Genomic DNA, 72,089 nt, shown 5'->3' with positions numbered 1-72,089 from the left:
CTGAACTAGCGACTGATTTTGAACATTACAATTAAACCAATTGTTACGTTCTAAGTCTAGGCGTGTCTTGAACGCAACAAAACATTGGCCCACCACACTCCACCCAAAACAAGAACCCAAACAATAGTATCTTTTAAAATGCTAAGCAGCCATTTATTTGCTTCAGCAGTGAGCAGTGCCAAAAATAACAAACAAAACTCCCTAATGGTCCCTATGCTTTCCTACCTAAACTGAAAACCAAACAAAAGACAATTCCCTTACCTAACTCGCTACATGAAAAACAGGAGAAAACTTAATCAACAAAAATGACTTCTCACGCCTACTAGGCTGCTGCAGTGAACAATATATACAAGGTGAACAGAACGCGCAATATACTTTACAAATCTATTTACAGCTATTTACAAACTGCGATACCAACACCACAATGATCACAACCCCTGACAAACTGAAACACAGGGCTTAAATACATAGAGGGAGCAATCAGGGAATGGACAACAGGAGGGAAACCCAGCTGGGGCAAATCGGAACTGACGAGACAAGGAAGCGTAAACTGAACACACTGAGATAAGACAGACCTTCAAAGTAAAACAGGAAACACATAACAGTCACGCCTAACACAAAATTGGATCGTAACACAATGTAAACTGAACCAACGAACAATTGTCTGAATTGTTTCTGTTTGGCAGGATGAACGGTGCCATTGCCAAAGTTGGTTCACATTCGCTGTCAAAATAAAAAAAAGCACACAAGATAAGAAGTTGCAACACGTGTTTGCATACAAAAGATTTTCTGGAGGAGGACAGACATTTGTTTAGAACTCTTAAAGATGTCGAAGAAGCAAGCTCCTTTAAGCAATTGCTTTGGTTTTCCTCCACCTCCAAAGAAATGTCAGAAGGAGTCCGAACCACAAAAGAAGCGCGTATTCTCGGATGGTTGCAGGAGGTGAGCTGGCTTCAAACAAATGATGAACACACAGAGACTTGGTGCAGAATGTGTCGTGAAAATCCCACTCTAGCGGACAAAAACAGAGCCTTTTATATGGACGCAAACGCGCGTTGCAACTTCTTATCTGGTGCGCGTCTTTTATTTTGACAGCGAATGCGCACATGCGGACCACTTATGTGCACCCGTGTAAATAACATAATGTTCTGCCGGGTGTGTTGTTGGTTTTCCCTCGATTTCTGAGTCGACAAGCGCCTTTGTTACTGGGGCCAGTAATTTTAAGGAAGGCCCCCATTAGAACCCATGAGAAATGCAAGAAATGCATTATTACTCAGTCTGCAATATCTTTCCCGGAACAAACACCAATTGCAAATAACATACTAAAAATAAACCTGAAAAATCTGTTTAGAACAGCGTACTATGTTGCAAAGAGTGAACTACCACTGGCAAAATTTAGCAGTCTTTGCAAACTTCAAAAAGCAAATGGCCTAGATCTTGGTTCCACTTGCCTCTTACCCATGACTAGGGATGGGTATCGTTTAGATTTTATCCGATACCGGTGCCAAATCGGTACTTTTGAAACGGTGGCGGTGTTCCAGATCTACTGGCGTTTAGATCTACTGGCGTTTAGATCAACTGGCGTTAGTCGAACAGATGTGTGGCAGTCTTGCGTTTCAGGAGCTGCTACCGACAAACCAGCAAAAAAACGCCAAATGTGTCATCTGTGACACTTGTGAGGTTATGTCAAACACACTCCGTCATTCTTGATGCTGTTGAACAACAAAATGTATAAAAATGTGGCGAGTTTACCTAGCGATATCCTCATGCGCGACGCAATCGCGAAAACAGCAAACAATTAACACCACGCCGATGTTGTTCACAGGACAGCAAGAGTAAACGATCGGGAAACTGTTGTCGTCGTTATCGTTCCCCTCACACGGTTTATTTCTCCGGTTTCAGCGTTTTTGCTTCACAACTAAAGCGAGCAGTTTACTTTGTGCACTAACATGGACTTGAGTCAACCAGCGCCACCTCTGGCCAAGTGCCACAGCCTACAGCCAGATCAACCTGTGACACACATCTGCAGCACGTTTGAATTCGTGTCATGCACATTTGTACCTTTCAATTGTGTCTGTTTGTGCGTCATGCAAATAAACCTTTGAAATGAATGAAATTACACTAATATTTCACTAGTGTTGTAACATCACATGTCATTAGCGTAGTCTGTCTGTGTCTTTTCTCTGCGAACAAACATTTTAGAGTTGGTTGTTATATACAGTCTGTATAAGTGTGGTTAATCTAATAAACTGACGGAGTGTGTTTGACATAACCTCACAAGTGTCACAGATGACACATTTGGCGTTTTTTTGCTGGTTTGTCGGTAGCAGCTCCTGAAACGCAAGACTGCCACACATCTGTTCGACCAACGCCAGTAGATCTAAACGCCAGTAGATCTGGAACAGCGGTGCTCAAACGGTGCTCAAAGAATGGAGAAGACAAAATTGGTCCAAAAACCTCTCATGTTCAGCTGTTTTTTTGTAAAAAGATAACAATGTTAGCCTTTTCTGCAGCTATGGGGCATATATGGTATCACTCTTGGCTGGAAGCAGTGCTTAAACAATGGAAAAAACACAAACTTTGTCCAAAAACCTCTCATGTTCAGCTGTTTCCCTCTTTTTCTTTGGTCAGTTTAGCCTTTCTGGCCAGGGTGAAGGGAGTATCTGCCATCAAACAGACAGCCGCATGTACCTATGATGATGTTTGCTAGTTCACCTTACCTGCATTAATGTAATAATGTGGTTAGCCTACTCAACGTAAATTACACACGAACAACATTTAGCTACTCACGCAGAGAAGAACGGCTGCTGCTGCCATCATCATCCGTCATCATTTCTGCTACACTGGCAGGGCTAGGGGCCAGGACTGTATTCTTCGAGTTTCTGGGGGATGTTGCTCTGGGTCCGATAACTGGCAACCCACCCGCAGTAGATGTGCACGGTGTGAGGTCTCGCAGCAAGCTATCAAATACGGCGCATTTCTCGGCTTTTAAAAAAAAAAACGCTATGCGTCGCCAGGTGTTTCATTGGATTTGAGGTGTTACCTCCTTTGACAGTATCACAGTATCAGCTTAAAGCACTTGTTGCAGGCTGCTGAGTTTGCATACTTTGCTGTGAAGTACAGCCAGACTTTTGACCGCTTCGCATTGGGCATTTTTAATCTGTAGCTCTGCTCTAAAGGAACGTACGTGCCTGGACCCGCCTACTATCCTCGGAAACGTAAAATGATTGGCTAGAAGTGTATCACAGCTCAGAAAAAAAAAAGCACCGAAATAAAGCACCGAAATAAAACACCGAAATGTGCGCTGCTTTTCGGTCTGGTTACTACCGTTTATGTCAGAACCGGTGCCATCATGGCACCGGACACCGGTACCCATCCCTACCCGTGACTTCAGTGGAAATTTCAAATTCAGGATCTGACACAGACTGATTCATGTTCTACACAGTTCTTACAAGTTCATAGAAATTTCTGTTCAATTAGAACCAAGTATTTGAGTTGATGATTGTAATTTTTATACAATGTTGAAATTTGTGTTTCAACAATTTTTTGATTAATGTTTTGTTTCCGTTACAATATTATACTTTAATGTATAATATTGTAACGGAAACAAAACAGGAAACAAAACATCAATCAAAAAATTGCTCTCTTTTTTATTCGGGCTACTTAAATTTATTTTGGGCTACCAAAAACTGAAGAGTTCCTGCCCGAAGGGCTACCAGGGATTTTGAAATTTTGCGAGCCCTGCATGGTCATATGCTGTTGTTAAGAGATATATTCTAAAACACTTCTTCAGCTGAGAATCAGAGAGGAGAAACACACAGTTTTACTTGTTGCATAGCAAGGGCAGCTCTGAGCTCTCGCACAAGAGTGACGGCTCAGGGACTCGCAGCTCTGAGACTGCCCTGGTCTTTATTTATACATCAGTGGGTGTTTGTTCCTTACATTGGAATGTGGAGGTGTATATGTATGTGTGTGTGTGTGCATGTGTGTGTCAGAGTGTGACCCCATAAACGACTTCCCTAAACCTGCTGGTCTGGAAAATCCAACAGTTCATCTATATGTAAAAAAGGCACTTAGACTAAAACTGACATAGCTACGTTTATCCTACCATAAAGAAAATAAAAGAAGGTACAACATTTCCCATGCTCCCAGGATGTGGTTGTGAATGCTAGAGCACTCTGGAATGCACACAAAGCCTTTGCAGACTATTAAGGATCGCACATCCTATCACTACCATATGTAAACTTATATTATTAAAAGATTATACTGACTACTAAGTACAATTTTCTATTGACAACTGTGTTCCCAGATCTTTTAACAGCAGACATAGTCTTTTTTCTTTATTTATTGTAAATTGACCAGGTTTGTTACCATGTTCAAAAGTCTGTGTACTAAAAACTGTTTGGTTTTTGGTTTTTATTAATAATTAATCATTTAATTCTAATTATCTTTTACAAATTTTGTTCAGAATTTTCTGTTCCTGACAGGACACGTAGGCTGCTTCTAAGGATTTGATGGGTTTTTTTTCTAATAAATATACTGTATATGGATATTTTTGTTTTCTATTTTCTTTTTTATGTGATGAGAATTTATTTTACCTCTCATCACAGCTTTCCCTGCTTCCCAGAGAAAAGATGCTGATGTTCCAGGAGTGTCATTATAGTCTAAATACTCTTTCTTAAAATATTTCATAAATTCTTCATCTTTAAGCGATGATTTATTATTCTTATGTTTTAGTATTAAAGATACAGGAGCATGGGTGTATCTCAGTGTCTGAAATGTTAATCAGCAGTGAACTGCTGACTAGGAAATAATCCAGAGGAGAGTAGGAGTGATGGACATGTGAGAAGAAAGTATATTCATTATGGTTGGGATAAGGAAGCGTCACAAAGACCAAAGTCATTTATGAACTGTTTAATTATATTTGTGGACCGCCAACTGCGCTTAGTTCCTGCTATATTGAGCCTGTCCATTTCTTCATTTAGTCCAGACCTTCCCAATGTGTGGGGCCTAGGGCGGGCGCAGAGCCATTGCAGGGGGAGCAAGGTATGAAAAGGGGAAAAAAACAAAAACAATAAACCAATGCTTGGACACTGTTAGCACAGGGCGCCAACACAAATGCAAAGCAGGAGATGAAGCATAGCTGAATATGTTTCCAAACCAACTTCATTCTAAGACAAAGACTAGAAAACATGGTGAATGGTAAATGGCCTGTATTTGTATAGCGCTTTTACTAGTCCCCCCTAGGGACCCCAAAGCGCTTTACACACCCAGTCATCCACCCATTCACACACTGGTGGAGGCAAGCTACAGTTGTAGCCACAGCTGCCATGGGGCAGACTGACAGAAGCGAGGCTGCCATATCGCGCCATCGGCCCTTTTAGGCGGTAGGTGAAGTGTCTTGCCCAAGGACACAACGACCGAGACTGTCCGAGCTGGGGCTCGAACTGGCAACCTTCCAATTACGAACTCCCAACTCATGGCTCAAGAGTTGAGCCACGATCGCCCCACATGAAGCATGTCTTCCATTTGGCTTCACCTGCACAAGTGCCAAGGTAGGTCTCCCCTGCATAATTGGTTTTCCCTTTGTCAGGAGCACGGGCTGGGCTCTTCAAATCACGGACAAACAGTATCACACATTCTTGATTTTTAGTTCACAAACACTTGTTGTAATGACTAACTACTCCTGACATTTTGCAGATGTTAACTCTTTATGCAGTAAAGTTACAGTGGGATACAAATAATATCAGGCTGATCCTGCCACAATTTGTTCCCCCTGTTCAAATCACGGACAAACAGTATCCCACAGCTGTTTATGTTTTTAAACCCATTTTGCACAGAGAGGCATTTTTAAAAAAAATGTATTGGTAGCAATGTTGAATATTATTACACAGGAAAAAAACCACTATATGTAAAACAATGACACCGTGACACCTCTGCTTTTCTAAATAGAGGGACAGTAACTGCATGTGTATATGTAAGCATGTAAAACCTGAAGATAGAGACAAAATACTGTTTATCTGCCATTCTGCAATTCATCTCATGTAAACAATAACATGGCACACAGTGTGATGTGAAAAAAGGCATATACCTTTGACGTTGTGTGATGAACTCTGTATTCCTCGTCCACACGTAAACGCAAAAAAGGAGTTTTAAAAAAATCTCAGTTTTCGGTGATTCCAAACGCCGTTTCCGTGTGGACGAAACAGCTGTGTTTTCAAAAATACCTGTGTAGGTGTGCACGTAGCATAAAAGAGTTAGTAGTTTATTTTCTTACTACCTGTAATTTATTGCAGATTACTTGTATTTGCTTAATTGTTTACTAAATGTTTGAGGTGAAGACCTTCTATGACTCTGTTGTGGCTTCTGCTATCTTTTATGGCGTGGTCTGCTGGGGCGGCAGCATCTCTGCTGGGGACAGGAAGAGACTGAACAGGGTGATCCGAAGGGCCAGCTCTGTTCTAGGATGCCCTCTGGACCCAGTGGAGGTGGTGAGTGACAGGAGAACGGCGGCTAAGCTGTCATCCCTGATGGACAACATCTCCCACCCCATGCAGCAGACTGTGACAGCACTGAGCAGCTCCTTCAGTGGGAGACTGCGGCACCCACGGTGTGGGACGGAGAGATTTCGCAGGTCTTTCCTCCCCACTGCTGTCAGACTCCATAATAAAGACTTTAACTGATCAAGCACACACATCCATACATATGCAATAATACTAAGTGCAATAATCCTTTCTGTCATCGTTGTATTTTTACTCAGTTGTATATAGTATTTGTATTTGTATTCTATTTTTATCTTATTGTATATTTATTTTATTTTATTCTACTGTATATAGTATTTTATTTTATTCTATTCTGTACAGTTGTGTACTGTATTTATTCTTATTGTATTCTAATTTTTGCCTCATAACTTTTGCACTGTCCACTTCCTGCTGTGACAAAACAAATTTCCCACGTGTGGGACTAATAAAGGTTATCTTATCTTATCTTATCTTATCTTAAATAAACCGCAACGGAGCAAAATATGGGTGTGTGTGGTTGGAGGACGTGTGCGCATGCGCGCGGAGGGGGGGGGGGGGGGGGGGGGCGTGAACATTTTTTCTTGTAAAACAAAGGGTGGCCCAGCAGAAAAGGTTTGGGAACCATTGATTTAGTCCAAGGCTGTCGCCCCCAAGAACAAGTGCGCAATCTCGGTGTTCAGAGAGTGCACTAAAAAATGTGAAAGAACGAGGGGTCATCAACATTTGGGCTATATATACTTACAATACATAGCTTTTGTATTAAGTATAGCTAATTTAATGATTAGAAATCTACCCTCTGGATCTATAACTGTGTTGAGTACTGTGCAATTAATATTTTTATGTATTAAAATTGCTACTTCCCATTGGCAAGAGTTATAGGAGGCAGTGAACACATTAGGAAACTCAGATGTTTTAAGTTCATATGTAGCAAACAACATCTGCCTGTAGTTTCTTAAGCTGGTTAAATGTCTTTAACATCTGATCTCTGGAGCCAGCGTCATGCACATTCCATGTAACCTTAGTGTTCCCATAGTTGTGTGTGTACAGCTAATGTTGCACGCTATGGGTGACTCTTGAATGGGTGAGGAAAATGGAACTCCATCACCCGTTTGTAAATAGAAGAAAAATGTGGCTGGATTCATTAGTTTAACATTTTGTAACTAAAAACATTCTTAACCAAATGTTTTTTCATCTGTTTTCATGCAGCACTTCCTCATTTCCACTTGTATGTTTGGCCTTTTGATAAACCTCCTCCCTCTAGTGTTACCTACACTGCCTCATGTGTGGTTGTGTCTTTAGACTGACACCGACAGACATTAGCTGATGGATGAATGACATGCAACTTAAAAATACACTTTTTTGGCATTGCTGGGTCCCTTTCTGGCCATTGCATGAACACTACTTCAAAGATGTAATTGTGAAGCATTGATTACCTGATCACACTCTTCCTCCTCCTGCCACCCCTTTTTTCCACATTAGACATGTGATCCTCAGGTGTCACAGGTGTTCGTAGGCTGTATCCCAATTCAGGGTCTGCAGCCTTGGAGGACGCGGCCTTCGTGGTCTACGTGGGACTAGTCCTTGAAGACCGAGAAGTGTGAGGCTTGTATAGGCTTGTGAAATGGGACGGTCTAGCCTCCGCCCGCCCTGGTTGCCTAGTGTCACGGGGTGGAAAGGGACAAGTCATCTAAGTTTTTCTACTATGCATGTTTTGCTGCGTTTTACCTTTTTAATATTTTAATATTGTACACTGGTTTATTTTTATGAGTTTTACTGCATGTTTTAATGGTATTTATTTGGTGACTTGTCCTGGAAAGACTCCGCCCCTACCTGATAATAAACTGATCACACCTGCGAGAGATCCCAGGGAGGCCAATAAGAGGGCCTGACAGACCACAGGAAGAGTTTTTTAGTCGACCGAGAGGCTTGAGAGCCGGCCAGGAGTAAGTGGTGCCAGGCGGCGACGCCTGCGAGCCGAAGGGGCTGGTGGAGCTGGGCGTTAGAGGAGATGACCAGCGACTGGGGACGCGCCACCACCAGCGACTAGGGACGCACAGTGGGCAGTCAGACGGCAATAACGACAAGAGCCAGCTTGTGCACTGCGGGAGAGCAGAAGCAGTGAGACAGCTGGTGCCGATTGCAGTTTTAAAGAAGCGGCGGGCGGAGTTGAGAGCTCTGCCCACCCGGGGTAAGTCTTTGACTTATCCCTTTTTATAAAGTAAAACTGTCGAAAGGAATAGTGACTGCCGCTCCCTCCCTTTCTTCAGTGCACCGGGACGTGGAATGCGGGGAGGAAGGCAAGGACTCCGCTGGGTTTCCCTCTTTTACTACTACGCTGGATTTCTTAGTTTTTTGTGACTTTTATGCCGTGGTGGATCCCACTGGACTTTTAATGTTGTGTTTTATTGATTTTTATTGTGTTATTCCTTGGCCAAGGTTGTTTTAATTCATTTTACATTTTTAACTATTTAAATATAATAAATTATATTTTTAATCTTACAGTTTAAATTGTGTGCTTTCCCTTGGCGGCTCCACTGCTCTGCCCGTTTTGAGGAAGGTTTCCTTCCTTTTAAAAATACAAAACATCTTGGAAATAAAATCAGCCTTTCCGCTCCGTTACACTAGCAACCATGACATCGACTGCTGGAAACGTTTCATACAGCATTGACAGAAATAAAAGAGAAAATCTTTTGCTCATTTTTTTTTTAATTTTTACATCAGCTTTATTTGATTTGATAAGTATCTGTGGCTGAGACCACGGGACTGTAAAAACATTGTTGGGCTTCATTTCTGTGCTAAACAGTCATTTTAAGATTAGTTAGTAAATAATAATTAGCTTATGTTGTTCATGAGACTAAAGTCATCTCACTTTGGTAATGTAATATTACCAATATTAAATATTAAAGTTATTATTATATTAATCATTATTAGTTATTACAGGAGTGAACTTGAACCCTGTATCAAATACTGAGCTTCAGTAAAAATTCAAGTTCCAGTTATTTATATTATCACCTTAAATCTTCACTCAAAGACAAACATCTTTTAAAGTGTATATATAGATGTATTATATATAAGAGACAAATATTGTTTTTTTATTATGTTTGTATTACTATGTTTGGGCTGAAGAAGGAGTCCTATCGGGCTTGATTAGCCTGTGGGACTCCGGAGGCAGCCGACAGGTATCGACAGGCCAAGCGGAATGCGGCTCGGGCAGTGGCTGAAGCAAAAACTCGGGTGTGGGAGGAGTTCGGAGAGGCCATGGAAAAAGACTTTTGGAATGCCTCGAAGAGATTCTGGCAAACCGTCAGGCGTCTCAGGAGGGGAAAGCAGTGCTCTACCTGCACTGTGTATAGTGCTGGCGGAGCGCTGCTGACATCGACTGAGAAAATTGTCAGGCGGTGGAAGGAATACTTCGAGGACCTCCTTAATCCCACTGACACGTCTTCCGAGGAGGAAGCAGAGTCTGGGGATGAGGGGAATGACCCGCCAATTTCCGGGGGCGAGGTCACTGAGGCAGTTAAACAACTCCTTGGTGGCAGAGCCCCTGGTGTTGATGAGGTCCGCCCCGAGTTCCTGAAGGCTCTGGACGTTGTAGGGCTGTCCTGGTTGACACGCCTCTGCAATGTTGCGTGGAGATCAGGGGCAGTACCTGTGGACTGGCAGACCAGGGTGGTGTTCCCCAACTTTAAGAAGGGGGACCGGAGGGTGTGTTCCAACTACAGGGGGATCACACTCCTCAGCCTCCCTGGGAAAGTCTATGCCAGGGTGCTGGAAAGGAGAGTTCGTCCGCTAGTCGAACCTCGGATACAGGAGGAACAATGCGGTTTTCGTCCTGGTCACGGAACACTGGACCAGCTCTTTATCCTCTCGAGGATACTTGAGGGTGCATGGGAGTTTGCCCAACCAGTCTACATGTGTTTTGTGGACTTGGAGAAGGCATTCGACCGTGTCCCTCGGGGTGTCCTGTGGGAGGTGTTGCGGGAGTATGGGGTGTCTGGCCCATTGCTACGGGCCATTCGATCCCTATACAACCGTTGCAAGAGCTTGGTTAGCATTGCCGGCAATAAGTCGGACTCGTTCCCGGTGGGTGATGGGCTCCGCCAGGGCTGCCCTTTGTCTCCGGTTCTGTTCGTAATTTTTATGGACAGGATTTCTAGGCGCAGCCAAGTGGCGGAGGGCTTTCGCTTTGGTGGCCTCAGAATCTCATCTCTGATTTTTGCGGATGATGTGGTTCTGTTGGCTTCATCAGGTGAGGGCCTCCAGCTCGCACTGGAACGGTTCGCAGCCGAGTGTGAAGCAGCGGGAATGAGGATCAGCACCACTGAGGCCATGGTTCTCAGCCGGAAAAGGGTGGAGTGCCCACTCGGGGTTTTGTTCGCGAGTGATGGGAGAAGGGAGCCGGAGATCGACAGACGGATTGGGGCTGCAGCTGCAGTAATACGGACGCTGCACCGGTCCGTCGTGGTGAAGAGGGAGCTGAGTGTAAAAGCGAAGCGGTCGATCTACGTCCCTACCCTCACCTATGGCCACGAGCTGTGGGTAGTGACCGAAAGAACGAGATCGCGGATACAAGCGGCAGAAATGAGCTTCCTCCGAAGGGTGGCTGGCCTCTCCCTTAGAGATAGGGTGAGAAGTTCGGCCATCCGGGAGGGGCTCAGAGTAGAGCAGCTGCTGCTCCACATCGAAAGGAGCCAGCTGAGGTGGTTCGGGCATCTGACAAGGATGCCCCCTGGGCGCCTCCTGGGTGAGGTGTTCCAGGCATGTCCCATTTCCCAGGAGGCCCCGGGGCAGACCCAGGACACGCCGGAGAGATTATATCTCTCGGCTGGCCTGGGAACGCCTTTGTATTCCCCCAGATAAGCTGGAGGAGGTGGCTGGGGAGAGGGAGGTCTGGGCCTCTTTGCTTAGGCTGCTGCCCCCGCGACCCGGCCTCGGATAAAGCGGATGAGGATGGATGGAGAAAGAAAACAAAACAAAACCCTAGGAGTTGGTCACTAAACTGAAAAATAAGTCAAAAGGTAAAATCAACAAAACAAACAAAAAAGAGCAAGCAGTCATCACACACACAGCTCACTAGCTGCAAACCAGCAAGGCTCTTTGCCCTTAGGTATTCCATGTTAATTGCTGAGTAGAGTCAGGTGAACAAAAAGTGTGATAATTGAGGCAGGAAAGATGCTGGGACACACGCTCACAAGGTCAAATTCACAGGAGGCCCTGCTACAGCCATAAACAAATGAAATGAATTTTTTTTGCAGTACTCAAAGTGGCTGTCGAGTGCTCTCCCAGTGTTATGTTTGAATGTGTTTTGTTGATTTGTTTTTGTTATTCTGACCACCTGTTATCCACATGAAGGATAAACCAAACTAGACCGGACCAGTTCTTACGCTGGCTCAGGGGGTTGGGAAGCGCATCTGTAACCGGAAGGTTGCTAGCTCAAGCCCTGGACTCTCTGTCCTGGTCGTTGTGTCCTTGGGCAAGACAGTTTACCCTACCGCCTACTCAGTGGCAGTCCTAGCCTGTTTGGCGCCCTGGGCGAACACTCCCTCTGGAGTAGTGACGTATACTGAACACACTATATTAAATAATGTAAACAACTAATAGGCTATTGTTTTTGTATCATTTATTGCATTTATGGAGGGAGTGGTGTATGCTGGCCAATGGCACAGCTAGCGACTGGGTGACTTTATTCACCCGCTTCGGCTGTTATCAATCCATCAGGCGTTATTAGCAGAAATCAATCCCATAGATATGGGCCATCTCCTGCTAGATTGTTCAGAAGGTTGTTATCATCCATCCAGATGGAGGATCACTAACAGGAGCATGGGAATACTCCAGAATCCACTCTGGCTGGAATCCGCTGGATACAGCAGTGTTTACAGGTAAGGCCATTTAAACGGACAGCATTTATAGAATGACTATTAAAAGTCAATAATGTTAATGTGGATATGTTAGTAATACACCGAGTGCTAATATAACAGCTTTAAGATGCATTTGTAGATATTATTACGTATTTTACCGTCCTTATGGTGCTAGCTTAAAGTTACGATGTAAAAGTTAGCTTATATTGTAGTAAAGCTGTTACTGTTTAAACGAAGTTAACACAGAAATATTAGCTTCTGTCATGACTGATGAAGTTACTGGTTAGTAAAGTTTCCAGTAAAGTGTTTAATCGCAGCCACAGACTGACAGCAAATATCTCGATTAGCTTCAACGCATCTCTAATAAATATATGCAAGTTTCAGTGCTTCGTTTAAACTGTATGATACTTATACTGACCCAGGGTCAGTGTAAAATACAATCCTAGCTGTGTGAACAAAGTCTGGCTCCTTTAATCCTGCATGACAAACCTCAGGATGCATGTTATTATTACTCTTTCCTGCTGGCACACCTGTCACACCTGAGAGTCAGCTAGAAGCTTTCTCATCACATAAAAAGAAAAAAGAAAACAAAAATATTCAGGAATTAGAAAAAAACATCAAATCACTAGAAGAAGCCTACACGTCCCACCAAGATCAGGAAACATTGAAGAAAATACGCAAAACAAAACTAGAATTAAATGAGATAATTGATTAAAAAAAAACAAAATTCTTAGTACAAAGACTACGCCTACAAAATTATGAACATGGTAATAAATCCGGTCAATTTCTAGCAAACCAGCTAAAAATAAATAAAGAAAAAACAACTATATGTGCTGTTCAAGATTAATCTGGGAACACAATATATGATCCGATACAAATAAACAACATTTTCAGGGATTTCTATAAAATGTTGTATTCACCACAAATAAACCCATCTAAAAAAGAAATTGATCAGTTTTTGGACAACATAACTCTTCCAAAATTATTGGACACTCAAGCAATGGCACTGGATTCACCACTGACACCAGGTGAACTCCAGGAAGCCCTGATAAGTATGCCCAATAATAAGGCTCCAGGTCCAGATGGCTTTCCTGCAGAATTCTACAAAGAATTCTGGTCGATTCTAGCACCAGTTTTCTACAGAACGTTGTTGGAAATTAAAGAAAAGGGCAGACTTCCATCAAATATGAATTCTGCAAACATTAATCTCCTGCTAAAACCAGGCAAAGACCCTGTATATCCCTCAAGCTATCATCCAATATCCCTTATAAATGTAGACCTTAAAATAATCTGCAAAGCTCTCTCAAAGAGACTGGAGAAAATAACCCCCCTCTTAATTCATCCTGACCAAACTGGTTTCATAAAAGGTAGGCACTCATCAACAAATACACGTAGACTACTTAATTTGATAGACTACTCATACAGTAAAAACCTTGAAACTACAATATTTTCTTTAGATGCAGAAAAACCATTTGACAGATTTAACTGGAAATTTCTATTTGCAACTTTACACAAATTTGGTTTTGGATCCTCTTTCATTAACTGGTTAAAAATATTATTTTGCAAGAATATCAGATTACTCAATTAACTGGTCAAAATCTACAGTCCTTCCGATTAATTGCTCCTTCCATAATTCCTCTTCTGCACCACTGCAATCGGGAAATATAAAATATTTAGGTATTAATGTTTCTCCCAAGCTTGCAGATCTAACTAAATTAAACCATGTCCCACTTTTAAAGAAGGTAGAAGGCGATCTGGCTAGATGGAAATGTCTACCCATATCACTCATGGGAAGGGTTGCCGCTATAAAAATGATGGTCTTACCAAAAATAAATTATTTATTCTCAATGATCCCAACTAAACCGCCACAAGATTGGTTCAGATCTCCAGATTCATGTATGTCCAAATTCCTTTGTGTGACCCGTGGTAGGTACCTATTTAAAATAGGACAGAGCCGTAGGCGCACAGTCAGTTTAAAAGAGTTTAATTTTTAATAAAAAATAAAAGAAACAGTGTAACAGCAGCACCTAAAAACAATTAAAAACGTTACCTTATTAAAAACGATAAAACTGTACGATTGCCCGTGAGACAGGACAAGCGCTGCGGGGAACAGTTTAAAAACAAATCGACATAGCACACAGGTTAAAAATGGACGGCAACTCACACATGACCCCAAATGGGTAAAACACTATAGAAAAAAAGGCAAATCTTCAGCGCCGTCTTCACTCGGGCCCCCCGCTGTGCATGCAAAAGCGGGGAGGCAAAAAAAGGATTTGTTTTCCCTGCAGCGCCTTCACCGCCTGCGAATCAATATCTGTGGTGCCTACTGATACAGAAAAAAGTAAAACAAAAAAACAAAACCATCGACAGCCGCAGCAGTCAGTCCGTCGACTTACACCAGTTTAAAACAAATTAAAACACACTGATGTGTCGGGTCCTTTGCCCGCAGCCAGAAATCCACCTGGCAAAGCAGCAGCTCGGTACTCTGTGAATAAAAGGCAGGAGATCACTAGCTGGACAATAAAACACAGGAATATTCCTCCACTGAATTGGTTTTGTTACCTGTCCACAAGTTTGTGTCACACCCTAATAAATGTGGGTCAGTGGCGATGAAGTCCACTATACCGTTCTCACGGGAGCAATGTTTCCCACCTACAAGGGTGCAAATAACTGTAAACCTCTGCCAACAGCCAGAGCTCAAGTGGTACATTTTTGTGTAACCTACCGTTCTAACAGAAGTTTAGGGGAGGACGCGTATCAGACTTTCATAGTTAAGAAACACCAACTTGCCCAACTCGGACCAAGCACTCGCAGCTTCAGGTTTGCAAAGGAATACCCAATTGCCCACACCTGCGCTTATGAAAGGAGCGAAGACCAGCTCCGCCCACCAGGGGCGGTCCCAAGTCTCCAGGTCTCACCTGTCACATTTGGAAAAATAAACCCCCACGTATAAGCTTAAAAACACTACAAAAGACCAAGGATAAAGGAGGACTAGAACTGCCTTACTTTCAGCACTACTTCTTAGCCAACAGGCTTCAGTTTATCTCAGGATAGCTAAAACATACCCTCTTAGATGAACCTTGGCTAGATGTAGAACAAGCACTTTGCAATAATCTAGAGATTTCAGATCTACCATTTATCAGCTCAAACATCCAACGACATGAATGCTTCAAAAGCGTCAGCATCAGCTCTTCTCTGACAGCATGGTGGGAGTTTCTAAAATTGACAGTCTTCATTAATCCCATGCAAACGTACACCTATCTGGAACAACCTTGACATATTACAAAACAATAATATGATAAACTTTTCAGATTGGAGTGGTAAAGGAATCAAATATTTAGAACATATATTAGAAGGAACAGAATTTGTTTTATTGGACAGACTAGTTACACAATATGGGTTCAATTTCTTATTCTTAAAACCCCCAAATTACTATCCAAAATATACAGAATGCTTTCTAAAACAGATGAATCAATATCACTTCCTATTGCAAAATGGGAAGCGGATTTATCAGTTAACTTAAACCAAAACTTCTGGTCTCAGATTTGCTTAAAAACCTTTCATCTAATTAGATATCCCAGTCTTCAATTAATTCAATACAAAATATTACATAGAGTGCACTATACAGGTCATCGGATGTTCAAGATGGGCTTTACATCTACCAACAACTGCTCACACTGTCAAACCAATTCACCGGACAATTATATCCACGTTCTTTGGTTCTGTCCACCAGTTCAGAAGTTTTGGCGTGAGATATGTGAAGACTTATGGTAAAATGGTAAATGGCCTGTATTTATATAGCGCTTTTACTAGTCCCTAAGGACCCCAAAGCGCTTTACATATCCAGTCATCCACCCATTCACGCATACATTCACACACTGGTGATGGCAAGCTACATTGTAGCCACAGCCACCCTGGGGCGCACTGACAGAGGTGAGGCTGCCGGACACTGGCGCCACCGGGCCCTCTGGCCACCACCAGTAGGCAACGGGTGAAGTGTCTTGCCCAAGGACACAACGACCGAGACTGTCCAAGCCGGGGCTCGAACTGGCAACCTTCCGATTACAAGGCGAACTCCCAACTCTTGAGCCACGATCGCCCCACATGTTGCTGGGGTTGTGGGCGGGTGGGTGTATGGGTGTATTGGGGCCCGGCCCAGGCGCAGGGTGCCGCCAGTGCATCGAGCCACCTGGGGGGCTCTTCAACTGGTGGGGGAGGTTGTTACATCTTGCAGGAGCTCTCCTCTCTTCAGGAACTCACTCTGCAGGAGGGGAGATACAGGAGAGGTGGAGGAAGATCTCAGCCTGGGCGTCTATTGTCTTGTGTAGTCTGGAAGATGAGTGGATGACGGGGTGGGTGCAGTTTTCTCTGTGGTGGGGTCAGGTGGGCTCTGTGGGGATGGGCGGTGCTGCTGTTCTGGATCCCGGTCCGGATGGGCCTGGGCCCCCTTTCCCTGGCGGGTTGCGGAGTACGGGGATGCCTACTGGGGTCAGCGGGGGAGCTGGCCCCAGGGAGGGGTCACTTGCCCCTCCCTTCCTTCCCTCCCCATCTCCAGCTGCCTCCCTCTTCCCGCTCTACCACAATCACCCACACATCAGGGCCTTGGGGTAAAGGTGTGTCACCAGGGTGCAGGGGAGGCATCCCCCCCTCTGTCCCCTTCTGGCTGCCTGTGCCTCAATTTTATCTCACAACTTAGACATTCACATTACTCACACTCTCATAACACATACATATAGGATCTTGGGGGTGGGCACGCTACACGGACTCCAAAAGACCCTCAGGGTGTACACCGCACCCCTGGCCTCGTTGCCCACCTCTCAATTTTTAATACACGTAGACACTGAAGGCTATCAGGAGGGGCTATGCGCTTACCTGCTGCTCTCTGGCAGGTAGCTCCATGCTCTCCTGGGTTTTAAATGCACCTTAGAACACACATTCATCAACACTACATATGAGCAGGCGGAGGGAGGTTTGGAGTCTTCACACAACCGTTCTCTGCGACCTGCTGGAGCGGGGGGCCAGGAGGAGGAGTTGGCCGTCTGACTGGGGTCTGGAGTGTGGGGCCACAGGGAAAAGGGTAACACCACCTGGGTCTGGGTGCAGTTTCCCCCTCCAGGGGCAAGGGTACCTAAACCCGGTTCTTAGAGTACGCTTGGGGAGTGTGATTGTGTGTACAGTGTCTCTCTATGTCTGTCTCCACGTTGGTTGAGTGTTTTTGCATATGAGAGCATGAGGGTGGGAATGGATGTTTGTATCTGTGTGTGCCTGTATGCCTGTGTCTATATGTCAGGTTGGGTACCAGACGCCACCTCTCTGGGGACATCTCAGGCCCTCTAAGGTATGGAGGCCTATCTCCCCCCACCACTTCCCCTGCCAGTGGCAGACGCCCTCAGACATCGGTGCATTGGTGGTTCTTTGTGTCCGGGGATGGGCGCCAAGGTACACACCAGCTCAATCCTCGGTGGCTGCTTATCGGGGCCTGGAGCCTGGGGCTCGCTCGGGCCACTTCGAGGGTGGGGTGCCCTCGGCCTCTTGGCCTGGTCACACTGGCACAGCTGGCTGCCGACGGAGCTCACGGGCACATCACTGCAACCCCCCCTGGCTTCTGCTCCGCAGCTGCTGAGTGACCCCTCATCTGGGACTCTCCTCAGCTCCTTCTGGGATAGTGGCGCAACTGCCCCTCTGTTGGTCTTCCTTGGTCTCTTGTGTTCTGGGGGCCTCTGGATGTCTGGAGTCTTGATCTCCTCCATACCTGCTTCATGCCCTGGAGGATGGAGCTGTGGCTCCCCACACCCTCTAGCAGATCATTACATGAAGGAACCTGGTAAAAACAAGCACGTCCATGCTCACAGGTGCTCACACACACAAACTACACCCTTTTTGGCTCTTACCTCAAAGCACACTGTGCGCTGTTGATATTACGTGCTGCACAATAATGTTTAATATTTAGTATTTACTATTATATTCCCATATATCATCGTGATGTTGTTTATTGTATTAATCTCATTTTCTTCTGCTTGTTTTCTTTTCTCTTTCTCAACAGGTGATCCAGGTGATTGATATATGCATTTTTTTTTCTTCTTTTTCTTTCCTGCCCGTTCTGTTGGTTTTTGTCTTTTGCCCTTCTCCCCCGTCCCTCTTCTCAGCTGTTTCTCTTTCCCTCTTTCTTTCTCCCGCCGCAAAGGTTTAAAGAAACGCGTAAAATACGTTAGAAGTAGCCGCAATTACTTTGTAATAAATTAAAATAGGTTAGGATTCGCCGTAAGGATCGGAATTAGACTTAGGTTTTAGAGGTAGCCGTAATTACTTCGTAACAAATTGTAAAAGTGCGCAAATGTCTATGTGTGTATGTGTCTGGAAGTAAGTTGATTTTACAGCACAATACACTGCTGAACTACTTCTGTTTTTTGTTTTCTTTGCTGAGGCTCACGTACTGGTGACAAAGGAGAATGGTTGAGTTTCATCTCATAAAACGCTTCACTTTTAGAGTGAAGTCGAAGGCCGTATCAGTAAACCACTCTGAAGTCAAGCGTGCCAGTGACGGGCCAGCAAAATGTTTGAAAATGGAGAATTAACAAGCAAAATTAACATCTGATGAGGAATGGTTAGAAAAACAACAAGCCGGAGCGGGAATAATCCAAAAGAAAGGGAGAGGAATGCATAGTGCACACCAAACAGTAATTTTAGCACTGCATGCTGGGAGTGTGGAAAAAAGGGACACCTTGCACATGACTGTAAGACACAGAGACACACACCAAACAGTGACTTTAGCACTACATGCTGGAAGTGTGGAAAAGGACATTTTGCACGTGACTGTAAGACACAGAGAACACCCGACACAGAATGCTGCAACCACTGTGGCTGCCACCACCCAGACAGATGGGAGAGACAGAAAGAAAAAAAGAAGTAAAAGCATTAAAAAACAATGGAAGAGTATAGACTTTTCCAAGCATGGGAAATCAAAACTGAAGGGAGAACTGAAAAATTAGAGATCAAAGTAGAAACCGGATTGTATTATCAGCCGACTGAAGTTTAAAAAGGGTTGGAAACAGACCCGACTGAATACATATAAATACAAAAGGAGAAAAAGTAAAATAATAAATAAACAAAAGGCTAAATTATATGGAGCGCCAGGACTGCCATAATGAATTAATTAAATACACCATTAAATAATTAATTAAATGTGGCAATAATTAATTAAAATTGGAATTAATTAATTAAATAAATATTTATGACACATGTAATTAATTATTGACACATTTAATTAATTAATTATTGACACATTTAATTAATTATTTATGTTTTTCACATTTTACTTAATTATTGACACGTTTAATCAATTATTTAATGATATATTTATTTATTTCATTTTGGCAGTCCTGGCACCTGGCTCTCATCTTGAAATAATTTTATCTGTCAGCCTCACCCATCAAACTCAGGGGGCGGGGTTAACGCTGCCCATGCATCTTCTCTAACATTTGATTGGTTGCCGTGCAAAGTAAGTCAAAACAGGTCGATCCTAGATAATCGATTGCTTGTGTAGACTTGGGGCAGCCAGGTATCCCAGAATGCAGATCAAATCACAGGCAGCAATAGTGGTGGTGTAGTTTTAAAATACCCCGTTTTTCTGTCACCAGCTACACTTTTAACAGTGTTTTAGCCGCGAATGTCGCGCCGTATGTCTGGTCAGGTTGTCAACATAGAACATGCTTGCAAAAGTGCTCAGATGTTTTCAGAGATTTCACTAGCTCTGCTAACAGTCAGCATGCAGAGTGCACCGAGGGGGTTACGTTAACCGGTTTGTTTACATATTCCACTCTCCGTGTTCCACATGTTGCATTCGCAGATTCTCATTTTCACCGAACGATCGTCTCTTTCCGCCTGGTCTTGTGTCTCTGTGCTTCTGTAACATAAAGAACGAGCTGACATTTTTCTCACGAAACCAGCGATCAGCTCAACAGACCCTCAGTTTACCTGCATGCATCCTCCTCCTCATCTGTCAGCTGTTTAACACCTGCTGCTAATTCAAGAAACACGCCTACGTTACCTGGTGATAGTCACAGTTTAACTGGGCAGCCAGTGCTCGATATAAAGCAATGTCAGCGCATTTTTCTGCACAAGATAAGTAAATATAGTGTTTTCCCCGAGCGCAGAGCTGCTGGAGCTTGTTTCCTTACAGAGCACTTTATAGGCGAACCAGCTTCATCAGCGGCTGATGTCCAATCACCGGCACACAGCTTTGAAACCTCGCCTTAGTTTTAGCTCTACTTTCTTTTATGAAAAGAAAGTAGAAAATGCTGTCGCCCAATTCTTTGTGCCGGACCATGCGACCATTGATTAAAACAATAGACAAAGTTGTGCAGATCTATAAATGTTAACTATAACTGTGTTTTCCATTCCATGCCATAACTTCCTGATATAGTTATAGCTCTTAACAGTTTTCTAAACTCACAGCTGAATTTTGAGCATTACACCGCTGGAACAAAACTATTTATTACTGAGTTGCTGCCTTGCATAAAAACACAGAATGCTAGATAAGCTCAAGATTATGATCTCTATTAACTGATAAAAGTGTGATTAACTTTCTTTATAATCAGTGTTCATTAGTAAAGTCCTTTAATGTATTGCAGTCTTAGGATTAATTTTTACTTAGGAGTTATACAGCAGCTAAATATAATAAATACAATTCATGAAATGTTATATGCTATTGGACAGACTTACTTAAGTCAAACTCTAATGAATACATAGTCTATTCACAACTGACAGTCACAAATTGACACGGTGCCTCTCACTAAACCCAGTAGCTTTTAAATGTCTAAAGAAGGCTTTTGGCTCCTGCAGACTTCAGTAAATCTGACCCTTAATGGTCCTTATTGTTTATAATTGCAACCTTTGTATTGAATGTATATGTTTCATAGGCTTTTCTTCGTTAAATGTCCTGCATAAAACAACAGAGCATGGTGTGAAAAGTTAGATGGGTGTTTTGCAGTCCATCTTCTACTCAATGAAAATGTCACTGAGGTCAAGAAAAATAGGTTAGGAATAGGAGATAAGAAGAACTTTTGGCGCTCACCCAACTTCCCACCACTGGCCAATAGGAAGCCAAAAACTTCTCTTATCTTTTTTGAAGTAAATGCACAATAAAATACTTTAAATCAGCACCACGGTGGCTAAAGGAAGCCACTATCTATTTTTGGTCGCATGGCTTTGTTCACGACCTTCCAAGCACATAACTGTCAAGAGTGAGCGACTGGGAAAAACCATAACAATACCCGACAACGCCCAAAGTAAAAGTTTAGGTGCAGGTGGCTTGTGAAACGGCTTGCACATTTGTAGCAACGGTGGTTCGGCTAAAGCAGGTTAATAGTAAAACCAACTGTATATGAGATTTGCCAGTTCAATGAGTAAAATCAGCTGACTTTGTGGCCTGCCTGAATTAATGGTAGCTTAAAGTTATTACTGGATTTCTTTGATATCAATATGCCTGTCTGTTAAGGTAAAACTAAAATACTCACCAAATCCTTGTTAGCTTTCTTTTTTGAGTTGGGAATACAATAACGTTAATTCAAAGCACAGCGTTATTTGCTGAATGGTAGTGATGGCCCGCTTGTATGGGGTTACAACGATGCAACCTTAAAAGTAAACTGAAACAAATATTGAAACTAAAAAATAAAGTCCCACCGATCGTCGCACAAGCTGCTCCATCTGGCGATCAGGCAGCTGGTCCTTCTCTCTCATGCCTGGCTTCTATGTGCTCCTTCCTGGAGTCTGGGCCTCGCGCCGTATGGGTGCTGAGCCAAATTTTTTAACAAGTCCTTTCAGCAGGTGACTGCTATTACTCATTGTCTAACCAGTCCGTGTAGAAAACATCTTGGGTGGGATTTGCTTGTCATGCCAGTAATGTTGGAAACTTTATTCCACCTTTCACTACCCCAAGCTCTCTTGCAAAGTCCAAACAGTCGGTTTTGTGCCGTCTAGGATTGTCCAGTGTCATGACAGACAACCAATTGGATCCTCTGCCTCAGTACTGGTGTAATTGGGGTCTTCCACTTGACTTTTTTGTTCCATAACCCCCGGGATCATTTAAAAAATTCCAAATGACTCGAATTTCCCAGAGGAATCCACCCGTGGGATTAATAAAGTTTTATCTTATCTTATCTTATGGTGTCCTGTATAAGGGCATGATCCATGGGGACGCTGCAGGGACACGCTGGAGCTGCATCAGCAATTGTGCCTCACCTGCTTAAGAAGAATTAACTGGGTTCTGAATTGTCGTTGTTGTTGTTATGTCCAGGACACCGCCGAAAATCTGTGTCCATTGGTGTTAGTAAAGATGACAACCGAGAATAAAGGAAAATGCTGAAAAGTGTTGAAACGTGGTCGAGTCCATCATGCATAGTCGACAGTGGTGCCAAAACTCAGGATTGGGGCATGGCGGAAACACGAGTGAGCCAGCCAGAGGAGGCGCTGGCCCAAATAGTAGCCAAGCTTGCGACCATTTGCTACCATAGTTTAAGCATTGCTTTCAATAAATTGCATTCTCAAAAAAGTGTTTTGTCCCTCTCCCATTTCTTCTTGTTGCATGTTGAAGCTCTACTTGGAACCTTGTTAAGATCCAACCATGCAAAATATGATTTATTTATTTATTTATTTTTACCATTTTTCATGTAGTCTTACACTTTTGATCTGGACTGTATCAAAGTACTTCAGCTTCCTACCATCGCCACACCATGTTTTCTGCAGATATTTATACATGCAAAGGTTGGACATAGCCACCACGATATAATCCATTCATTATTATAAATCTGATTGTGAAGTGTTGTAGAACATCTCCAAACCTTCTGTTTGGATGGAAGCATCCAGTATGAGTGTAGAATATATTCAATAACTTTTTTTGCAACAAACATATATACATCGTTTCTTGATAATGAACAGGTTACAGGAGTTTAATGTGAATGGCATGAATTCATGATTGATACTAAATGGCACTGTACCCATTCATGTCTAATCAGGTAATGGAGTGAAAAGTGACAAACTGAAAGCAGCATTGCATTTTGTATTCATTTTATTTTGGAGACAAAATGTAGACATGCTACATAGAAGAAATATTCACCAGCAATTTTTTTCAAGTCCAAGTCAAGTCTCAAGAGTCTAATGGATGAAACTGATATTCTATTGACCAATTAGTCTCTCTAACACTTGTAAAATGTTATGAATTATCTTATATGACCTTTGCTTTATTGATGTACAACAGCATTTAAAATGATAAGTGCATACTCACTCAGGGTTGTTGCAATAAACAGAATTTTGGGTCTAATCCTACCTGCCTCACACAGCAATTCATGACAAGGTCTCAAGACTCAAATCCCAAAACTTTGGTTTGGCTTTTGTTTTGGTCAGGTCTAACTTGCGATTGCAAGTCGCCATCTCTGCTACATAGTGCTTAATAATTGTCATAGATTAACACAGAGGTTCCCAAAGTGTGGGGCCTAGATGTTAGCTCTTTATACAGTAAAGTTACAGTGGGATACAAATAATATCAGTCTGAACCACAATTTGTTCCCCCAGTTCAAATCACGGACAAACAGTATCCCACAGCTGTTTATGTTCTTGAACCCATTTTGCACAGAGAGGCATTTTTTGAAAAATGTATTGATGGCAATGCTGAATATTGTTACACAGGGAAAAAAAAAAACCCAACTACACATGAAATAATTACACCATGACGCCTCTGCCTTTCTAAATGGAGGGACAGTAACTCCATTTAGAAAGGGTGTGTATATGTAAGCGTATAAAAACTCAAAATAGTTAGATTAACAGTAACAGTATTTTGTCTATATCTGCCAATAAAAGTTTGGGAACCACTGGATTAACAGATGATTCTATTAACAGATGTTTATCTCCTGAGGTCTGAGTCTTCATTACTAACAATCCCAAACCGTGCATGTCAGTTTCAGTAATTGTGTTTTTTGCTGTTTGGTTTTGCTGGTCACTGATTTTTTTTTTAGAACTAAATTTATTTATTCTTACGGAGTTATGGTTATCACTGACGATGACTTGAAAATGATGAGGAGACAAATGAAAAAGTAAAGGAAATTACCATCCTTTAAAAAAAACTATTTTCTTCCTCATGTGTAATTTAACAAGCATTTTATATTCTTCTTCTCCTGGGTGGCCTCCTGTTTTTAACCGTTTGTTTTTAAGGATTTCAAAGTAATGGTTCCAGTTTCCCTCGCTGTCTGCTCCAAACCCAAAGACATTAACCTAAAGAAACAAAGTTTTTACAGTCATTAAGTCTTTAGTATTGAATTTAAATAAATGTTGCCACAAATTGCACTCCTAGCCCTTTCATGCATGAATTATGAAAACTTCAGTCATGGAAAAAAAAACTTTCCAGAGTTTTTTTTATTCCTCTTTAGGCATACAAAACCCCCAATGTAATTGAAATTTTGGCCATGAATACGCTGCAATTATAAGTGCAATGTATTAGTTGAGTCTCCTTGACTCCAACATTGGTCCTGTCTTTACTTGGTATTAGATCAGTTTGAAAGTTTGGCATTTGTATACAGTGCTATCTGAGAGTTGCATAAAATTATTTTTGGCTGCCTATTTGACACAAATGGGTAGCTCTGTACGTTTGAATGGGAATAACTTATGTTGGATGCCCTTTCAGACACAACCCCAAACAACAATATGTTTCTCCAGTTGGAATCAAACCAGCAACTTTTCACTTGCCAGTCCAAAGTGTTAAAAACTACACAATCAAAGGTGCACTTAAAGTACTAACCATAAATATACTTTCATAATTTACATTACATGAATATATTAGTTTGTGAAATTGCTTCTTAATCGGTTTTTCTTCAAGTATGTCTACAATGAGTGTCGGTCAGACGCATAATGTAGAAGTAGATTGTGTAAGGTGAACATACCTCATCACACATTAATAAGCTGAGAACCACAGCAAGGAAGCCAGTGGATGGATAAGCAGCCTTCTTTCTCAGCCAGACATCATGAACATATTTCATGAAAGCTGGATGAAGGATCGACACCTGTTATAAATCAGGCAAATCTTTAAATCTGAGTTTTATTAATTGTTCTTTTATGAAGTATATGCACAATATACCAATATACAAAATACTTTAAATAAGCACCACTGTGGCTAAAACAAGCCACTATTAGTGGCATGGCTTTGTTCAGTGACATGCATGACCTTCCGAGCACATAATTTTCAAGTATGAGCAACTGTGGAAAACAATAACATACCGGATGCAGAACAGAGTAAACAACAAATACTGCAACAAAGTAAAGGCTGAGGGTGGGAAGAGCCATTGTAAGGGGGGGGGCATTACTGGAAAATGTGATGAAGCATATCTTGCCTTTGGCTTCACCTACTCCAAAGGCATTGGGAGCACCCGCTGGGCTGTCCAAATCGGCGACAAACAGTATCCAACATTCTTGATTTTTAGTGGGAGCATACATAATTCTTATTTTAAAAAATTACATTTATTCAAAATGACGACGTTGATGTCGGGATTGGTTTGTGAGAGTGTGTGACGCCTCTGTCTTTCTAAATGGGGGACAGTGTCTATGTAAGCATGCATGCCTGAATTAATGGTAGCGTAAAGTTATTATTGGACTTCTTGGGCATCAACATTTGCCAGTTTTGTTAAGGTAAACCTAAAATACTCACCAAATCTTTGTTAGTTATCTTGTTAGAGTTTGGAGCACCGTTTTCCCTGTTGAAAAGAAAATATATTGTTGAATTTGTTAAAGAAATTGTTTAACAAACAAATGCTAATAATTACCTAAGACTTAAGAATCACAATAAGATGTTCAGTTGTTCATAAAACAATTTATTTAACTTTCTTCCATGTAAAAAAAAAAGAGTTGCTGCTAGCTATGTGAAAAACCAGAATATATCATAGGAATATATTTTAATATCAAACAGCTCTTGGGGAGTGGGGTGTCTCAAAATTGTGTTTTAATATTTCCTGTTTATTAGCCCACTAGAAAGTGGATATGCAGCTAAAAGTAATAGTATTACTGCTTCAGCTGTAAGTTAAATTACTCCCAATGGTCCCAACGGCAACTAGAGAGCAGATTTAATGGGGAGATGCGGTGCCTGTTTTAGGGAAACATGGTTTGAAGCTAACATTCTGTCAAAGGCTTGACCACACATACAATGGGACAATGCAAGATGTTCAATTCATGACCCTTAGGAAATCAAGGCATTTTTGTATGCAGAAAAAATGAAGTAGATTGTGAGAAAATGAATCAAAGCTGAGCCTGGTAGAAGAATCGATGAAGAACACGTTTGTGTTTCCACTCTTTTTTTCTTTTCTTTTTTTCTTTTTTTGCCTGTCCCGTTTGGTTCTTTTGCCATCAGAATTATTGTCTAAAGGCGAGGAAAGATGCCCAACGGATTTACTTTACCAAATTGACCATCCCAGCCTTGCCGTAATGGTCTATTTGATTCACCTTTTATTGTTTATTTTATTTATTTTTTTATTTTCACTTGCTAGATACGGGACAGACTTGAATGAGGAAAAGAAAAGGGAGAAAGGAAGAGGGGGGAAAAACAGCGGAGAAGAGGGACGGGGATAAAGGGCAAAAAAACAAAAACCAACTAAATAAGCAGACAAAAAAAATACATATATCAATCACCTGGATCACTTGTTGAGAAAGAAAAAAGAAAACAAGCAGAAGAAAACGAGAGCAATACAATAAACAACATCACGATGATATATGGGAATATAACAGTAAATACTAAATATTAAACATTATTGTGCAGCACATAATATCGACAGCGCACAGTGTGCTTTGAGGTAAGAGCCAAAAAGGGTGTAGTTTGTGTGTGTGAGCACCCGTGTGTACACCTGTGAGCATGGACGCGCTTGTTTTTAAAAGGTTCCTTCATGTAATGATCTGCTAGAGGGTGTGGGTGTTTCCGCTCTTTAAAGCAAGTTTCCCCATGAAACAGTTGTGGGAACACCCCAGGAAAGACACAGAACCACATATAGTTTCTTTTTTGTGGGTTCAGTTACCCATACATTAGGCTGGGAAATGAGATATAGGCCTGATATTGATATCTCCTAATAGCTGCAGCATTGCTCATAAACTTGAGTCATCTGTGTTGGAGTAAACAAAGGATTTGTGTAGGAGATTATTTCACTGTGTCCAGTGTGTTTACCACCTTCAAATGCCTTCGCCAGTGTACATTTGTTTTCAAGCCTACAAATTACAGTGGCACTTTGATCTGGATCCACTGACACCGTAAAATCCCCACCAGGGCAATATTGTTGTTTAAAGCACTTAAAAGTCTGATCATCAGCATTAGGTGGATAGATACTACCCCAAATAATCTTTTTCCCCTTTATGTCAGCCAACAAAACAATGACATTTTTTTAACATTTAGTTAAGTTATTTGAAGCATTTAGGATTTATAACATTCTATACATTTTACAGCTAAATGTATGGTGGCCCTGAGAGCCCAAACGGACTGGAACTTAAGGAAACACAAGCAATAAAAACACTGCAAAAGCATACAGAACACAACGGAAATAGGAAAAACAAAACAGAAATAGGAAAAAAGAAATCACAAATGGGAAAAACAAAAACAGAAATAGGAAAAAACATGATTCATGTAATACTTATGATGGATTATTAGGCTAATAGTTAGGGTAACACACTTGCCTTTCATCTTTTCTTTCCTCACAAAACCGATAGATCCTCCACTTCTTTTAAGTATCTCCCAGTGCAATACTTAGCATATTTTGGTTATTGCAAATTGTCTCCCCAGAAACACTTCCCTGGTGCTTTTGGAAATCTGTTTTTTCCTATTTCTTTTTTTGTTTTTTCTATTTCCGTTGTGTTTTGTTTGCTTTTGCAGCGTTTTTCTCATTGCTGGTGTTTTCTTAAGTTGCAGTCCATTTGGCCTGTCGGGGCCATAAATGAGTTTAAGGGCCAGGAAAGATAATTAAAATATGTCATTTGAATGCTAAACAAAATATACACCATTGATCTGAACCCTTTAAGGTTTAACTAAATTTTGAACCTTGTTTAATTTGCTTGTTCAAACAGATGAACCTGGATTGCACCTTTACTTATAGTTAGCTAAGAATGTATTGCAAAGCTATTAAAATCTGAAATTTCATAATGCCATTCCAGTACAGTAGCAGTACAGTTTCTAGCAACATAAGTTTTAAAAGAAATTGAAATATAATTAAAGTGAAGACAGAAACCATGTTTGGCCTACCCTGGAATTAATGACTTCAGAAGCCACAAAAAGTCAGGTGTTTTGAATGGAAAAAACAAAAGATGAGTTTTGTTGTCCAATCTAGTAGAACTTTCTGGATACATGACACGATGAGTTGTTTTAGTTCCAACATCTCTTTCAAAACCTTTGGTCATCCCACGGTTGACTCTAAATAGTACAGAAGGATATATAAGTTTACATATTTAGCATTTTAGACACATTGTAATTTACATCACATTATATGCATAACAAAACATAACAAAACTTAGATTTTTTTTGTGACATGAATCTAGGCTTTTCAGGTTATGTCAGTGAACAGTGCTGTTGAAATTAGCTTTTGTGTTTTCTTTTTGTGTAATGATGGTTATAATGTGTGGGGATTATATCATTTTATATCATTTTATATCATGTTGATTCCGGTCGCCGGTTGATGGCGCGATATGGCAGCCTCGCTTCTGTCAGTCTGCCCCAGGGCAGCTGTGGCTACAACTGTAGCTTGCTTCCACCAGTGTATGAATGTGAGAGTGAATGAATAGTGGTATTGTAAAGCGCTTTGGGTGCCTTGAAAAGCGCTATATAAATCCAATCCATTATTATTATTATTATTTATTCCATTTATTAAACATACAGTTTCAATCATGTTATTAACACACATTGCATTTGTGCTCATGATAGAGTTAAGCATACAGTCTAATGAAGGTTAAAAATGTCGTTCAGCGTTATGTCTGAACTGATATATTGATGAAATGACTTGAATGCTGTGAATGAATGCCTAACATGCTTACATACACATAGACATGAAGTATAATTTCTAGGGTAAAAGTGAAAGACATCTTGCTTTGTCTCTGCTTGGCAACTAGTGATCCAAGGTCTACAGGAAGCATCTGGAGGAGCCGGACAACCATATAGGGAAAAATGCTGTTAAACACGGAAAGTTGTAGAACTGTCGTTAATGATAACCTATACATGTGATGTTTTGTCTAACGCGAGAAGGGGTGTTTACCCTGACATAATAAAACCATGCTGAAAGTATGTTTTGACGGAAGATCTAGGTTGACAATATCGAGCTGTGTATCTTTCCACACATGTGTTTAATAAAATCATTGTTTTGACGCACTTGGACCAGTAGTGGTTTGTCTCACACCTCAATCACGAATCGGGACAAATGCCATTAAATTATTCTTACCTTATCACAATATCATGGAAATCAATCAGGGGTCCATACTGGGATCCTCTCAAATTTCCAGAATTCCCCACCACTGCACAACTCTTGCAGCGATCAGGGCGAGGTTCTTCAACATCTGCAATGGGTGTTATTGTCTGAAACACACGTTCTAGTGTTTTATTGTAGACAGTGAAGTTTTGTTTTTCCCTCTGTAAGGGCTGAGAAAAAAGAATAAAGTTTGCAACCTCAGATCACATCTCTTGTTCAAAACACATTTCGTCTTTAACATTATCCCTGCTAATGACAAAATATCTGCATTGTCTTGGAGCAACTGTGCGCAATAGTGTAATTCCCTTAGGGATTAATATTGTTCTGATTCAGTTTCAGTTTGATTCAATTTCAGTTATTTGATAGATAGCACTAGCATCTATTTCTAAGTGTCTTCAAGGATCAAACGTATGCACATTTGTGTTATTAATTATTGAGATATGTCTGTGAAGGTTCTCAATCATCCAGGTCATCGTAGTCTAAGGAGCTTGGGGGGGAAAGCGTCTTCGATTTCTTTGAGTTGCTTGAAAACATTTCACTTCTCATCCGAGAAGCTTCTTCATTTCTAGGGTTAAATGGTGGAGAGTCCCAGATTTAAGACTCGTGGGAGTGTCCCCCAAGAGGGACATGGACCCCCTACTGGTCCTCTACCTAATCACATGAGCCAAGGTGTGAAAATGGGTGTAGGTCACAATCAGCCAAGGTTTCGGGTGAGCTCATTGTGAAACCTGACCCCACCCTATCATGTGATTTCCTGAGTGGGCATTAAGGTGTCTGGGAAGGGATCTCAAAACTGGATTATAGATGGTAGACAGTTGGTGTCGTGAGCCACCGCCTCTGTTCAAAGATGGTCGCTCATAGTAGACATAGTTTTCCTGTGTGGTTTTCCCGAGTCTCCCTGCATCTCCCCTTTAAATGGCCTGTATTTGTATAGCGCTTTACTAGTCCCTAAGGACCCCAAAGCGCTTTACACATCCAGTCATCCACCCATTCACACACACATTCACACACTTTAGGTACCACCTTTAGGTCTGTTGTTATTAGTTGTCTCCAGTTTAGGTTATCCTCAGGTTCTGTTTCATGCCCACTGTATTTCTGTTTATTTCACTTCCCTAATGAAACTCCCTTGCATCTGAAAGCTGTCTGCATCTTGGGTCCTTCATTAAAATCCACATGGCTTGCCCCATGAGCCGTGACAGTACGAACCAGCCACCGTGGACCCCGCTGCATTTAATCCATCCGAGGAGCTCCAGAGGAACGTCATCTACTCCGTAGAGCGGCTAATCAATCTGTTCCTGCAGCACAAGGGGAAAGCTATAGCTAATCGGCTACAGCAATTAGTTCCCGGTCTCCCCTGATTGCTCAGCTCACTTAATCCGCTCGCACAGGATTTTATTCTGAACGAGCTTCACCTTCGCTCCCTGGGCACTACTACTCAACCAGCCACTACCGCTTCGCTGCTCGGCCCGTCGGTCCAGCCTTCAAATGGGAAGTGGTGCTCACGCCGTTGACGCCCCTCACCACAGTCGGACCCCGGGATTTTAGAGCAGCCGGCTTTGGTGAGTAAAAAGGACAATTTTTCTGTTTCAGACTTTGGGACTATTTATTCGGGGGCTGTGTTTTGTGTGAAGGAGGACAATAATAACTGTGGATTTCCTGGTTTCCCTGCAGCTGAGATTACTGAGACTGCCTTTTGGGGGCTACATTAAATTCTAATGACTGTTTTTGCTCTGCTCCCTTCGAGCCTGGAGCTATACTAACTAGCACTGCTAATGTAAAGACTGACAATTCTGAGAACTGTTCATCCCCTGCTCAAGGTGTAGCTCAGTCAACAGCCTTCAGTTCAGGCAGCTGACCTACAGCCTACAGTTCAATCAGCTGCTCAGCTTCCCTCAGCTTAGTCTCTAGTGTCCCCAGTAGCTCAGCCACCCATTCGGGCACCAGTCTTGCCAATTCATTCCATGCAGTGAGAAAATTTCATATTAACCTGTGCTGTTTCTCATGAACTGGCTACGTTTGAGACAGTTACTCTCTCCAGGGCCTCCCCAGAGGCTAGCCCTCTGCCCTTAGCTGATTCTAGATCCCTGGAGGCTAAGAAGCCAATTGAGAACTGCACCTTGTTAGCGCTGCCTTTCGTGGCACTTCGAGGGTCCAAGGGACCCATCCAGCCTTCGTTCATCTCCACTGGAGGGTCCGAGGGGCCACTTAAGCCTTCACCTGTCTTTGCTGGAGGGTCCGAGGGACAGCTCTGCTGGAGGCAGAAGGCTGAGTAAGGGCGCCCTCCGTTTGCGAGGTGTGCCTCCTTTTGCGGCACAGGGAGGACAGGGATGAGTTGAACTGGCCTTGGGATATCAACCTGTCACCCAGAGTAACCTCACACTGTGCGAAAATGGTATTTAAAGGATAATTGATAACAACAACCAGGGCATCCGGGGCCAGATCAGAGCCATCACTGTTCATTATTTTCAATCTTAAACTCAGTTGTGTGTCAATTAAATCCAGGTAATGCAAGCAATTTCCAGGCATGGACTCTTCAGTTATGGCTGAAACATGGAGCATCTCCATGTAACATTTCTTCTCAATTGAAAACTAGGTGAGGGGGGCTGTGAAGAGATCCTTTTAACACGTTTTTACACACAGACACGCACGCGCGCACACACACACACACACACACACACACACACACATAGATGCACACATACACACATGCACACACACACACACGCACGGGTCCCCAAAAACAGTTGTCTAAAAAGGATGTAATTTTTTTGTCAAAAAAGTAAACCTTTTGGCTTTAAAATCCAAACATCCTATTCATCATCCTATTACATCACCATACTTCCACCATACCAATGAAGTATGGTGATTATTTATATGATTATTTATATTGTTTTTTATATAATTTTATGATATTCATAAAAACTATGACTGCTGTAAACCTTTATTTCTTCCTTTATTACTTCTTCTGTCATACAGCATTTGACGACAGGTCATAAATCACTGGTTTGATACAAAGTACCTATTATCCCTCCAATTGGATACTTCCAATAAGGTTAAAATCTGGGACTCTCCACCAGTTGCTCTTAGAACTGAAGAAGCTTCTCAGATGAGTGGTGAAACTTCTTTTTTTTCTTTTATCATTTTAAAGATATCTATATAAGTAATTGTATTTTACAATTCTTCAGCCAGTTAGAAATACGGGTTGCAAGGATAAAGAGTTGAGTAAACATAAAATAAAAAAAGATAAGCATAAAACAAGGTTTTTTAAACTTATCTAATCCGTAGCTAAACTACGGAGGAATATTTGTGTTGGTTTTTTTTGGTGGAGGTAGCACACACTTGAATATACTGCTCTTGCTATACCAGTAAACACAGGTGTCATAAAATAAACAAGGGATGGGCAGTTAAAATAACTTTAACATGGCCACAGTGGGACAAAGGTTTATTGTAATATGTTTTCATTATTTACCTTCCACCAGTTGAAATCTTCCTCCGAGGGTTTATGTTTCTGTGACATAAAAGGTTTAGGAGATTCACTAATGATGTAATTAAACCAAGGATCACTGTCTGTTAGACATTTGTGACAGGCACAAAGTCTTGACTCCTGATGACAAAAGGTATATCCAGATAAATTCCATAAAAGGATGGAGACCAAAACAATTGCTGTGATATTCAGTAGTGGGGAAATGCACACTCTGAATTTTCCCCTTTTGAAATACATCTTGATGGAGTTCCAATCTGTGAACAAATACAATGTGAGTGAATGTGAAAATTAGCACTAAGCCTTTAAGAAAAAAGTAACAGAAATGATAACTCTTTAATTAAAATTATTTATAGTTTGCAACATATTAAGAGCACTGCACTGGAAGGCAGAAAAATCAGATAAACACAGAAGGTTTAATGTCCTCTTGTATTTATGGTATTTGCACAGATAGCATTTACCAGCATAAACCAGCTGCTACATTATGAGCACATCACGTTGAATCAAATACCATGACAGCCAACGGAAAGGAAAACACAGAACTTAAAATACTTTCAGAGTCTGTCGGTTGGTGTATTTGCATGAATTACTTATGCCATTGTTGTATTATCTCTATTGCTGATGAATAACCTAAAATATCATGTCTAATATATATATATATATAACACCCAGCACGCCCCTGCGGGCGGTTTATCCTTCAAGCTCGGGTCCTCTACCAGAGGCCTGGGAGCTTGAGGGTCCTGCGCAGTATCTTAGCTGTTCCTAGGACTGCGTTCTTCTGGACAGAGATCTCCAATGTTATTCCCGGGATCTGCTGGAGCCGCTCGCCTAGCTTGGGAGTCACCGTACCTAGTGCTCCGATTATCACTGGGACCACCGTCACCTTCACCCTCCACATCTTCTCGAGCTCTTCTCTGAGCCCCTGATATTTCTCGAGCTTCTCGTGTTCCTTCTTCCTGATGTTGCTGTCATTCGGAACCGCTACATCGATCACTACGGCCGTCTTCTCATGTTTGTCTACCACCACCACATCCGGTTGGTGGCCACCACCATTTTGTCCGTCTGTATCTGGAAGTCCCGCAGGATCTTAGGGATCTTAGCTCGGTCATTCTCCATCACCCTTGGGGGCATCTCCCATTTTGACCCCAGGATTTCCAGGTTATACTCAGCACACACACACACACACACACACACACACATATATATATATATATATATACATATATATATATATATATATGTATATATATGTATATATGTCGCGGGGTCCTCTCCTAAACTTCTCCCGAACAAATGCAGGCGTAGTCAGAAAGCATTCAGTGTGGATAATTTATTCTGCCGGCCTCCCAGGTGCACAAAAGATTATTTACAAAGAAAATAGGAAACTAACTTAAGTCAACACAAAACAAACATCTATATACAAAACACAGTCTGCATGTTACCCTCTCTGTAACATCTCACTGGAAAAGAACCCAGGTAGGCCCTGACCGCCTTCTTTTATACCCCATAGCCCCTCCCACTAGGCGTAATAGTCAAACCAAACAATCTTTCCCCCCTCAGCTTATTTCCCGCTGTATTCCTACAATACATATATGTATATACAGACATTTATGGCCAATTCCAGGCAGCCTACAGTGTTTCACAATAATAAAAAACAAACCAAAAAATAATGCAGTTCACGTGACCTTTCAAGCGCACGCGAACCCACTATTTAAACCCCGGAACACCATACCATCGGCTTGCATAACCCCCGTATAATCGGCGATCACAGCGAGTCTCCGCGACCGGCTTTATTAAAGGTAAGTGGGAAAATATGTTGGCCACCCTCTGCGCTGCTCAAAATATACCTCTCACCCTTTTTCGTTTATCTGCCCGGTCAACGAAAAGACGCGCAGCCACGGTAATTGTAGAAACTAATGGTGGTGGTGCGTGTATGCGCCCAGATCAGCTGTCTGCGGCCCGGGACGGTGTAACTCCGTCACATCATCCCCTTCCACCCGGAGGTTGGCGTTGTGCGGCAACCTGGAGAGATAATCTGCCACTACATTGAGCTTGCCTGGTCTGTGACGGATGATGAATCTGAAAGGCTCCAGTGAAAGGTACCAGCGTGTCAGTCGGCTGTTATGGTCCTTCATGGAATGGATCCAGGTGAGCGCTCGATGATCAGTTTCCAGCTCAAACTCTCTTCCAAGTAAATAATACCTGAGTTTCTCCAGTGCCCACTTAATAGCCAAGGCCTCCTTCTCCACCGTTGAGTAGTTGGTCTCCCGTGGCAGCAGCTTGCGGCTTAGGTATAGGACCGCATGCTCATCTCCAGGGTCCCCTTGGGCCAGCACTGCTCCCAGGCCGCTTTTGGAGGCATCCACCTGGACCAGAAATCTCTTCCTGAAGTCTGGGCTCCTGAGAACTGGGGTCGTACACAGGCAGGTTTTCAGCCCTTTGAAGGCTTGTTCACATTCCGCTGTCCATATGACAGGATTCCGTTGGTCCTTGCTGGTCAACGCAGTAAGAGGGGCCGCAATAGTTGCAAACTGGGGCACAAATCTTCGGTACCAGCCAACCAGCCCCAGGAAAGACCGGACTTCCTTTTTGGTGCGAGGCCGAGGGCAGTTCTGGATAGCTTCCACTTTATCCAACTGCGGGCGCACCTCACCTCTGCCCACTTGGTAGCCAAGGTAGCGGGTCTCCTGCCGTGCCCACTCACATTTAGAGGGGTTGAGGGTCAACCCTGCCTTATGGATTCTTCCCAGGACTTCGGACAGGTGCTGCAGATGCTCCTCCCAGGTGTTGCTGAAGATCACTACATCATCCAGGTAGGCGGCACTATAGGGGTCACACCCCTGTAGTAATTTGTCCATCAGCCTTTGAAAGGTGGCCGGTGCCCCATGTAGGCCAAATGGCATCACCGTGAACTGGAACAGGCCGGCAGGTGTCCTGAAGGCGGTGTACGGTCGAGAAGACTCCTCCAGTGGCACTTGCCAGTAACCTTTGTACAGATCCAAGGTGGTGATGTACCTGGCCGCTCCGATCTTCTCCAGCAAGTCCTCGATTCGAGGCATGGGGTAGGCATCAGTTCCTTCAATACAGACTCGGGGAGCAGTAAATCCCACTTCCCCATATTGCCTAAGAGTTTTACAGCTGTCCAGAACCGCTGATCTCTGAAGTGACGCTGAGGTGAAGACGCCTCTTCAAGAAACTTTTTGGGGTACAGGGGAACAAAGACATCTTCATCTACACAGCTTCTCAGCCTGCGAACCAGAGCCTCTGTGAATGCCTTGACTGGCTTGCTATGCTCTCCTTCAAAGATAGAATAGTCCTCCTTCAGACTGTGGCACACATCAGTCAGACAGACAGACTGTTGGTGGGACATGGGATCCCACACCAGCTCCACATAAGCAGTCATTTTGGGTACGACGGTCCTTTCTATGACGCTGGACAGCGTCTGTCTGTCTGTGTGCTCCAGCTCTTCGTGGCCATGTCCATGACAAAAGGTCTCCACTGCTGTGAACCATGGGAGGTTTTCAAAGTCTCCACTGGTATCTTTTAAAGGGTTCCATGCCAGCAGCTGATGCCTGATGATGGGGTTCAGCAACTTGGGCAGACACAGAGAGATATAAGCATTGTGGTAGGACTCCGAGTAGCATTCCCTCCATTCTTCAAAGCGAGACAGAATCTTTTTAACACTGCAGAAGTCTTCTTGGACATCAGAAAAGTCTGCCTTAGACATCAACAGTATGTCAGCTATGTTGTTCTGCAGCTGCTCCTGCTCTTCTGCTGAAGGTTATGTGTCTTCAGCCATATCAAAGTCTTCCTCAGTTTTAACACCGACGCTTACCTCACACTGAGTTTCTGATCCATTGGCTGAACTTGCACTCTGCTCTGCTGTGTTATAGCCAAGCTGCTGCAGGTGGTCTGCCTGCTCCTTAATCTTCTCTCGTCTCTGAGCCAACAGCGCCTCCATCTGGTCAGACAGCAGAGTGTGCAACTGCAGCTCCAGAGAGTTGATCTCAACAACCTTCTCCTGCAAACACTCCACCATGTTGTGGGCATAAGTCGTCATGGTCCTGTAAAACTTAAGCTGCTTCTCTGAGGAGCTTTCCTCCAGATTCTCCAACGAGGTTTTAGCACCCTCAACATCGCCCTCCATCCTTCTGAGCTCTGCCTGGCGTGCTCTGTACACCTCCTTCAACGACTCAAGTTTTCCAGCGATCCTTCTCTTGACCGTTGAGACAGTGACAGGAGGAAGCATCTTTGGAACTTTGACTCCTGCAGATTTCTTCTTCTGTCTTCCTCTATCTTGCCTGCTTATGCTACTGCTGCTATAGCTGCTGGAGTCACTGCTAGATGGGCTCTGCTCCCCTGGTCGTCTTTTGACTCCCTTCCCAATTTGTGTCTCTTCCCAGAGTTCCTGCTCCTCCCCATCAGTCCCTGACCGACTGCCATCACTTTCTCCAAGTTTCTCAGTAATTCTTTCCCTGATGCTCCTCATCCGTGGGGCAAACTCGATTCTCCTCTCGTGATCATCCAGCTCATTATCATCATCATCGACTCTGTCATCTTCATCTTCCCTGCTGTAGTGATCTAGTGTGCTGCCAGCTGAACTCTGGCCATCTCTACTGAGGGGAATGAATTCTTTCTGGGTTCGATTGGCACGACGCCGTCTCTTGGCTGCCTCGATCTCTCTAGCATTGGGGATATTTACGGGCGTATAGAAGAACTGCTAGAGTCTGAGGCTGAGCTGGCTGAAGGAGATCCCACTCCACGTTCATCGCTATCACTGTCATCATTGCTCCCATTATCCTTGTATTCATCATCATCATCTTCGTCGTCATCTTCCACAGAATATCGTGACGTCTGACTGCTATAATCTTGCCTGGGTGAAGCAGATGATGAGACAGCACCACCAGCCCCTGTGCTGACGATGGTCTTGGCAGGCGGAGCCTCCTTCTTCCTAATTTGGAACAGAACTGCTTTCTCAGATGACTTCTTCAATTTAAACGTAGACTCCTCAGCTTCCTTATCATCGGAGAAACTCAAAACAGAGGTTTCTTTCTTTTTGGTCCCCTCCTGGTCTTTCTTTCTCTCTTCTCTTTCTTCTGTCATATGCTGCTCTGGTCTTTGGAAAAGAGAGTTTATTACAGAGAAATGGCTCTTTCCAAAATAAAAGCTATACTATACGTTTTTTCTGGGCTATATTCTCAGCAGCATATTAAACATATCAGGTCCCCATAAGGAGAATCATGTACTAACGGCTGTCTAAATGACTCGGCTAAAGTTTGTAGCATGCGTGCTTGTTGTTTTTGTGTGCTTCCACTTGTCTTTGCACTAGGATAATGTTGGAGTAAATGTGCAGTCATATTCGTTGTGTTCCCACTAGTGCTGTCAGCGTTAATCTCATTGAAATGACGTTAACACCACAACACGGCAAATCTCCGTTAACGAGCTACCGTGGATCGCCCCGTGCATGGGGCTGGACGGCCAACACGTTAACGAGCTAACTGCGCTAACACACTAGTTCCCACCCATGTAATTGAGCATTGCATGGCACATCCAACATACTGTTTTACTTTAGTCCATGACGCGCTTACCTCCAGGGTCATACGTCACATGAAAACCAAAATAATTCCAAACGCCACATCTGAATGAGGGTGGGGTGGTTCAATTTGCCATGTTGCAAGGAGAGCTTAACTTCTGTCTTGCTAGCTTGCCCTGCGCTCACTGAATCTGCGATCGACTACTCCGCCTAGGCTGCACTGTCGAGTGCAGATCCACTGAGCGCTCAACACAGACAGCATCGTCAGAAGGAAAGTCGATAAAATAAATTGCTAATTTTGTATTGTTCGATACATATGCGTAGCGAACCGAAAGCACTGTATCGAACGGTTCAGTATCGATACGAGTATCATTGCACCCCTAATATATATATATATATGTATACATATTTAAATATACACACACAAACACACACATATAGTGAGAGAAAAATACATTTGGGAAACTTAATGACTGGAGGTTCAGTACAGATTAGTGTGAGATGAGACAGAGTGTAAATTATAATGTGTCTTACCAGCAAAAAGATGAAATTACAAAAGCAGGAATATGAGTCAAGAAGAACCAGTATGATACATCTATCAAGCTATCTATGTAGCTATCAACAAAAGAGGAACTTTTCAAAAGGAGAGGGAGGGAGGGGTTATGGACTATGTGCAAACAAGAGCCCCCGAGAGCAGCCATTTGGCTTTTCTACCTTTTATTGGGGTTGTGTCTGACTTGTGAATTGCCACACAACTGTTGCACACAATTTAAATGTTTTATGTAAACCCACAAAACATACACACACAAATATACATACATACATACGTATAAATATATAATCTATTAGCCTGTTACTCAGCAGTAATTAGCTGACATTTGTGTCCACGCTTTGCACCATAACAGTTTATGAATACTTCTTACTAGAGGATCTTTCTCATTAGCTGAAAATAATTCCACCCTCATATATGGTCATATCTCTAAAAAACTCTAACTAAAAAAAACCCTATAGAACATTGTGGGTTAAAAATATGCAACAAAACACTGAAAATTCAATGAGGCTAAAAGAACGCATATGACCAAGTCAAAAAGTAAGAGAAGTTGTATAAATAAAGCTACCACTTTCTGCCAAAACAGCTAAAAGTAAGTAGAGAATGTTATAAACGAACCATAGTCTTTAATCTAGAGCATAACAGATAAATATTCAATTACACTACTCGTAAAAAAGAAAAGAAAGACAAAGTTAGTACAAAAATAGAGATCCTTTGTCGCACCTCAGCCGCTGTCTTAAGTTGAAGTTTTCGAGATGAAAATATTTGTAGTATTACGTAATACTTTTGCATAAAGTACACATTATGATATTTGCTGTTGGCTGATGCTGATCACTAGTGTGATAACTGTGTGAGTTATCTCAGGCTTGCAGAATATACATGACATTTAATGTTAATTTTATAGATATCCGAGGAGCATTTTATTGATATTTGTATATATATTTGACCATTTCAGCCCTTTGGTACTCCTTCCATTATAGCAGTTAGAGTAAATCATTTAAAGTGCCATTGAATTGGCCTTGGATGTGTACATTCCCTCTAAAGAAATTTCAGATTTTTAATTTTAAACTTGAAAGAGTTTATACATTTTGCAATAGGGTATTATTTTTGTCAATTCTATCTTGTTTGCTTGTTGAGTCACTGGATATAAGCTGCTTAGGTGAGGTCTTTATTTTTACAATCATCATCAATCTAATGGCAGCAGCTGTGCTTTGAGGAAAAGAATGTTGACAGAGAAGGTGTGGATGCAACATGTCAGCACATGAACTGTCAGTGGTACAGATAAAAGGTGTGGTATCAGTTTAGTGGTAAAAAGTTATATATTTTTACATCACTTTGTGACCAGATGGACTGAAAACCAAGCTAAAAAACTACATGTATTGAGTTTCATTTGAATCTACTGTAAAAAAAAAAAGAGAAGAAAAAAAACTGTATAGATTTAACATTGTCTATGAATGAGTGTTTAATGTTACATTTTAGAGCATGTCCAGTGGTGTCTTCTGCCAGTAGAGAAAGTAATGCCACTAGGTTGGTTGGTTGGTTGCTGGTTATAGACATTCATTTATGTAAGCTTATTAGTGACATAGCTGATAACTCAGCGGAAAACAAAGAAATAAAAATAAAAAGCAGTTTATGGTGGTTAATTCGGTACTGACCCTGGCTGCAGCAATGGGTTTTATGTGACAAACCCAATGAGATGGTGTACTATTTCACACTAGGTGGTTCTTCACTGTTAGCTAGCTAAAGTGAAAAAGAAAAATCCATCTGGAGGTCGCCAGTTCACTAATTCATTACAAAGACTTCTCGGAGGTCAGCTGCGTGGAAGACGGCAGCGACGTGGGCAGAACAAATCCAGAGGCCGGCCAGGCGGAAGGCCGCGGCAGCGACACCTTTCAGGAGGCTGTTCAGGAGTTGTCCATGACGGCGATGAAGTCCCACCAGCGGCCTGGAAGGTGGCCGGTGATGTTGAGGTGCTGACCGTGGAAAAGGCAGCAGCATGGCAACCGCAGGGCCAGGCGAGGCTGAAGCTGCAGGCGAGGATGATACTGCAGGCGATGGCATGGAAGCCACAGGTGGTGGCACTGCGGGCGACGGCGTGGAAGCCACAGGTGACGGTGATGGCCAGACAGGCTCCTTGGACCTCCAACCGGAAGCAGGAGGCTGGAGCAGATCTTCGGACCCTCCAGCGAAGGCTGAAGCAGCTCCTCGGACCCTCCAGCGAAGACTTAAGGCTGGAGCAGTTCCTCGGACACCCAAGCGAGAAGAGTCACAGAACCAGCAGACACCTGGGCCTCTGGCACACATGAGAGAGACAGCAGCTGCGCAGAGCACTGACCCTGCTCAGGCAGCGACAGCCAGGTGCAGTCCTCAGCTGGTTTGAATCAAGTCCTGCTTTCACCTCCTGAGTCACACGATGTTTACCAGAACTTTCTTGAAACTGACTGAAAGTTCATTGTCCATTGCCTGCTTAAACTGTTCTTGCCCTTGACTTTGATACTGAACTACAAAGTTGCTTTATTTCTATTGGCCCCTGTGTGCTGATTCAGTACATTCCTGGAGTAAATAACCCAGAAAGGTCTCGTCTTTATCTTAACAGTCTCCTGCAGCATTGGTATCCAGTCTTAGGTTGTTGCTATGTGAGAGACTAGAGACTTTCTGACCACAATTCCTAACCCTGCAGTAGAAGCCTTAGAAATAGCAGTGTTAGACTCCATGAGGCAAATGTACAGGGAGTGCAGAATTATTAGGCAAGTTGTATTTTTGAGGAATAATTTTATTATTGAAACTCATTAATATCAAAGCTGAATGTTTTTGGAAGTAGTTTTTAGTTTGTTTTTAGTTTTAGTTATTTTAGGGGGATATCTGTGTGTGCAGGTGACTATTACTGTGCATAATTATTAGGCAACTTAACAAAAAACAAATATATACCCATTTCAATTATTTATTTTCACCAGTGAAACCAATATAACATCTCCACATTCACAAATATACATTTCTGACATTCAAAAACAAAACAAAAACAAATCAGCGACCAATATAGCCACCTTTCTTTGCAAGGACACTCAAAAGCCTGCCATCCATGGATTCTGTCAGTGTTTTGATCTGTTCACCATCAACATTGCGTGCAGCAGCAACCACAGCCTCCCAGACACTGTTCAGAGAGGTGTACTGTTTTCCCTCCTTGTAAATCTCACATTTGATGATGGACCACAGGTTCTCAATGGGGTACAGATCAGGTGAACAAGGAGGCCATGTCATTAGTTTTTCTTCTTTTATACCCTTTCTTGCCAGCCACGCTGTGGAGTACTTGGACGCGTGTGATGGAGCATTGTCCTGCATGAAAATCATGTTTTTCTTGAAGGATGCAGACTTCTTCCTGTACCACTGCTTGAAGAAGGTGTCTTTCAGAAACTGGCAGTAGGACTGGGAGTTGAGCTTGACTCCATCCTCAACCCGAAAAGGCCCCACAAGCTCATCTTTGATGATACCAGCCCAAACCAGTACTCCACCTCCACCTTGCTGGCGTCTGAGTCGGACTGGAGCTCTCTGCCCTTTACCAATCCAGCCACGGGCCCATCCATCTGGCCCATCAAGACTCACTCTCATTTCATCAGTCCATAAAACCTTAGAAAAATCAGTCTTCAGATATTTCTTGGCCCAGTCTTGACGTTTCAGCTTGTGTGTCTTGTTCAGTGGTGGTCGTCTTTCAGCCTTTCTTACCTTGGCCATGTCTCTGAGTATTGCACACCTTGTGCTTTTGGGCACTCCAGTGATGTTGCAGCTCTGAAATATGGCCAAACTGGTGGCAAGTGGCATCTTGACAGCTGCACGCTTGACTTTTCTCAGTTCATGGGCAGTTATTTTGCGCCTTGGTTTTTCCACACGCTTCTTGCGACCCTGTTGACTATTTTGAATGAAACGCTTGATTGTTCGATGATCACGCTTCAGAAGCTTTGCAATTTTGAGACTGCTGCATCCCTCTGCAAGATATCTCACTATTTTTGACGTTTCTGTGCCTGTCAAGTCCTTCTTTTGACCCATTTTGCCAAAAGAAAGGACGTTGCCTAATAATTATGCACATCTGATATAGGGTGTTGATGTCATTAGACCACACCCCTTCTCATTACAGAGTTGCACATCACCTAATATGCTTAATTGGCAGTAGGCTTTCGAGCCTATACAGCTTGGAGTAAGACAACATGCATAAAGAGGATGATGTGGACAAAATACTCATTTGCCTAATAATTCTGTACTCCCTGTATGATGTGGCATAGATTCTGATGATGCTGCAAATGCCCTCATTGGAGCAAAAGACTCTACGGCTGATCTATTGCACTAATTTATAAACAAATCAAACCCAGTTTGCAGCACAAACTTTTATTTTTTCAACTCACAGTGATTAGGCCTTCAGTGAAACTTGTGGTATTTATTCTAACCATGTGTGTCTTGTGTGTTTTTGTTCTCATCCAGCAGTCCTCATCCCTCATCACTTGTCTTTATGGATGTCTCTGTGCCTGGAGTCTGTGACATTGTGTTATTTTTTTCCCTTACATGCTTTATAAATGGAATGTATTATTTAATTTGGGCCACCTCCTCTAGCTTCTCTAATTGGCATGTTAGTTCTCTCTTGTAAAATTCATATTTTTACGTTTCAAGGAATTTTAGGGTATTATTTGTGCTATTTCCACTATGTTACTTGTTAAGCCATTAGATATAAATCGCTTAGATAAGTCAATGTTTTTCAAATCACCAGCTGTTGAGGCATCAGCTTAGTTGAAAGGAATATTGACAGAGAAGGTGTGGATGCATTTTAAAGTTGCCAACGCATTAACTGTCCAAGCTACAGAGGAAAGGACTCGTAATAATGTGTTAAATTAGTTCTAGATTTGTACTTTATTTTGTGACCAGTATGACTCATGGCTAATGTTAGGTTGAAATTATTAAATGTTGCCATTATTGTACTTAAATTTGTAAGCCTTGCTTTAAACTGTATGCTCAGAGACATTCTTTTATTTCTATTGTCCTCCCTAGCTTGTTGAATGGTGAGGGGGGCTATTGGATGAAACCACATTGTTGTTAATATTGGGGTTGATATTTAATTGTTGTGACGTATGTTTGAAGTTGGTGGGATATGTGTGTTTGTTACGTCAGCCAAGAAAAAGAGTTTAGGTTAGGATATTTGGTTAAGGGATGGATTTATCCCTGTATTGATTAGCAGAGTTGGACTCAGGCATCAGATAATAAACTGGCGGTTAGAGTCCACAGTGATGCTTTTAACATGATTTAAATTACTTAGGACGGGAAGGACGATTCCTAGGAGCGTCGTTGCTCAGCGTGTGGCAGTGACTGGTGATCGTGGACGCATGGTCATCCCTGGCGGCATCCAGTTAGCCCGGTTGGTAACCGCAGAACTTCGGGCACCCGTTAAAAACCAAGTGGTCATTGACCACTTCCTTACCGCGCTTTTTGACCGACAGGGGCGGGGCCTCGGGCTTGACCATTTCAACGTGGCTGACAGGTGAGCCTTAAGTAAAGCTTTAAGGTGTAAGTTTATATGCCGATAAGTGGGACTTCCTGTCGAGCTGCGGGAAACGCTTATAAATTAAAATAGGGCTTAGAAGTCAGACCGCTGTCTCGGACAGATGACAGCTGTAATTGACCAGCAAGGTGGACGAACCTGGGCTTAGAGGCTTTTAATATAGTCGAAAAGTTAGGTGTGCCGGTACTAAGGTTTTGAAGATGAAGTGAAGATGTGATGGAAATAATTTATCTTGGCAGTCAGTGTTATATGTAAATATGTGAATGTATAAGTGAAGTGTAAAATTGTTATTTGGATGAATGATTAAAGATGCACATTGTTTTGAGGTTTGAGAATCTGTGATTCAACCAAGTGACCAAGGTTTTTTCCTTTAAAACAGGAGCAAAGTAAGGAAAGCACATATATTTTGGTTAAGTCTGATAAAGTAAAATTAAAATGTACCGTTACATTAAGAGGAGCAAAATGAAACCAAAATATGCTGTACGAAGAACATGACTGATAACTGTTCTGTCTTAAGTTTTGTTATAACACAGGTATTACAAATGGGAAATGTGGGTTTTAAAAAAAATGAAGTTAGTGTTAACACACAGGTGTTGTTTCTAGGCAGCTCTGAATGGAGCCAGGGGTTTAAAAGATTTAACATGATGATTAAACTGATTTTATTCCTAAACACAGGTTTGGAAGCCCGGAGCAAATTTACCCGAGGGGAGAATTGCTGAGGGTTTTAGAGAAATAATTTGACTAAGCTTTTTCTATTAATTTTATAAGAGGTGGTGAAGTATTTTCAGTATTTTCTGTTTCAGTAGCTGGTCTTTAGTGACACACGAAGTGTGTCAAGAAGGGGTGATTTTGGGTTTAATTTGAAATAAGGGGCTTTGTGATCATGTTATGATTTTCTGGGTGTTTGATAATTTAGCTCTAATAAAACTTACTCATAAGTAATTGCTTCTATGCTTAAACTTAATTGATTGAAAATGCTTGTTTTGTTTTCTCTTTGATTTTTTTTAGTAGAATAAGTAAACGGTCAATGTAAAAACAAAATGCTTCTAGACACAGATAACATGAAGGTTCACTTGTAGGTCAGAGTTAAGACACATTTCGCTTGGAAACTTTTGTACTTGCATACCAACAGTTTTTTTTAATGCACGCTTACAGACACAGACATGACGTAGATTAGTTTCTGGGGTAGAGGTGAAAAACAGTTTGCTTTGTCTTTGTTTAAAGTAGTAAGTTGAGTACAGGACGTACTTGAGATGATCAGATAAGAGAAGAAGAGAGGTTTTTTTTGTTTTTGGAGTGTCAAGGGTTGTTAATAGTGTAGCTTACCCAAATGAATAAAATTGCAGATTATATATGTATAAATGATAGACCCAAGAACATGATAGGTTGAACCAAGTATGAAGAATTAAGAGAACAATTGATGAACATAATAGGTTATGGAGGCATAGCAGAGAGAGGCGTTTTCCTTTTCTGTCCATTACAGGAGAAGGAGCAGGTTGGCGAGAATCCTGGAAGCACCGGACCGAACGGGACCACAAAAGAAGCACAGAGCACGAATGTTCAAGGAAATTTGTTGTTTAGGATATTAAAGGCTTGTTAAGGCTAAATGTGGCCATAAAAATAATGAAGAGCAATATGGGCCCTTTAGGGGATAAAGTTAATTATAGATGATTGGATTGGAGCAGTGAGGGAAGGCAGAAGTGGGGTTAAATTGTGACTCTGGGGTCAAAAGGGGATGGTAGGAAGAGAAGCAATGATAGCTCACAGCCCAGCGTAAACGCGAGGTGCTGTATAAGGGCTTGATTTATTTGTTTGATTTATTTGTTGTGGATACAAGTAATTATGCTATAGTAATAAGGGAACATTGAAAGTGTACAACTCGTTGAGGGGACGGAGGACCTAAAGGGTTGGGCAATTGAAAGGTTTCATTTTTGATATGATTTCTTTTGTTATATTTTAGCTATTATTCTCACATGGAAGTAAACTTAATGGGAATAATTAGGGTTTACGTCGGCTTTTAAAAAAGACGAAAAGGGGAAACTGTTGGGGTTTGAATATATAATCTGAATGCGTATTTGCTGATTATGTTGTTTTAGATACGAGAGGCCTAACTCTGAGTACAGTCTGTGCCAAAAGGGACTGACAGGAAATTAAATGCTTTTGCAGGCAGAAAGTGAAACTAAACAGAGTGTTTGATCGAAACTTAAAGTGTATGTGACGTCGAGAAGTACATAAATAACCTGGCTTCCTGTTTTCTGCTTGAGACTGGCTGATTTGAGCAGGCGTTTCTGTGTGTGCTCACTGCTCAGTCGCCATTTTTAAAGTAAAAGACCACTATGAGCTGTGTCTTTTTTGGCTGTAAAGAATACAAAAGAACTGGGATTTAATAACACTCACTCACGTGCACTCACACATACACACAGGTACGCACATACAGTCACTCACGTGCACTCACATAGACATATGGGTACGTGCTCATACAAGCACTCCATGGGGGTTTTATGATGGGGTCGCTTCTATAAAGCTGACTGTAACAAACAAAAGAGTGGAAGATTTGCAGAGGGACACCGGCCTTGCATGTCTCCACTTCTAGAAGATGCATGCTTAAATGAAGATGAATAAAGATGAATAAAGGTTTTGTGAAAATGACTACTGAGTTCTGGTGCCATCTCTGGATGCCCGAGGAATAAAAAGAACCGGGGTAAAACTGATTTCGTAACATTTGCTTTCTTCACAGGAATAACATCTGAACTAGAGGGCCTGCTGAGGTGCAGACCCAACAGCTAGTTACAAAGTTTTTCAGTTTAAGACTATTTTTCATGCATAATAATAGCTATTAACTACTGACTAAAGTGTACAATATGCATATTTCAGTGTGTGAGTGATTCAGCGGTTTAGTAGACAGTCAACAGTGACTCCAGAAACATAAGTCTCATAAATATAAAGAGGACTCTAAATAAGTGACCGTACCCTATTATTAAAATTAAAAGTTGTAATTATTTGTTTCGTGGGGTCCTCTCCTGAAAAAATGCAGGCATCGTCAGGAAACGTTCAGTGTGTGTACTTTATTTTGCTGGCCTCCCAGATGTATTATTTACAAAGAAAATAAACAACTAACTTATTCATCACTAAACAAAAATCTATGTACAGAACGCAAGAGAATGCTAAACAATCAATCAGAAAGACACAATTCAGCCACACTATAATGCTAACATGTTTTTTAAATGTATATATTTAACAACATCTGAATAAGGTTTTTTAAGAGGTTTTATAAAGCTTGTCATGAGTAATTAATAGTGTTAAATGTAATATATTTTCTCTTACCTTCAAAAGTAAAGGAAGTAGCAAGTAGGCAGAGAGTCTGTGAACGATAGAGCAAGTTGAATTGGTGAGCTACTATTCAAATGCCCTGATGGTGTTAGTGAGGTTTATTTTTGGTTCTAGGAAAGCTGAATTGTTTGGCTTGTTGTCAGAATTGAGAAAAGAGGAAAAACCTGTCTGTTAACTGTGCAACAGCCAGTGTAGTATTACCTGGGAGGGTTTATTTATGATCTGTTTAACCCATGAAAACCATACATGGAAGGAAATCATGTATCCATGTCAGATTATTTTTGATATGAGCTTATGAATGTAGTACCATAAATAATGATAAGAAGAAGAAGAAGAATATCACATTGTCATGTCCTTAATAGCACATAATATCCTTTTTTGCATTTTCCTGTGGAAAAACAACAATCTCATGCTTACGAATCTCATGAAAATAACACAGAATAGACATTATGAATAAATACAGTCACAATGGTCAAATGTGACTACCTGCTCCTTCACACACACACAGGTGTACAAACAGGTACTCACAGACACACACTATCTTGGTTGGCTGCTGCCTTTAAGCATCTCATGCGTTGTTGGCTTTGTGTGCCACTCAATAAGATTCAATATTTATTATTTACTGCTACCTATGCTTATGTTGGTTGTTGCTGTAGTTTCCCTTCTCTGCTGTTTTCCTGTTTTGCAAAGCAAATAGAGAAGCAGATTTTCAGTGTCTTTTCTCTCTATCCCTCTTTTCCTCGATTTTTCTTTCCCTCTCCTTCTGTTAACTCTCTTCCCAACTTCTCTTTAGTCATATTGTTTCTCTTTTCTGTCCTCGAGTTCTGTCCTTTCTGATTGTAATAACTTCAAATAAAAATAAATTATAAAGAGCAAATAAACTATGACAATCAAGTGGACCAATATAGCAAAAGGTCCACTTGAAATAATATAAAACTAAAGTAAAACAAAATAAATGAAGACAAAATAAACAGCTGTAGAAAAAAGCAAATAAAACATTAATGCCTTGACAAACTGCTAAAATACACCACATGCAAATACAACCAGTTCTACACAAGTCTGCACCAGTTCCAGTAAAGACAAGCTTATGCTTGCCACAGTAAAGTAGCAGTGCAAATCCTATTCAAAGCAAAACAAGCAAGCAGAGCATGGCTATTAAAGGTTTCACTGTGAAGCAAGATTCATAAAAAAAGTTCTGTGTCACAGAGGTGGCTGCCTTTTTTACAAGGGAGAAGTTGATCATGGTACTGCATGTTAGTGCAGTTCATAATGAAGTCATGAACCAATAATTTTTGATTACACAGGACTCATAAACAAAGGTTAAACTATAAAACAAAATTACTGCAGAATTTAAGGAAGGTATAAAAACAAAGAAACAAAATCAACAAACCTTCAAAGAGGGAAAATGTGAAGGAGGACATGACAAAAGGCAGAGGGAAACTGAAAACTTAAATATAAATAATGGATAATGAGAGGATATAAAACTTGAACCAAAGTACAAGAGAAAAAAACAGAAAAAGTCAGATAGGAAAAGAAACTCAAACTTGACCCTGTAGACTGTGACAGTAATAATGTTTTGCTTTTTTATTTTTTTGAAGAACATGAGTAACAAACAATAACTAAATCAACATTGCAAGGCAGGACATGTTATCACTGCACGTTCCTGTGTTTTTGTTATTCATGTTGTGGGTTCAAGGTGATTCTTTTTAATCATGTTTTTGTGTGCTATATCCACACCTGTAATCACACCTCTCAACATGGCTCTACTTTTTTCCCTTAAACCTCCACCCAAGTTCTTAGAACTCTCATTGTACTACGCCCTTCTTAGTAGGAGGAACGTTTTTAGAAAGTCCCAGAACAGTATGTCAAGTCTTATTATGGGTGTGTGAACATGTTGTTGCAATGAGCATGATTTGTAAATAAATCCAGGCTAAGAGTGCCAGTTTAGTTCATGGTGTGAATAGGCAATAAGGCAGAAATGTAGTGTCCCTGGTCCTAGTCCCACTCTGCACCTAGTCCCTAATCCAAGGTAATGCAATTCCTTTTGAGTTATAACATTGACAAGATTCTCAGAAAAACAATAACTGTGATCTTGACCTTGAGGTGAAGCTGAATATTTTTGCTTTGAGATCAACGTCGGCGTAATTTGAACTTGTCTGGGCCGGACCTTATGCTGCCAGAACCACGACAAAGACTCCGGTAAGGTGGGGGGGTTGTGCTTAATCTGGACCAAAAGCTGGCCTTTTACTGCTCCTCAAATTGATTACACAGAACATCCTATGAATTGTGTCTAAACTGATCATATCTCTGCTTTGTTTGATATGTAAGAAAGATTTTGTCAATGAAATGTCTCACGGTGACATCAGCATGACGCATGAGGATGAGACAAAAGTTTCCAGTTCAAGACGTTTCTGCACCACACCTGACAACATGTCTTTGTGTCATTATGTTCTTAACTTTCCTCCTGTTCCAGTAAAGCAGAAATGCTGACTTGAGACTTGCAAATGCGGATGTGGTATTGTAAAGTGATTCATTTAGACTTTAGATAGCTCATGGAAAGACACATGATGCAGACAGAGCAGACATGGAATAAAACGTAAAGAGAGGAACGACACAGGAGACAGTGATGAGACAGAGACAAGAAAACACCAACTAGGGAGGAAAACAAAACAGAGATGGAGACCGAGAGAGAATCAGTAACAGAGGAGGAGGACGATTTCACGCGAGAAATGATTACTTAATGATTTGGCTATCCTTTCTTTAGGGGTACATTGTCCGTTGTCTTCACATTATACAACATTACGAGGTAGCTTAAGGCAACTCATGAGCAGACAAAGGAGAAACATCAGTTCAAATAGATACAGTGCATAGTTACTTTTGTACTTTACATTAATGCAGATCCATTTCTGCAGCTTCTCTACTGTTTGCCGAATAAAGAGCAGACAACTGAGCTGAGACAGACTCCATGATCAGCCACTGCTCTTATTAAAGCCCATGTTACACTACTGGAGATTCAGACTGACTATAATCAACGTGATTGCAGACAATAAAATTATGGACACCTTAGGCACACAGTTCTGGCACTGAAGTCCCCAGCTCTATGGTGTACAACCTTTATGTTTACAAATGACAGCCAATCAGAAGAAAGTTATCTTAAATGGAGGGGGAAAGGAGCTGAAAGGGCTTGTTTCAGAGTGTTGAAGAAACAAGAGACTGCACTGGGGTCGAATAAGAGATAAAAATAGGATTATTTATAACTATGAATCACACAAAACTACTTTAGAAGGGGCCAAGAATAAAAATACAGAGCTGAAAAGGAGCACAATAATTCCCTTTTCACTCATGCTAAAAATCGGTCAGAGATTATCCATGGCACTTGAGTATCTACAGAGATCTTGTGTTAAAGAACTCCTTTATTAATTTCCATGCATTGGCCAACTTCAGAGGTTTCTATCACCCTTAACCTAAACATTAATCATACAATTAGAGTAAAGCCAGACTATTAGAAGACCCAGAATGGATAGCTGCCTAACACAGTGCGGACAGCAGACAGCACAATCACAAATCATGCTGAGCTGAGGAGACAGGGGTCAGGAAAGTTTCTCATTCAGGCTGCAGAAGAGTGATGAAAGGATTTTAAAGAAGTAGAAATGGCTCTAATTAGCCTAGACTACAGCTAAGATTAATGCACACCAGAGAAATCCTTTCCCTTTGATAAAGTTATGAGAAGTTATGCTTAAAAGCATGGAAATCTGTTGTTAAAGTCAGTCAACCTGCAATTCTTGTATAGCACTTCCCTACTCTCCCAGAACACTCACAGCGCTTTATACAGCATGTCTCATTTACCCAATCACACGAGCCCTTCTTATGCAGAATTGCTTTCTATCTACCATTCACACACCGATGGATACATCAGAGAGCAAGTGTATCGGCAGATATATGTCCTGTCGGATAATATCTGCATGTTAACAAATATTTATCTGGTGTGTTATTTTGACTCAGTGTTCAAAAGAAAAATAATTTTTTAGAAACATGAAATTTTTGCTTCCTTGAAAGAAACAAATCAATCTTCTAATTTGAATATTTGTTTTCTAGAGATGAAACACACTATAAACCCTTGCTGTTCTTCAAAGTAGATCAAACATGTATCCAATAAAACAGAACAAAGTATGTATGTATGCATGTATTGCTAACTGGGTAAATGCCTACACATAAGCTCGTAACACTTGGAGGTTTGAGCCAATCTCAATTCTCATTTGTGGATGAACAGAGTCCAGTGGCACAGGGTCAAGCCTGGGGCCGGCCAGTAAACCTGTCTGTTCACTTTGATGAGTGCAGCAGGTGCAGAGCACCAAACAACTGGTGTATGGCATCACATGCTCCCCCCACCACCCCTCACAGAGGCACACATGCTATAAAAACAAAACTGTGGAGAAATGATGCCGGCCGATGCCGGAACAACACACTGGCCCAGCACATACTCATCAGATCAGCTGCACTTGCATACCACCATGCAGCTATAATCTGGGGCTTGGAATGCTAATACCCATGTGGTTACTTGAGACATAAGTGCAAAACTAACAAGAAGCAGACTCGGCTATGAAGAAAATGTAAGCTAGACACCATCTGAAGACTGTTCAGTTTTGTGTTTTGGAGGTAAAGTTTGCCTCCATTCATGGGCATATGACAGAAAAGGAGGGACAATGAAGGATGTCTTCCAATCATAAAGAGAACATTTAAACTATAGGACTGTTGTTAAAGTCAGTGAACCTGCAAACACAAGAGGAAAAAATAAGAGAGGAAAAAAAAAAGAAAAAAGAAAAAGAAAACACCAACTAGAAATAAACTTAAAGGCAAAAAGAACTAAACTCAAGACTAAACAGTAAAACCTGAACTTAAACATCTTAGAAAATGCAGCAAAGGAATCATATTAGTAGTAGTAGTAGAAGTAGTAGGGTCTACCTCACAATATGAAGCACTTTGAAGTGACTGTTTATGTGACTTGGCACTGTATAGATAAAATTAAACTGAATGTAAAACTGAACTGACTGCAAAATAAACATGGCCCTAAAGGGCATCGATTCACTATTCTTTTTAGTGAGCTCCGATTCCCGTACACAAGTGTCATTACTGAGATCCTACTGAATAAAGTCTGCATTTGGTCTGGTCCTATAAAGAATGATTGTGAGGACGTTCACCTTTCATAAGAACATGCGTGAGCAGTGTTAGATTATAATATTATTTTATGCCATGTTATATCCGTAACTAAAGATTGTGAATTATTATGTAGTTTTAGTTTGCATTATTCTCCTGAATTAGAAGAAGCTGATAACTATTGCATTCGTTAAACTGATTTGCATTACATTAGACTGCTGATTTATTGTGGATGAATGATATTGTTTTATGATGTTATAAGAAATACTGTTTGCAGAAAGTCATCGCCTTATTTGTCTGATTAGAAGAGAACAGAATATACTGGAGTTTTCTGCCCCATCTCAGCAGGAGCAGATAAACGGGGAGCCAAGGTCATAGCTTAGGCGCCGTGTGAGAGAAAAGCATGTGAATGTTTAGGCTTTTATGATAAGGTGGGGGTACCAGAGGCTATAAGAGTTTGATCAATGCTCCACCATTTTGAGATCTGAGGCTGTCTGCATACGGTGTCCATCTCCCACGCGTGTGTTCATTAAAATCATCGTTTGACTTAACCCGGCCGGACCAGTGTTGTTATTATGGTTTTTTCTCTTGTCTCCATCCCCAATATTTTGAACCATAACAGCAGGAGAAGAAAGCCATCATCACAGACGCTTCATCACCAGAATTCATGGAAACAGCTGAAACTGTTGCTTTTCATTGGGGTGTTTCTCTTGTTTTTTGTTTACTGTTTATATCTGCTAAAATAATAACTGGCAGAAGAAATGTAAAGGCTGGATATGACATGCAAGTAGATTTTTCCCTTGGTGCATTGCACGAGAGGTTTTACATCTGATTGCCTCAAGGCCTTATGATATCCTCCACAGATTTATGATCACCTCTTTCATTGAAACTTAAGTGTTTTTACACCTGTGGTGTTCCCAGTCAAATGTGACCACCATAATGACACCCATGGGTATCCAGACTATATTCATCCATCAGACAGAAAACATCCCCATACACCTCCCCAACTCACTCACTCACTCACTCACTCACTCACTCACACATTTCAGACTGAACAATGTCTTTTGCGAGTACACATCTTTTTTCCCACGCTTATGTGCTGATCCTCCTACTTCTATTGTTCATGAGTACTAGGGTTTTGGTTTCTGATTTCTTGTTCTTCTGGGTTGTGATTTGTAGCTCTTAGGTTTAATTCTGCCCTCGTGTTATTCTCTTATTCCCTAGTCAGTCATGTCTCGAGACCCTCCGGTCCCTGTACTGTGTTAGTATTGTCTCTGAGTTCAGTCTGTGGATTTCCTGTTTTACTTTGAAGGTCTTGTCTCATGTTAGTGTATTCTGCTTTACGTCCTTGTCTTGTCTAGCCCAATGAGTCCCAGGTGTGTGCCCACCTGTTCCTCATTTCCTCATGTGCCCCCCAGTGTATTTTAGTCCCTGTCAGTTAGTTCTTCTTGTTACGTTGTTTCTTGTGCATTTGGGTTCTAGCTTTCCAATCTAGGTTTCTGTTTGGCTTGCTTCAAGTTCATGTTTTGCCTCTATGAGTCCTGTGTTTGGGTCCAATCCTGCCTGCCTGTACATGACATCAAGTTCCTGATGAAACAATGTATCATATCTTCACACAGACTAGACAGGTGTCTGTTATGTGAACCCATCTCTTTCCCACGCTTTTATGCCTATCCCCCCACGTGAATCACACCATCCAGAGTAATCAATGTATCATCTTCACACAGACCATATACAGTGGGGCAAAAAAGTATTTAGTCAGCTACCGATTGTGCAAGTTCCCCCACTTAAAATGATGACAGAGGTCAGTAATTTGCACCAGAGGTACACTTCAACTGTGAGAGACAGAATGTGAAAAAAAAATCCATGAATTCACATGGTAGGATTTGTAAAGAATTTATTCGTAAATTAGGGTGGAAAATAAGCATTTGGTCACCTCAAACAAGGAAAATCTCTGGCTCTCACAGACCTGTAACGTCTTCTGTAAGAAGCTTTTCTGTCCCCCACCCGTTACCTGTATGAATGGCACCTGTTTGAACCCATCATCTGTATAAAAGACACCTGTCCACAGCCTCAAACAGTCAGACTCCAAACTCCGCCATGGCCAAGACCAAAGAGCTTTCGAAGGACACCAGGAAAAGTATTGTAGACCTGCACTAGACTGGGAAGAGTGAATCTACAATAGGCAAGCAGCTTGGTGTGAAAAAATCAACTGTGGGAGCAATCATCAGAAAATGGAAGACATACAAGACCACTGATAATCTCCCTCGATCTGGGGCTCCACGCAAGATCTCATCCCGTGCGGTCAAAATGATCATGAGAACGGTGAGCAAAGATCCCAGAACCACACGGGGGGACCTGGTGAATGACCTGCAGAGAGCTGGGACCAAAGTAACAAAGGTCACCATCAGTAACACACTACAACGGCAGGGAATCAAATCCCGCAGTGCCAGACGTGTTCCGCTGCTGAAGCCAGTGCATGTCCAGGCCCGTCTGAAGTTTGCCAGAGAGCACATGGATGATACAGCAGAGGATTGGGAGAATGTCATCTGGTCAGATGAAACCAAAGTAGAACTTTTTGGTATAAACTCAACTCGTCGTGCTTGGAGGAAGAAGAATACTGAGTTGCATCCCAAGAACACCATACCTACTGTAAAGCATGGGAGTGGAAACATCATGCTATGGGGCTGTTTTTCTGCCAAGAGGACAGGACGACTGATCCGTGTTAAGGACAGAATGAATGGGGCCATGTATCGTGAGATTTTGAGCCAAAACCTCCTTCCATCAGTGAGAACTTTGAAGATGAAATGAGGCTGGGTCTTCCAACATGACAATGATCCAAAACACACCGCCCGGGCAACAAAGGAGTGGCTCCGTAAGAAGCATTTGAAAGTCCTGGAGTGGCCTAGCCAGTCTCCAGACCTCAACCCCATAGAAAATCTGTGGCGGGAGTTGAAAGTCCGTGTTGCTCGGCGACAGCCCCAAAACATCACTGCTCTCGAGAAGATCTGCATGGAGGAATGGGCCAAAATACCAGCTACTGTGTGTGCAAACCTAGTAAAGACCTATAGTAAACGTTTGACCTCTGTTATTGCCAACAAAGGTTATGTTACAAAGTATTGAGTTGTATTTTTGTTATTGACCAAATACTTATTTTCCACCCTGATTTACGAATAAATTACGAATAGGTTCTGGTCCGGGTTTTGAAAAAAAAAATGTGTTACTTCAGTTGTTTGTGCACTAGAGTATCCTGTAGTGTGGAACAGAAAGTATAAAACATTCACCATAAAACTATTCCAATGTATTACTGTTGAAAACCAGTCAAGTGATACCAATAGATTACATATATTTGTACTATAATTTGACTTAAAAAATCCCCATCACTAAAGATATTGTTTTATACCTACACTATTCTAGCTTGATAGCATAAAGCAGACCCGCCCACTAGGGCAGAGCCATGGCAGGGATGAAAAGGGGGGAAAAAAACAAAAACGCTTGGACACTGTTAGCACGTGGAGCCTACAGAAACGCAAAGCAGGAGATGAAGCATAGCTGAATATGTTTCCAAACCAACTTCATTCTAAGCCAAAGACTAGAAAATATGGTGAAGCATATCTGCCCTTTAGCTTCACCTGCACAAGTGCCAAGGTAGGTCTCCCTGCAGAATTGGTTTTCCCTTAGTCGGGAGCAGCGCTGGGCTGTTTAAATCACAGACAAACAGTATCCCACATTCGTGATTTTTAGTTCACAAACACGTCTTGTAATGATTAACTACTCCATACATTTTGCAGATGTTAGCTCTTTATACAGTAAAGTTACAGTGGGATACAAATAATATCAGGCTGTTCGTGCCACGATTTGTTCCCCCGGTTAAAATCACGGACAAACAGTATCCCACAGCTGTTTATGTTTTTAAACCTATTTTGCACAGAGAGGCATTTTTTGAAAAATGTATTGATAGCAATGTTGAATATTATTACACAGGAAAAAAACAACTACATGTAAAATAATCACACCATGATCCGTGATACCTCTGCCTTTCTAAATGGAGGGACAGTAACTGCGTGTAAAACCTGACGATAGTCAGATTAACAGTATTTTGTCTCTATCTGCCATTCTGCAATTCATCTCATGTAAACAATATCGTGGCGCACAGCATGACGTGAAAAAAGGCACATACCTTTGACGTTGCGTGATGAACTCTGTATTCCTCGTCCACACGTAAACGCAAAAAAGGAGTTTTAAAAAAATCTCAGTTTTCGGTGATTCCAAACGCCGTTTCCGTGTGGACGAAACAGCTGTGTTTTCAAAAATACCTGTGTAGGTGTGCACGTAGCATAAAAGAGTTAGTAGTTTATTTTCTTACTACCTGTAATTTATTGCAGATTACTTGTATTTGCTTAATTGTTTACTAAATGTTTGAGGTGTGAAATAAACCGCAATGGAGCAAAATATGGGTGTGTGTGGTTGGAGGATGTGTGCGTGCGTGGGTGCGCAACATTTTTCTTGTAAAACAAAGGGGGGCGCAGCAAAAAAAGTTTGAGAACCACTGACATAAAGCATGATAGTGTAGTATCACATCATAGTCACAGTGACATGCTAGTGGTGTAGTAGAATGTTATGTAGGAAGTTCTGTATGAAAGCAAGATTCCCAAGGGCTTAGCATGGTTTTCTGTTGCGTTTGAGTGTGCGTGCTTACAGCAACACCTCAGAGGAGAGAACTTTTTAAATTAGTTAACTGACTTGCAACTTAACTTGTATCACTAGTGATCATTTTGGTGTCATATTTTGACTACAGTAAGAGATTATTTAAAAGTTTAGGTTCTTCTTTTCAGTGTATTAGCAACTCTTAAAAAAATGAAAATGCAAAGCCTGTTGATGTGATGTTCCACCCTGATCTTCATCGTAGAAATACTACCTCACCAGGCTTTCACTATGCCAACAGGTTGTCAAGGTTCTGGCTGAAAACACCTCCATGCATTGAGGTTCTGTGCTACAGAGCTGGTTGAGGTGTTTACAGATGTTTTTAATTTGTCCCTCACCCAGTCAGCTGTACCTACATGCTTCAGGTCCACCGCCGTAGTGCACCTCCCAAAGAAAAACAACATAACCGGTTTGAATGACTACTACTCCATCGCGCTCACTCCAACTGTAATTAAGTGTTTTGAGAGCATAGTCATAGTCGTTTTGAGAGGATAGTCATGTCCCATGTCAAAAAAGCCATCCCGGACACATTAGATCCTCGAATGCTGATTATAGACCGTTCAGCATTCAAGAAGCACCTTGAGGCGACCTTTGTTGTGATTTGAGGCTATATAAATAAAACTGAATTGAATTGAAACTTGAAAAGAACTTTTTCCACGATTAGGAAAGCTGCTTGCGCTTTCTTCTGCAGTGCCCAAGCGTGATAATTACAAATACCAACTGTGTAATTTTCCCAGTCTTTCCAGTTTGGGCATGTTTGTCCTGCTTTGTTACACCTACTCATTTTCGCATTTCAGCTGCAGCATTCAAAGTATGTTTCAATGTGTTATCATTCTGAGTCAGTGCTTTTCATTACTTTTAACCTTTTGACGTCATTAAACATACCATTCAACAGATCAAAAATATGTAATTCTTGTAGAAGAAGTAAGCACAGAGGTAAGAGGTAAAAAGGGGTGAATCCATTTAAGGTCTTTCAACAAAGCAGCACAGGAAATAATGTAACTGTAGTTTTAAAAAATGTATAAACCAGTTCTTCTCTGGATGAAACCTGCATGCTCAACAAGCCCTAACACAGTCCTGATCAGTTTTAGATTTGTTTTGTTTTTTACAGTAGTTTTCACTCCCAAAATGTACTTCTGCATGTCAGCCTCTCAAACATTTTTAGATGTGTTCCTTTGATAGTAGAAACTCCCTCATCAAGCTGATTAATTTCGAACCATTAATTTTCATTGCTGCAAGTAGAATATAAAGTCATTATTGAACACAGTGTTCTAGTTTGCCAAATGTAATAACACGAGTGACTATATTACAAATACCCATTTTCTGGTCTTTCCGGTTTTTGATTGATTGATTGATTGATTGAATCTTTATTTTGAACATGTTGAAAAAGTATAAAAAAAAAAAAATAGAATTAAAAGAGACAAATGAACAAAGCAAACAAAAGGAAAACGAGCAACCACAACTCCAAATAACGTCCATGTTCAAAAAGGAGCAGGAAGAAGCATAAGCTTATTTAATCCCACCCCTTTTCCACTATCTAGTATCAATAGACTACAGAAATACCTCCTTGTAATTACATTATATGTTATGTGTAATTTTTTTTTTTTTTTTTTTTTAATATATACACATATATGTTTCTATCTATCCATACCTACGTATATACACACATACGCACATATACACATTTTCAATAACCCCATTAACACCTGAAGGATACACAACCTACAATTTTATATATATTTAATATATATATATATATATACATACATATATATATATATATACATATACATACATACACACATACATACACACACATACACATATATATATATATATATATACACATATACATATACACATATATACATATATACATACATACATACATACATATACACATACATATATACCCATACCAACAAACCCGTGCATGCGCACACACATGAAAATATTAGACAAGAACACCCTATCAAATCTCTACCTTTTCCCTGTACCCTGTAAAAACCATATCCTTAAACCGCTTTTTAAACTGCGCCATGCTTGGACATTGCTTCATATCTTTACTTAGTCTGTTCCACAGCTTCACTCCACACACAGAGATGCAAAAACTTTTTAATGTTGTACGGATACGAGGATGTTTTAAATTTAATTCCCCCCTCAAATTGTATCCCCGTTCCCTTTTAGAAAACATTTTTAGAATATTGTCAGGAAGCAGGTTATTTATTGCTTTATATATAATTTGTGCTGTGAGAAAATGAACCAGATCTGTGAATTTTAGAATTTTTGATTTTAAGAATAGTGGATTTGTATGATCTCTGTAACCAGTTTTATGGATTATCCTTATGGCCCTTTTTTGTAATATAAAGATTGATGATAGCGAACATTTGTAAGTATTGCCCCAAACCTCTGCACAGTAATTCAAATACGGTGCAATCAGGGAACAATAGAGAATGTGGAGTGATTTGTGGTCCAGAATGTGTTTTACTTTACTCAAGATTGAGACACTTCTTGAAATTTTGTTATGTATATGATTTATATGAGACTTCCAGTTTAATTTATCATCTATAATCACACCAAGAAACTTATGTTCAAGTACTCTTTCAATTTCCACACCATCTACATGAATCTGCACTTGTGCATTTCTAAGGGAATTCCCAAATAAGATAATTTTAGTTTTACTTAGATTTAGCGATAGTTTGTTCCTGTTAAACCATTTTTTAATTTTGCACATTTCTGAAGTAATTGTATGCAGCAGCTCCTTTAGATTCCCCCCAGAACAAAAAATATTTGTGTCATCTGCAAATAATACTAATTTTAATATATCAGATGCCTTACAAATATCATTTATATAAATAATAAATAATTTTGGACCCAGTACAGAGCCTTGTGGAACACCACAAGCAATGTCCAAGCATGATGAGGAATGGACACCCAGCTTCACAAATTGTTTCCGGTCACTTAAATAATTTTTCACCCATTGCAGTACAACCCCCCTAATCCCATACCGTTCCAGTTTATTAATTAATATGTCATGATTGATTGTGTCGAATGCTTTCTTGAGATCCAGAAATACTCCAGCTGCATACTGTTTCTGATCTATAGCATTCGTAATCTCCTCAATTGATTCGATTAATGCCAGAGATGTTGATCTTTTTGATCTGAATCCATATTGACTGTCAGAGAGTAATTTATATTTATCTAAGAATTTGTCTAATCGTTTATTAAACAGGTTTTCTAGGATTTTGGAGAATTGTGGTAGTAAAGAAACAGGCCTGTAATTTGTGAAGTGGCATCTATCCCCGGTTTTATACAGCGGCACAACTTTAGCTATTTTCATTTTGTTTGGCACTTTTCCCGTCTGAAATGATAAGTTGCAAATATATGTTAGAGGTCCTACAATTCCTTCAATGACCTTCTTGACGATTTTCATGTCAATATCATTACAATCAGTGGATGTTTTATATTTACACATGTGTACAATGTCAATTATTTCTTTTTCCTCCACTGATGTGAGGAACATTGAGTTAGGGTTCCTATCAATCAGGTTTTCACTACATTCTACTGATGGCAGTGACTCAGGAATTTGTTCTGCCAGTTTTGGTCCAATATTTACAAAATAATGATTAAAGCTGTTGACCTTATCAGCAGTGTTTTCCATAATATTGCCATTATCGATAAAGTATTGTGGATAACTTTGTTGTCCAGAATTATTTTTAATGATACCGTTTAAAACATCCCATATTCATTTCATATTATGTTTATTGTTGTTCAATATTTTACTATAATACTCCTTTCTACATACACGTATAATATTGGTCAACTTATTTTTGTATTTTTTATATTTATTTTCAGCTTCTTTTGTTCTTTGTTTTAGGTATTCCCTATAGAGTGTATTTTTCTTTTTACATGCATTTTGTAAACCCTTAGTGAGCCATGGTCTATCTGAATATTTGTGCTTTCTGTTGTATTTTATTGTTGGACAGTTTTTATCGTACAACTCCATGAATATTCTTAAAAATATGCCATATGCAATATCAATATCAGCTTCTTTGTACACCTTGTCCCAGTCCTGATTTAATAGATCGTTCTTAAATGCAGTCATAGTTTCTTCTGTCCTTACACGTCTGTATCTCAGTTGTTCTTCATGCTGATTTTTCTTATAATTAGTGTCATAAACTGCAAAAACTGGTAGGTGATCACTGATGTCATTAATTAATATTCCGCTCACAATGTTGTTTTCCATATTGTTAGTGAAAATATTGTCAAGTAAGGTGGCACAATGTGGTGTAATTCTGCTAGGCCTGGTTATTTTAGGATGTAAACTCAAACTGTACATAGTGTTTAGGAATTCGTCGGTCATTTTATGCTTTTTTGGATTCAACAGGTCAATATTAAAATCACCACAGATAAACATAACTTTTTGATTTGTTTTAGAGAATATTTCCTCTATGAAGTCATTAAATACTTGAATACTAGAGCCAGGTGTTCTATATATACAGCTAATTATTACATTTTTTTCTTTTTCCTTATAAATTTCAATTGTTATACATTCTAGTAAATTATCAATTACAGTTGTCATACTTTCTACCACCTTGTAGTTTAGGTTTTTATCCACATACACAGCTACTCCCCCTCCACTCTTGTTCCTTCTATTTACAAAATTCACTTCATATCCCTCCAGTCCAAAGTCCATTCCTTTCTCCGCATTGATCCATGTTTCAGAAATGGCAATAATTCCAAATGGATTTGTCAACTCATTTAGATATTCCTTTATATTGTTGAAGTTGGCATACAGACTTCTGCTATTAAAATGGATTATTGATAATTTATTTTCCGTGTTGATGGTGTGCTTAAACTGTTCATCAGTGAAGTAGCAGCAGTTACAGCTGATGTTGTAGAAGAAATTATTTTCCGGGTCTATATCCTTTTCTAAGTCTAGAACATTATTTTTTGTTTTTTGTTTTGTTGTTCTCTCTCTCTCTCTCTCTCTCTCTCTCTCTCTCTCTCTCTCTCTCTCTCTCTCTTTTCCATGTGCATGTTCTCACAAAGACTGCTGAACCCTGCCCTTAACTACAACCTTTCGGTGTGTGATCTTGAATCAATATGTGTCCTTGTTTAAACCGAGGAATTCTGAGATGATGGCTGTCAACACACAGCCAAAAAAGGTGTGCTACTACTTTGTGGGGGATGAAGCACACAGGTGAATCATGCAAGGACATTTGTTTGCAGCTAAACTCCATGCCAGCTAAAGAGCTAACTTGGCAGGGCATTTTTAAGGAGATTGTACAGTTGTAAATGTACCCATGGATATTGACCCTATAATATTATCTTCTAGGTTACTTGGGGGATTCTGTTGGTGTCCTGTAGTGTGATGAGAATATTAGGTAATACATTATAACACAGCTGTAACTAAGTGTATTTTCAATGTCATTTATATCGAATTTACATTGTGATTGTATTTAAAAGTATATTCACTAGAAAAAGTGGTTGGCAAGTCAGGATTTTACAGGAAAAAAGAAATAATACCTCACCAGGCCTTCACTATACCTACAGGTTGTCAAAGTACAACAGTGGTGTAAAAGAGCTGCAAACCAAGTATGATACATTCTTGGTCCTTCAAATATAGCTGAACAGCACAACAGCAACTGTGCTTTATTTGTGGTTAACTTCCGCCACCTACAGTTTTTTATGAGCATTGCATGTGCATTTGGAACAATGTAAATGTATTTACATCAAAGAACGTAACTCAGAACTGCAGTAATGCAAAAGCCTTTGTGGACTGGACAGAAGAGAGGCAAATGGGATACCTGAGGGGGCGTTGAACCATATAAGAGAGTGAGTATTAGTGATCAACAATACAGTATCGCACCCATTAAGTTTGCTCTTTAGCTTGACTTTAAGTCTAGCTGTAACAGGTCTAAAATTAAGATTTCGACTCACTTTCTATCTTCAGCCTTTGGATGTCAATATCTGTTGATCTGTTGTCACTATGTTTGAAATCTGCCAATATTTTCATTATAGCTTGCACTATTTCAACATGTGTTTAATAAAACTACTCATATAGTAACATATTTAATATACTGTGGTAACCAGGAAAAGGAAACAGCCAAGTTATCATTATCGTCACCAGTGAGTTGTAGAATTAGACTGCTGATTGAATAGAAGCACAAACCTGACATCTAGTGGTGAACACAGTTACAGTGCATGACACCATGTACTAAAAGGTCAATCGTCATTAGATTCCTCATGTTGTTTTCCTTACAAACACGCTGATCGTTTTTATTCTCTTGTACATGTATGAAATGCTGCAGCAGTGGTCTCCAAAGTAATTTATTTTGATTTTTTTTTAACAGGAATGTAAATTTTTATGTGAGGGGGGGAAAAAGGGGAGTCTTAAATGTTTTACTGCTCTTTAACATGACAGATAATGAAGTTTTCCCACAAAAGCACATATACAGTACTAAAATATTGTCCAACACAAGGATGGTGTGACAGAGCAACACTAAGCTGTATGAAAAACTCATGTTTTACAAACCACTGTACCTAATGCATCAGCTGATTTAACTGAGATATAGATATCCATATAGATAGATATCTATATATCTTGTTTGTTTGTTTGTTTGGTTTCTGTTTTTTTGTTTTTTCAGTAGAGATGGTCACTGCCCTCTTTTTAAGATTGGAGAACAGTAGGTGGACAGATCAATTTTGACTTCTAACAGCATGCTTTCAAAATACAGAGCCAATCAAATCAAACTGGAGATAGAAAACTAAAACAATGATCAAGATGTGTTCTGAAGTGAAATACTGAGCGGTTAGTATTAATGTAGCGACCATCCAGTTTCCCCTGAAAGAAAGGGCAAATCATAACATACCACTGTGCCACAATTAGGAATGGGTACCGGTATACGTATAGCATTTTGTTAAAAGCCGAGAAATGCACTGTATTTGATAGGTCTGTGCAGGTTCTCAGTCATCCAGGTCATCGTAGCCAAAGGAGCTTGCAAAGAAAAGCGTCTGGAGTTCTTTAAGTTGCTTGAAGACGTTTCACCTCTCATCCGAGAAGCTTCTTCAGTTCTAAGGTCAAATGGTGGAGAGTCCCAGATTTCTGGGACTCCCCACCATGTGACAGACGCTTTTCTTTGCAAGCTCCTTTGACACTGTATTTGATAGCTTGCTGCGAGACCTCACACCGAGCACATCTACTGCGGGTGTGGTGCCTGTTATCGGACCCGGAGTTAGCAACATCCCCCAAGAAACCGAAGACGAGAGTCCTGGCCCCTAGCCCTGCCCATGATTATATGGAAGTATGGTGATTATTTATATGATTATTTATATTGTTTATTATATAATTTTATGATATTCATAAAAATTATGACTGTCGTAAACCTTTATTACTTCCTTTATTACTTCTTCTGTCATACAGCATTTGACGATGGGTCATAAATCACTGGTTTGATACAAAGTACCTATTATCCCTCCAATTGGATACTTCCAATAAGGTTAAACTCTGGGAATCTCCACCAGTTGCTCTTAGAACTGAAGAAGCTTCTCAGATGAGTGGTGAAACTCTTTTTTTTCTTTTGTCATTTTAAAGATATCTATATAAGTAATTGTATTTTACAATTCTTCAGCCAGTTAGAAATACGGGTTGCAAGGACAAAGAGTTGAGTAAACATAAAATAAAAAAAAGATAAGTATAAAACAAGGTTTTTTAAACTCATCTAATCTGTAGCTAAACTATGGAGGAATATTTGTGTTGGTTTTTTTTGGTGAAGGTAGCACACACTTGAATATACTGCTCTTACTATACCAGTAAACACAGGTGTCATAAAATAAACTAGGGATGGGCAGTTAAAACAACTTTAACATGGCCACAGTGGGACAAAGGTTTATTGTAATATGTTTTCATTATTTACCTTCCACCAGTTGAAATCTTCCTCCGAGGGTTTATGTTTCTGTGACATAAAAGGTTTAGGAGATTCACTAATGATGTCATTAAACCAAGGATCACTGTCTGTTAGACATTTGTGACAGGCACAAAGTCTTGACTCCTGATGACAGAAGGTATATCCAGATAAATTCCATAAAAGGATGGAGACCAAAACAATTGCTGTGATACTCAGTAGTGGGGAAATGTGCACTCTGAATTTTCCCCTTTTGAAATACATCTTGATGGAGTTCCAATCTGTGAACAAATACAATGTGAGTGAATGTGAAAATTAGCACTAAGCCTTTAAGAAAACAGTAACAGAAATGATAACTCTTTAATTAAAATTATTTATAGTTTGCAACATATTAAGAGCACTGCACTGGAAGGCAGAAAAATCAGATAAACATAGAAGGTTTAATGTCCTCTTGTATTTATGGTATTTGCACAGATAGCATTTACCAGCATAAACCAGCTGCTACTCCTGAGCACATCACGGTGTGTTGCCTAAAGTTGAATCAAATAGCATGACAGCCAACAGAAAGGAAAACACAGAACTTAAAATACTTTCAGAGTCTGTCGGTTTGTGTAATTGCATGAATTACTTGTGCCATTGTAGTATTAACTCTATTGCTGATGAATGAATATATATATATATATATATATATATATATAAAAAAAAACACCCAGCACGCCCCTGCGGGCGGTTTATCCTTCAAGCTCGGGTCCTCTACCAGAGGCCTGGGAGCTTGAGGGTCCTGCGCAGTATCTTAGCTGTTCCCAGGACTGCGCTCTTCTGGACAGAGATCTCCGATGTTATTCCCGGGATCTGCTGGAGCCACTCGCCTAGCTTGGGAGTCACCGCACCTAGTGCTCCGATTACCACGGGGACCACCGTTACCTTCACCCTCCACATCCTCTCGAGCTCTTCTCTGAGCCCTTGGTATTTCTCCAGCTTCTCGTGTTCCTTCTTCCTGATATTGCTGTCATTCGGAACCGCTACATCGATCACTACGGCCGTCTTCTTCTGTTTGTCTACCACCACTATGTCCGGTTGGTTAGCCACCACCATTTTGTCCGTCTGTATCTGGAAGTCCCACAGGATCTTAGCTCGGTCATTCTCCACCACCCTTGGGGGCATCTCCCATTTTGACCTCGGGACTTCTAGGTTATACTCGGCACAGATGTTCCTGTACACTATGCCGGCCACTTGGTTATGGCGTTCCATGTATGCCTTGCCTGCTAGCATCTTGCACCCTGCTGTTATGTGCTGGATTGTCTCTGGGGCATCTTTACACAGCCTGCACCTGGGGTCTTGCCTGGTGTGATAGACCCCAGCCTCTATGGATCTTGTACTCAGAGCTTGTTCTTGTGCTGCCATGATTAGTGCCTCTGTGCTGTCTTTCAGTCCAGCTTTGTCCAGCCACTGGTAGGATTTCTGGATATCAGCCACCTCCTCTATCTGCCGGTGGTACATACCGTGCAGGGGCCTGTCCTTCCATGATGGTTCCTCGTCTCCCTCCTCTTTCTTGGGTTTCTGCTGCCTGAGGTATTCACTGAGCACTCGGTCAGTTGGGGCCATCTTCCCAATGTATTCTTGGATGTTCCTTGTCTCATCCTGGACTGTGGTGCTGACACTCACCAGTCCCCGGCCCCCTTCCTTCCGCTTAGCGTACAGCCTCAGGGTGCTGGACTTGGGGTGAAACCCTCCATGCATGGTCAGGAGCTTTCTTGTCTTTATGTCAGTGGCTTCTATCTCCTCCTTTGGCCAGCCTATTACCCCAGCAGGGTATCTGATCACGGGCAGGGCGTATGTGTTGATGGCCCGGATCTTGTTCTTACCATTCAGCTGACTCCTCAGGACTTGCCTGACCCTCTGCAGGTACTTGGTGGTTGCAGCCTTTCTAGCGGCCTCTTCATGGTTCCCATTTGCCTGCGGGATCCCCAGGTACTTGTAACTGTCCTCTATGTCTGCAATGTTGCCTTCTGGTAGTTCAATCCCCTCAGTTCTGACTACCTTCCCTCTCTTTGTTACCATCCGACTACACTTCTCCAGTCCGAACGACATTCCAATGTCATTGCTGTATAGCCTGGTAGTGTGGATCAGTGAATCGATGTCTCGTTCACTCTTGGCATACAGCTTGATGTCATCCATGTACAGGAGGTGGCTGACAACTGCTCCGTTCCGTAGTCGGTATCCGTAGCCAGTCTTGTTAATGATCTCACTGAGGGGGTTCAGGCCTATGCAGAACAGCAGTGGGGACAGAGCATCTCCTTGGTAGATCCCGCACTTGATGGTAACTTGTGCTATGGGCTTGGAGTTGGCCTCTAGTGTTGTACGCCACATCCCCATTGAGTTCCTGATGAAGGCTCTTAGGGTCCCATTGATCTTGTACAATTCTAGGCATTCCAGTATCCAGCTGTGGGGCATTGAGTCATAGGCCTTCTTGTAATCAATCCAGGCAGTGCACAGGTTGGTCAGTCTGGTCTTGCAGTCTCGGCTGATTGTTCTGTCTACCAGTAGCTGGTGTTTTGCACCTCTGGTATTCTTGCCAATTCCTTTCTGTGTCCCGCTCATGTATTGACCCATGTGCCTGTTCATCTTAGCCGATATGATGCCTGACAGGAGCTTCCATGTAGTACTGAGGCAGGTTATTGGTCGGTAGTTGGAGGGGACCGCTCCCTTCTTGGGGTCCTTGGGGATCAGGACCGTCCGACCTTCGGTTAGCCATTCCGGGTGTCTCTCGTTAACTAGCAGCTGGTTCATTTGTGCTGCCAGACGCTCGTGGAGTGCAGTCAGCTTCTTCAGCCAGTAGGCGTGAACCATGTCGGGCCCTGGTGCTGTCCAACTCTTCATACTGGAGACCCTTTCTTGGATATCTGCCACTGTGATGGTTACTGGACCCTGTTCAGGGAGGTCGCTGTGGTCTGCCCTCAGATCCACTAGCCACTGAGCATTGCCGTTATGGGTTGCATCCTTCTCCCATATGCTCTTCCAGTATTGCTCCGTCTCCAGCCTTGGTGGTGCTGTTCTCTTATTGTTCCCTTGCCACTGAGAGTACACCTTTGCTGGTTCTGTGGAGAACAGCTGGTTTATTCTCCTGCCTTCTATCTCTCTGGTGTACCTCCTCAAGCGGCTGGCCAAGGCTGTGAGTCTTTGCTTGGCAGTTTCCAAGGCCTCAGGTATGGACAGCTTGCTGTATTTCTTAGGCACCTTATTTGTCGCACCTTTCTGCAACTCTGTTAGTTGGCTAACCTCCCTCCGTGCTACTTTGATCTTGCCCTCTAGCCTCCTTCTCCATGGAGGGTACTGCCCCTTGTGGCTGTTCAACTTGTAGCCAAGCATCTCACTGATCACTGCTGCCGTATTGTAGATCAGCTTGTTAGTGTCGGTAATCGTGGTTGTAGGTATTGCCCGTAGTGCTGCATTAACATCATCTAGCAGACCTTCTGAGGGTACTTCACGTAATCTTGGTAACCGGCTACGGGGGATCCAGGTTTCAAGCTTGGCCATGATCCTATTTTTCAGGTCAGTTCCTCTCGCACTCAACGATCCTTCTCCTATCGCACTTGGGGCTATGTACCCAATCTCGGGTGGGGGTGATGATATCTCCCCCCTGACCTGGCGTCCTGACTCCTCCTTGCCGTAGCATTTGTGTTGTACCTCGTCAATCTCTAGCTGTGAGAGCAGTCCCTTCTTTCGAATGTTGGAACACTGAGCTACTAGTTGTTTCGCTGTCATTGTGGATGTTGGGTATCGAAGAATCCATAGGTCCCTCATCCTATTCATGTAGCCCCTTCCGCCGGGGTTACTTGCGTAGTAGCATTCCAACAACGCCCTGTTTTCGTCCCTTGCCCACCGATGCCTTCTTGTTCCAGTAGCCCACTTTTCGTCAGGGTGCCCTGGTTCCTCAACACCTGACGCGGACCTTGTTGATCCGGGCGACGTCCGAGCCGGCATGCCTTCATATTTATCTGTCTCGCTCATGTCTGCGGTAGGCTTGCTTAGCATAGGGGGTCTAGCCTTAGGACCCTTACTGGATACAGACGCCCCAGGCCGGAATCGAACTTGCGATCCTCTGTTCCAAAGGCGTGTAGTTTAACCACTACGCTATCCAGCTGCTATATATATATATATATATATATATATATATATATATATATATATATATATATATATATATATATATATATATATATATATATATATATATATATATATATATATATATATATATATATATAGACACACACAAACACACACATATAGTGAGAGAAAAATACATTTGGGAAACTTAATGACTGGAGGTTCAGTACAGATTAGTGTGAGATGAGACAGAGTGTAAATTATAATGTGTCTTACCAGCAAAAAGATGAAATTACAAAAGCAGGAATATGAGTCAAGAAGAACCTGTATGATACATCTATCAAGCTATCTATGTAGCTATCAACAAAAGAGGAACTTTTCAAAAGGAGAGGGAGGGAGGGGTTATGGACTATGTGCAAACAATTATTGGGGTTGTGTCTGACTTGTGAATTGCCACACAACTGTTGCACACAATTTAAATGTTTTATGTAAACCCACAAAACATACACACACAAATATACATACATACGTATAAATATATAATCTATTAGCCTGTTACTCAGCAGTAATTAGCTGAAATTTGTGTCCACGCTTTGCACCATAACATTTTATGAATACTTCTTACTAGAGGATCTTTCTCATTAGCTGAAAAATAATTCCACCCTCATATATCAAATCAAATCAAATCAAATCACTTTTATTGTCACATCACATGTGCAGGTACATTGGTACAGCACATGTGAGTGAAATTCTTGTGTGCGAGCTTCACAAGCAACAGAGTTGTGCAAAATACAATAATGTAAACAAGCAAAATACAAGAATGGCTACATCTGAAACTAATAAATATATGTACAATGTATAATAGTATATGCATTTCTGGATGTGTATACTAAATATTTTTCTACGTGTGTGTGTGTGTGTGTGTGTGTGTGTGTGTGTGTGTGTGTGTGTACACATATTTTACAAATTAAATAGAGTAAACAATAAATAGAATATATAAAATAAATAAAATAAAATATACAGAGTGAGACATGTGCAAAACAGTGGCGTTACTGTACAGTATGGAGTGCATAATGTTAAAGTTCCAGTAGTGAAGCTGAGGTGTCTATGAAGTGTTCAGCAGTCTGATGGCCTGATGGAAAAAGCTGTCTCTCAGTCTGCTGGTACGGGACCGGATGCTGCAGAACCTCCTTCCTGATGGAAGTAGTCTGAACAGTTTATGGCTGGGGTGACTGGAGTCCTTGATGATCCTCCCCGCTTTCCTCAGGCACCGCTTCCTGTAGATGTCTTGGAGGGAGGGAAGCTCACCTCCAATTATCCGTTCAGAGCACCGCACTACTCGCTGGAGAGCTTTGCAGTTGTAGGCGGTGCTGTTGCCATACCAGGTGGTGATGCATCCAGTGAGGATGCTCTCAATGGCACAGTGATAGAAGGTCCTGAGGATGCGGGGGCTCATGCCGAATCTTTTCAGTCTCCTGAGAAAGAAGAGGCGCTGCTGCGCCTTCTTCACTGTTTTGTTTGTGTGTACTGACCACGTAAGATCCTCAGCCAGATGTACACCAAGGAACCGGAAGCTGCTCACTCTCTCCACAGCAGCGCCGTTGATGGTGATGGGGGTGTGTACTTCTCTGCACCTCCGGAAGTCCACTATCAACTCCTTTGTCTTTGCGACGTTGAGGGTGAGATGGTTGTCTTGACACCAGTGGGTCAGGGTGCTGACCTCCTCCCAGTAAGCCGTCTCATCACTGTTGGTGATAAGACCCACCACTGTAGTGTCGTCCGCAAACTTCACAATGATGTTGGAGTTGTTAGTGGCTGTGCAGTCGTAGGTGTAGAGTGAGTACAGGAGAGGGCTCAGTACACACCCCTGTGGAGCACCAGTGTTCAGTGTGACGGGGGATGAGGTGATGCTGCCCAGTCTGACCACTTGGCGT

The 72,089-nt window shown here is 41.4% G+C and overlaps 1 protein-coding gene and 1 pseudogene across 2 annotated transcripts; both read right to left on the bottom strand.

The window, feature by feature from the left end:
• Positions 1-23,456: 23,456 nt before the first annotated feature.
• Positions 23,457-48,980, bottom strand: LOC146644270 (CMP-N-acetylneuraminate-beta-galactosamide-alpha-2,3-sialyltransferase 1-like). Of its 2 annotated transcripts, XM_085395863.1 has the most exons (8): positions 48,809-48,980; positions 48,275-48,311; positions 33,317-33,355; positions 29,821-30,017; positions 28,635-28,802; positions 26,070-26,115; positions 25,309-25,428; positions 23,457-24,643 (listed from the first exon to the last, which is right to left on the bottom strand). In XM_085395863.1, the coding sequence occupies exons 1-8, from the start codon at positions 48,850-48,852 to the stop codon at positions 24,476-24,478; spliced, it is 819 nt and encodes a 272-aa protein (XP_085251989.1). In that variant the 5' UTR covers positions 48,853-48,980; the 3' UTR covers positions 23,457-24,475. The 2 variants fall into 2 exon arrangements, with proteins under 2 accessions (XP_085251989.1, XP_085251988.1); XM_085395862.1 differs by lacking the exons at positions 48,275-48,311; positions 48,809-48,980 and having other exon boundaries at positions 33,317-33,568.
• LOC146644271 (intron Large complex component GCFC2-like) lies at positions 36,231-38,431 on the bottom strand (annotated as a pseudogene).
• Positions 48,981-72,089: the final 23,109 nt, after the last annotated feature.

The sequence above is a fragment of the Rhamphochromis longiceps genome, linkage group LG22, assembly GCF_057381845.1.
Source record: "Rhamphochromis longiceps isolate RC_006_pf linkage group LG22, R_longiceps_female_GT1.1, whole genome shotgun sequence".
In the NCBI taxonomy this organism is placed as follows: Eukaryota; Metazoa; Chordata; class Actinopteri; order Cichliformes; family Cichlidae; genus Rhamphochromis; species Rhamphochromis longiceps.
The sequence above is the reverse complement of the archived record's forward strand: the minus strand, read 5'-3'. Positions and strand labels throughout refer to the sequence as shown.

Bases quoted from the DNA above. Each gene is read 5' to 3' on its own strand.
- LOC146644270 (XM_085395862.1), bottom strand. From the start codon at position 33,568: ATGTATTTCAAAAGGGGAAAATTCAGAGTGTGCATTTCCCCACTACTG. The intron at 26,116-28,634 runs GTAGGCCAAACA...TCTTTTCAACAG, and splicing joins CTGAAGTCATTAATTCCAGG to GGAAAACGGTGCTCCAAACT. The intron at 25,429-26,069 runs GTGAGTATTTTA...GATTTATAACAG, and splicing joins AGATAACTAACAAAGATTTG to GTGTCGATCCTTCATCCAGC.